This window comes from Oncorhynchus kisutch, unplaced genomic scaffold, assembly GCF_002021735.2.
Source record: "Oncorhynchus kisutch isolate 150728-3 unplaced genomic scaffold, Okis_V2 Okis07a-Okis12b_hom, whole genome shotgun sequence".
Classification (NCBI taxonomy): Eukaryota; Metazoa; Chordata; class Actinopteri; order Salmoniformes; family Salmonidae; genus Oncorhynchus; species Oncorhynchus kisutch.
Genome location: NW_022261984.1, coordinates 5,074,563 through 5,143,858, shown reverse-complemented (window position 1 = coordinate 5,143,858; position 69,296 = coordinate 5,074,563). Strand labels below are relative to the sequence as shown.

At 42.8% G+C, this 69,296-nt stretch overlaps 6 protein-coding genes across 10 annotated transcripts in view; 2 read left to right on the top strand and 4 right to left on the bottom strand.

The window, feature by feature from the left end:
• The window catches only part of LOC116360117 (zinc finger protein 260-like), an 8,736-nt gene extending 1,551 nt beyond the window's left edge, over window positions 1-7,185 (bottom strand). Inside the window, exons 1-5 of one of the 2 annotated variants that reach the window (XM_031814771.1) lie at window positions 7,099-7,185; window positions 6,491-6,742; window positions 4,775-4,911; window positions 4,326-4,422; window positions 1-3,908 (exon numbers count right to left, since the gene is read on the bottom strand). The exon at window positions 1-3,908 is cut by the window's left edge and continues 1,551 nt beyond it. In XM_031814771.1, the coding sequence (XP_031670631.1) occupies window positions 2,701-3,908; window positions 4,326-4,422; window positions 4,775-4,911; window positions 6,491-6,707 (1,659 nt within the window). In that variant the 5' untranslated portion in view covers window positions 6,708-6,742; window positions 7,099-7,185 and the 3' untranslated portion in view covers window positions 1-2,700. The other variant, XM_031814770.1, reaches the window with a different exon arrangement.
• A 5,527-nt stretch (window positions 7,186-12,712) lies between these two features.
• Window positions 12,713-16,317, bottom strand: LOC109877141 (zinc finger protein 16-like). The gene is made up of 4 exons (XM_020469460.2): window positions 15,531-16,317; window positions 15,156-15,289; window positions 14,702-14,798; window positions 12,713-14,455 (listed from the first exon to the last, which is right to left on the bottom strand). The coding sequence occupies exons 1-4, from the start codon at window positions 15,805-15,807 to the stop codon at window positions 13,221-13,223; spliced, it is 1,743 nt and encodes a 580-aa protein (XP_020325049.2). The 5' UTR covers window positions 15,808-16,317; the 3' UTR covers window positions 12,713-13,220.
• LOC109888281 (zinc finger protein 8-like) lies at window positions 15,664-31,674 on the top strand. Of its 2 annotated transcripts, none has more exons than XM_031814766.1 (4): window positions 15,664-17,168; window positions 28,320-28,456; window positions 28,926-29,022; window positions 29,274-31,674. In XM_031814766.1, exons 1-4 carry the CDS (start codon window positions 16,886-16,888, stop codon window positions 30,482-30,484), a joined length of 1,728 nt encoding a protein of 575 aa, XP_031670626.1. In that variant the 5' UTR covers window positions 15,664-16,885; the 3' UTR covers window positions 30,485-31,674. The 2 variants fall into 2 exon arrangements, with proteins under 2 accessions (XP_031670626.1, XP_031670625.1); XM_031814765.1 differs by having other exon boundaries at window positions 16,549-17,168; window positions 28,320-28,519.
• Window positions 31,675-32,804: 1,130 nt separating this feature from the next.
• Window positions 32,805-36,002, top strand: si:ch73-109d9.3 (zinc finger protein 853). Its single transcript, XM_031814768.1, has 3 exons — window positions 32,805-32,959; window positions 33,364-33,703; window positions 34,016-36,002. Exons 2-3 carry the CDS (start codon window positions 33,406-33,408, stop codon window positions 35,083-35,085), a joined length of 1,368 nt encoding a protein of 455 aa, XP_031670628.1. The 5' UTR covers window positions 32,805-32,959; window positions 33,364-33,405; the 3' UTR covers window positions 35,086-36,002.
• Window positions 36,003-37,352: 1,350 nt separating this feature from the next.
• On the bottom strand, window positions 37,353-41,467 carry LOC109884070 (C-type lectin domain family 4 member E-like). 3 transcript variants are annotated; one of them, XM_031814994.1, is made up of 5 exons: window positions 41,250-41,465; window positions 40,995-41,096; window positions 39,622-39,776; window positions 37,756-37,856; window positions 37,353-37,634 (listed from the first exon to the last, which is right to left on the bottom strand). In XM_031814994.1, the coding sequence occupies exons 1-5, from the start codon at window positions 41,455-41,457 to the stop codon at window positions 37,484-37,486; spliced, it is 717 nt and encodes a 238-aa protein (XP_031670854.1). In that variant the 5' UTR covers window positions 41,458-41,465; the 3' UTR covers window positions 37,353-37,483. The 3 variants fall into 3 exon arrangements, 2 of the variants coding, with proteins under 2 accessions (XP_031670854.1, XP_031670855.1); XR_004206955.1 differs by lacking the exons at window positions 40,995-41,096; window positions 41,250-41,465 and adding an exon at window positions 40,508-40,729 and having other exon boundaries at window positions 37,354-37,634; XM_031814995.1 differs by lacking the exon at window positions 37,353-37,634 and having other exon boundaries at window positions 37,711-37,856; window positions 41,250-41,467.
• Window positions 41,468-44,741: 3,274 nt separating this feature from the next.
• LOC109884069 (sodium/potassium-transporting ATPase subunit alpha-1-like) lies at window positions 44,742-58,337 on the bottom strand. Its single transcript, XM_031814835.1, has 21 exons — window positions 58,191-58,337; window positions 57,820-57,945; window positions 55,604-55,663; window positions 54,513-54,716; window positions 54,278-54,391; window positions 54,054-54,188; window positions 53,841-53,958; window positions 51,608-51,876; window positions 51,017-51,460; window positions 50,079-50,271; window positions 49,789-49,964; window positions 49,559-49,695; window positions 49,252-49,402; window positions 48,351-48,519; window positions 48,100-48,254; window positions 47,794-47,917; window positions 47,303-47,448; window positions 46,330-46,463; window positions 46,056-46,157; window positions 45,089-45,180; window positions 44,742-44,876 (listed from the first exon to the last, which is right to left on the bottom strand). Exons 1-21 carry the CDS (start codon window positions 58,200-58,202, stop codon window positions 44,848-44,850), a joined length of 3,090 nt encoding a protein of 1,029 aa, XP_031670695.1. The 5' UTR covers window positions 58,203-58,337; the 3' UTR covers window positions 44,742-44,847.
• Between the last annotated feature and the right edge of the window lie 10,959 nt (window positions 58,338-69,296).

The window sequence follows — 69,296 nt, the reverse complement described above, 5'->3', positions numbered from 1 at the left end:
AGACTGAGTATATACAGGGCCTTCGGAAAGGATTCATACCCCTTGACTTTTGAAAATTTGTTACGTTACAGCCTTGATTAAATAAATTAAAATCCACAGCAATCTACACAGAATACCCCATAATGACAAACCGAAAACAGGTTTTTAGAAATTTGTGCAAATGTATTTAAAAAATGTATTCAGACCATTTGCTATGAGACTCGAAATTGAGCTCAGGTACATCCTGTTTCCATTGATCATCCTTGAGATGTTTCTACAACTTGATTTGATTCCACCCGTGGTAAATTCAATTGATTGGACATGATTTTGAAAAGGCGCACACACCTGTCAACATAAGGTCCCACAGTTGACAGTGCATGTCAGAGCAAAGACCAAGCCATGAGGTTGAAAGAATTGTCCGTAGAGCGCAGAGACAGGATTGTGTTGAGACTCAGATCTTGGGAAGGGTACCAAAACATTTCTGGAGCATTGAAGGTCCACAAGTACACAGTGCCCCCATCATTCTTCCTAGTGCTGGCCGCCCGACCAAACTGAGCAATCGGGTGAGAAGGGCCTTGGTCAGGGAGATGACCAAGAACCTGATGGTCACTCTGACAGAGCTCCGGAGTTCCTTTGTAGAGATGGGAGAACATTCCAGAAGGGCAACCATCTCTGCAGCACTCCACCAATAGGCCTTTATGGTAGTGGCCATACAGAAGCCATTCCTCAGTAAAAGGCACGACAGCCCACTTGGAGTTTGCCAAAAGGCACCTAAAGACTCTCACACCATGAGAAGCAATATTATCTGATCTAATGAAACCAAGATTGAACTCTGGTCTGAATGCCAGATCACTGTAACTGTACACAGCCAATCTGTAAATAGCACACCCAACTACCTCATCCCCATATTATTTATCCTCTTGCTCTTTTGCACCCCAGTATCTCTACTTGCACATCATCATCTGCACATCTATCACTCCAGTGTTAATGCTAAATTGTAATAATTTCACCTCTATGGCCTATTTATTGCCTTACCTCCCTACTCTTCTAAATTTGCACACGCTGTATACAGATTTTTCTATTGTGTTATTGACTGTACGTCTGTTTATGTGTAACTTTGTGTTGTTGATTTTGTCGCACTGCTTTGCTTTATCTTGGCCAGGTCGCAGTTGTAAATGAGAACTTCTTCTCAACTAGCCTGCCTGGTTAAATAAAGGTGAAATAAAAAGCCAAGCTTCACATCTAACCTGCCACCATCCATACGGTGAAGCATTGTGGTGGAAGCATCATGCTGTGGGGATGTTGTTCAGGATCGAGGGAAAGATGAACGGAGCAAAGTACATAGCAATCCTTAATGTAAACCTGCTCCCGAGCGCTCAGGACCTCAGACTGGTGGCGAAGTTTCACCTTCCAACAGGACAACGACCCGAAGCACACAGCCAAGACAAGACTTGAACCTGATCAAACATCTCTGGAGAGACCTGAAAATATCTGTGCAGCAACACTCCCCATCATTATGGGGTATTGTGTGTAGATTGATGAGGGAACAAAAACAATCAATTTTGCAAGGCTGTAAGTAACAAAATGTGGAAAAAGTCATGAGGTTTGAATACTTTCCGAAGGCACTGTATATATGTATGTATATACACACACTACCGGTCAAAAGGTTTAGAACACCTACACACCAAGGGGTTTTATTTCTACTCTTTTTCTACATTGTGGAATAATAGTGAAGACATAATAATTAGGAAATAACACATGGAATCATGTAATAACCCCCAAAAAGTGTTAAACAAATCAAAATATATTTTATATTTGAGATCCTTCAAATAGCCACCCTTTGCCTTGATTACAGCTTTGCACACTCTTGGCATTCTCTGAACCAGCTTCACCTGGAATGCTTTTCCAACAGTCTTGAAGGAGTACCCACATATGCTGAGCACCTGTTGGCTGCTTTTCCTTCACTCTGCGGTCCATCTCATCCCAAACCATCTCAATTGGGTTGAGCTCGGGTGTTTGTGGAGGCCAGGCCATCTAATGCAGCACTCCATTACTCTCCTTCTTGGTCAAATAACTCTTACACAGCCTGGAGGTGTGTTTGGTCATTGTCCTGTTGAAAAACAAATAGTCCCACTAAGCGCAAACCAGATGGGATGGCATATCACTGCAGAATGTGGTGGTAGCCATGCTGGTTAAGTGTACCCTGAATTCAAAATAAATCACATAGTGTCACCAGCAAAGTACCACCACACCATCACACCACATTCCTTCATGCTTCACGGTTGGAACCAAAAACCTCAAATTTGGACAGATTTCCACCATTCTAATGTCCAATCCATCGAATGTCATCGACCAGGTAACTCTGGGTCTTCCTTTTCTGTGGCGGTCCTCATGAGATTCAGTTTCATCATAGCGATTGATGGTTTTGCCACTGCACTTGAAGAAACTTAAAAAATGTATATTGAAAAAATAAATCATTATATTTGATATGTTTAACACTTTTTTGGTTACAACATGATTCCATGTGTGTTATTTCATAGTTTTGATGTCTTCACTATTATTCTACAATGTAGAAAACTGTAAAAATATAGAAGAATCCTAGAATGAGTAGGTGTGTCCAAACTTTTGAATGGACTGTAAGTATATATATATATATATATTTAAAAGAAATTGGAGGAACCCATGCCTCACAGTGTTGAAATCACTGTTCTAGACCACCGCTCAGGCCAGGAAATCCGGCCTGTGTTTGTGCTGGTGTAACTTTAGATGGGCCAGTCGTTTGAAGCAGAGTCCACACACAGCACAGCAGTACGGTCTCTCCCCAGTGTGTGTGCGCTGGTGTACCTTCAAAATGTCCACCCGCGTGAAGCTCTTGTCACACATAGTGCAGCGGTGGGGTTTCTCCTGCGTGTGAATGCGCTGATGCAGCTTGAGGTTCCAGAGCCGACTGAACTTGTTCCCACAGATGGAGCAGCAGTAGGGCTTGTCTGTGGTCTGGCTGCACTTGTGCCTCTTCAGGTCGGAGAAGGAGGTGAAGCCCTTGGAGCAGTGGCTGCAGAGGTGAAGTCCCTCTGCCTGGTGGACCCGCTGGTGGACCTTGAGGTTGCAGGCCTGGGTGAAGGTCTTACCACACTGGGTGCAGGAGTATGGAGGCCCAGACCCTGAACTCAACCCTCTCCCCGTTTTATGTGTCTGCTTGTGGGCCTTGAGGGAACCAGCGTCTGGGAAGCTCATGGTACATTGATTGCAGGCATGACGCCTCCCCCCTACTCCTGTTACTTGCTCTTGTGAATGATCTCTGAGGTTTAGAGAGAGTCCAAAATCGTCAGCGGCATCATACGGGCTCTCTGTGTTGTTGTTGTGGGCTGAGCTTCCAGAGTGGATGGCTCGGTGGCTGGCTCTGTTACCCAACTCTGGGACACCGTGTTCAGGGTACAAGACACTGGAGTCCTGCAGGTACCCCTCCTCGTTTATCAACAGGCAGTTCAGGTCTCCCCCCTCTGGGTGGGGAGATGGCGTTGGCGACTCCACCTGCTCCCTCCGGATCCGATGGGGGCCAGGCATGTGGGAGCGATGGCGATGGTCGCCCCCCTTAAACCCCCCCAGGTTCACCTGGTAGTGACCCACAGCTCCGTAGCTCAGCGCCCCCAGACGAGACGGAGAGCCAGGAAGCCTATCCAGCCCTTCCATGTCTAGAAGATGGTCGCCACTACCGCCACTGCAGTAACCAGACTTCTCAAAGTTACCCCCTAGTTCCTCCACGCTGTAGTGGGGGCGGTAGAGAGGGTCGGTGAGGTCCCCTGAGTGTCCCTCGGGGCCTGGTAGTTCAGGCCTCTGGTCTAGACTGGATCTCCACTCATCTTGGCACTGCTGCAGCTCCTGCTGACTAAAACTCTTACTGGGCCCAGAGACATCTGAACCATCAGCCTCTGAAGAACACAGGGGACATGTGGCATTAGAAGCATTAACATTTAAGACAGGGGTGTTAAACTCATTCCACAGAGGGCCTAGTGTCTGCTGGTTTTTGAATTTCCCTTTCCATTAAGACCTAGACAACCAGGTGAGGACAGTTCCTTAATAATTAGTGGCCTTAATTCATCAATCAAGTACAAGGAAGGAGCGAAACCCACAGACACTCTGTGGAAAGAGTTTGACATGTGATTTAAGGCATTGGCAATAGTAGAAACAGTAGTAGAGTAACTGTAATGTTAAATGTGTACTTACAGTTTCATGTTGACATGTGTAATAATGAATACATTTGAAATGACACAGCATATTATAAGTTACTCCTATTATCATAAAGGTTGGCTATTGTCTGTTATGTTTGTTGTAAACTCCTGACTCACCATCCAGGCAGAACTCCCATCTCTCCTGTAGCTCAGTGTTGTGGAGAGCCTCCTCTTTCAGCAGACTGTCCAGCTTCTGACCTTCGACCTCTGTGGACTGGAAGAGTAAATGATTCTGACTAAATGATGGATAAACTGACAGTGATAGTATAGAGCTGACATGATGGTTCTCTACTCAGAATTCTCCTCTGGGACCCCCAGACATCTCCCAACTTTGCTGCAGCCCAGAACTGGAACAGTTCAAATATGAGGAGAGGTTTTAAAAAGGCTGCCCAATTCTTCATCACAGACTATCTGTTCTAATATATCCTATAAAATAACATGTCTAACTGAACTTTCTGTAACACTGCACCCTCCACCCGTCACAGATGTTTAGTCCCCTAGGTACAAGAGGTTCTCCTAGGGCTGGTGGCCTCAGCCTCCATGTGTTTAGTCAGTCCCCTACCTACCTCAGAGATTCTCCTAGGACTGGTGGCCTCAGCCTCCTCCAGATCATTGAAGGTTGTTTCCCTGGCCACACCCCCACAGCTGCTCCACTCCTCCCCTGATACCTTCTCCTGCTTCAGGCCACGCCCCCTCTCCACACCTGGCCACAGGTAAACAAAGAGAACATTTCATTTGGAGTAAAAGGTAAGTAACATTGTGGATAATGGAGTCTCCTCACATCAGATGAAGGAAAGGAAACATCTTATTAAGATGCCACCACCACCACCCATGACTGACTCCTTTCTTAAACCAATACGGTCTGATCAGTGATCACCAAAGTATAAAAAGGTACACATTACAGCAGCCCCACTTCAGTGATTCCTCCATATATATATATATATATATATATATATATATATATATATATATATAACCAGTCAAAAGTTTGGACAAACATACTCATTCCAGTTGAGGTCAGTTTTCAATTAACAGGTGTGCCTTATTAAAAGTTCATTTGTGGAATTTATTTTCTTCTTAATGCGTTTGAGCCTGTCAGTTGTGTTGTGAAAAGGTAGGGGAGGTATGTAAAAGACAGCCCTATTTGGTAAAAGACCAAGTCCATATTATGGCAAGAACAGCTCAAATAAGCAGAGAAATGACAGTCTATTATTACTTTAAGACATGAAGGTCAGTCAATCCAGGAAATGTCAAGGACTTGTCATGTTTCTTCAAGTGTAGTCGCAAAACGCAGAGTTGCCTCTACTGCATGGGATACGTTCATTAGAGTTAACAGCCTCAGAAATTGCAGCCCAAATAAATGCTTCACAGAGTTCATGTAACAGACAAAAAAATCAACTGTGTGAATCAGGTCTTCATGGTCAAATTACTGCAAAGAAACCACTTCTCAAGGACACCAATAATAAGAAGAGACTTGCTTGGGCCAAGACACATGAGCAATGGACATTAGACTGGTGGAAATCTTTCCTTTGGTCTTATGAGTCCAAATTTGAGACTTTTGGTTCCAAATACTGTCTCTTCGTGAGACGCAGAGTAGGTGAACGGATGATCTCCGCATTTGTGGTTCCGACTGGGAAGCATGAAGGAGGTGTAATGGTGCTTTGCTCGTGACACCGTATGTGATTTATTTAGAATTCAAGGCACACTTAATCAGCATGGCTACCACAGCATTCTGCAGCGATATGCCATCCCATCTGGTTTGCGCTTAGTGGGACTATCATTTGTTTTTCAACAGGACAATGACCTAACATACCTCCAGGCTGTGTAAGAGTTATTTGACCAAGAAGGAGAGTAATGGAGTGCTGCATCAGATGGCCTGGCCTCCACAAACACCCGAGCTTAACCCAATTGAGATGGTTTGGGATGAGTTGAACCACAGAGTGAAGGAAAAGCAGCCGACAAGTGCTCAGCATTTGTGGAAACTCCTTCAAGAATGTTGGAAAAGCATTCCTGGTGAAGCTGGTTGAGAGAATGCCAAGCGAAGGCAAAGCTGTTAATTAAAAGCGGCTAGTTTGAAGAATCTAAAATGTAAAATAAGTTTTGATTTGTTTAACACTTTTTGGGTTACTACATGATTCCATGTGTTATGTCATAGTTTTGATGTCTTCACTATTATTCTACAATGTAGAAAAAAAGATACAAAAATAAAGAAAAACCCTAGAATGAGTAGGTGTGTCCAAACTTTTGACTGGTACTGTGTCGTTAGATGTCTTTCTTCTCACCTGTCTGTGAAGTTCCTAAGCTTATCTCATGACCTTCCTTGCCAGCTCTCCCACAGTCCCCACACTTCCCCCTCTGGTCTCCCTCTCTGTTCTCCGACCACTGCAGCCGCTTCTTCAGCGACTCGACCTGCTCCCGGCTCCTGGACACCTCCTCCAGGAAACTATCCTCCACCAGCCTGGTGATCTCGTACATAGCTGACTTAAGGACCGTCTCCATGACCCCGGAGAGCTGAGACTGGAAGGTTATGATGGCTGCGGACATCATGGCAAAGTGTCTATGAGCAGCTAGCTACAGTTAAGAGATAGTAACTTTTAGCTACTTTTGTTCAGGTTGGTCAGTGTTACCATTCCGTATATCAAAAGGAAAAATCGCTAAAATTAACTGCAAAGATACAGGTAACTAAACCACTTTTGTCTGTGTTAGCATGCTAGCAAACGTTACTGTTGGATGTTGTGGTCTCTACCTAATGCATTTTTTTTTTTTATAATTTCGAGATATAAGATATCTATCTGTATATGTATTTACAGTATATGAGGCTATTCGAATAAATACAAATACCAGAGGTATTGAGAGAAAGCAAGGCTATGGTAGTTGGCTCGGCACTTACTTTGCTAGCCAGACAACACAATAAGCATCCACCCCCAAAAAATGTACTTCCGGAAACAAACCAACGGATCGGGTAGTGGGACATTCTACGTTGGAACGTTACCTTAGAGTTAAAAAGACGACCATAATTTATTGTGTCAATTGACAGGAAATGTACACGGGAAGCAATTTATCTCAGCCATCACTCAATGCGTCACACAAAGCACTGTGCGCCGAGTCCATAAAAGAAGAAGTCATATCACCAACATAGGCCAATTCTGATCAACTCTGTAATTGCTTGGGGGAATATTAATATATTGTAGATTCATATCAAAGTGTGGCTTGAAGAGAACCGCTGGCAAGAAAAAAAGTTATATCAACAACTAAATGCATGAATTTGGTGCACTTTAAGATGAACATTGAGAGATTAAATATTTTTCAGGTAACTAACTTGCATCTTCCCACCTGCAAAGCAGACATTGCAAGTATTCAAGTACAATTACTACTGTGGGTCTCTCTACTCTGGAACCGTCTCCTTTGGAACAGTCTCCTCTGGAACACATGCAGTACCAGTCAAAAGTTTGTACACACCTACTCATTAAAGTGTTTTTTCTTTATTTGTACTATTTCCTACATTGTAGAATGATAGTGAAGACATCATAATTATGAAATAACACATGTGGAATCATACAGTAACCCAAAAAGTGTTTTAAAAAATCTACATTTATTTTACATTTGAGATTATTCAATGTAGCCACCCTTTGCCTTGATGACAGCTTTGCACACTGTTGGCATTCTCACAACCAACTACATGAGGTAGTCATCTGGAATGCATTTTAATTAGCAGGTGTGCCTTCTTAAAAGTTAATATGTGGAATTCCTTTCCTTAATGCGTTTGAGACAATCAGTTGTGCAGTGGCAAAGTAGGTGGGGTATACAGAAGATAGTCCTATTTGGTAAAAGACCAACTCCATATTATGTCAAGAACAGCTCAAGTAAGCAAAGAGAAACGACAGTCCAGCAATACTTTAAGACATGAAGGTCAGTCAATCTGGAAAATGTCAAGAACTTTGAAAGTTTCTTCAAGTGCAGTCGCAAAACCATCAAGCGCTATGATGAAACTGGCTCTCATGAGGACCACCACAGGAAAGGAAGACCCAGACTTACCTCTGCTGCAGAGGACAAGTTCATTAGTTACCAGACTCAGATATTGCAGCCCAAATAAATGCTTCACAGAGTTCAGACACATCTCAACATCCACTCAACATTCAGAGGAGACCGAGTTGCTGTGAAGGAAGTTGTCAAGGAAGTGAGTTTGTGTTCAAACAGGACCTCACTCCCCCTACCTACAGTCAACCAATCATGTCAATGCAGAGCTATATGGAGCCCTCCACATTGTAAAAGCCTATTTATGCTTGATCGAAAATGTGATTGGAGTCTCCGTATGGAGGTTGTGACGCAATTACGGAGCCTCCAGAGGCATGCAGAAGCCAAATTGTGCTCCATACCACCTCACGCCTCCTAACATTTTTAACAATGTGGAGGGCTCTGTATAGCTACGCATTGACATGATTGATTGGAGGTTGGTGGGGGCGGTACATCCTGTATAAACGCAAACTCCCTTCCTTGACAAGTTCCTTGACAACAGCCCTGATTTCTGCAGAGGCCGGATCGCAGTAAATGCTGTTGTGACCAACGCAGGTGCTGAATTGACCATGCTGCTAGATTTATGCTGACGGAGACTAGCTAGTTAGCTACCACCAACCCTGCATAAATCCGCATAAACCATAAAACTAAGAAACTGTCATTTCTGACTTGCTAACTGGTTAATTGCGGCACGTGTATAACTACAGCCAGTTAACCATGTCGAAAATGTCAGAGTTCCTTGTTCTGACTAGCAAGTGGCATAATGCCCCGTTCACATCGTGACATATTTCCTACTGAACTAACAAATGTCGTGTTTGTAATGCAAGATGGGGAGAGCCTGTTTCTCATCAGAGATTGCATTTATTTTGATACACTGCAAAAATCACCTTTTCATTCGAACAGGATAAATAAATAATAATTGTTTCAGGTGATAATAAAACATGTTTTGATTACTTACTTTTCCCCCAACATGTTTCTCCAACATCACTACAAATAAAGCAGTTCGCTAGCTAGCTGAAAGCTAGGCTAGGTTGAAGATACTATTGCAGCTAGCGACCTCCACTTAAAAAAACATTATTACCATCACAATAAAATTGAACAGGAGGCAACAGTCATTTAATATAATTATCTTACCAGCCAATGTGTATTATTTAACATTACTATTATAATTGGCTTAACAGCCAATGTGTATTTTCTGTTGTTGTACTTTTACCCCTTTTTCTCTTCAATTTCGTGGTATCCAATTGGTAGTTACAGTCTTGGTTCATCGCTGCAATTCCCCTACTGACTCGGGATAGGTGAAGGTGGAGAGCCATCCCTCCTCCGAATCGCAACACTGCTAAGCCGCACTGCTTCTTGATACACTTCTCGCTTAACCCGGAAGCCAGATGCACCAATGTGTCGGAGGAAACACCATCCAGCTGAAAACTGAAGTCAGCTTGCAGGCGCCTGGCCTGCCACAAGGAGTCAGTATAGCGCCATGGGACAAGGTAATCCCAGCAGGCCAAACTCTCCACTAACCCGGATGATGCTGGGCCAATTGTGCGCCTTATGGGTCTCCAGGTCACGGCCCGGCTGTGACACAGCCTGTGATCGAACCCGGGTCTGTAGAGACGCCGTAGACCAATGTGCCACTCAGGAGGCCCCAATGTGTATTATTTAACATTACTATTAAAATAGTACTCACTCAAATGGGTAATTGTTAACAGGTAATTGTTAGCTGTCTCATAAAGCCATCACCGAAAACCACGTATTTTCATCTTCTCTGTTTTGGTAACATCCTGTTGTTTGACTGACGTTTCTCAACGGAACCTTGAACCACAAGGGGGCGTTGTGTTTTCACTCCGTTGTGAACGAGGCGTAACTGCTGTGGCTCTTTGACTTTCTGGCTGTTCTGCCCTCTCCACCTCAATCACTAATGCCTCAACCTGCTCTCTTTTTTTGCCCCTCTTTCAGAATAAGTTCTGAATATCCATATTTTCTCTGTGCCATGCTGCAGATTCTGCCTGAGTGATGACATTGATATCTAACTGGTGCTTTAGGGGTGGGGTCAAGGGATGTGAGCTGCACTGTGAAATCTCTACCAATCACAGCAGGCACTGTGTCACTCCAGGGACTTTCTTGCAGTCCTTGCACCATTTCTGCCTTCCACCCCACTGCGCCCCTGGTCGTACAGCCCCAGCCTTCACGTTGCTTCCACTTCAAGCCGCAGCCCATGCCACTGCTGCCGATGCCGCACCAGCCCTCGCCAGGCTATGGGGGTAAACATGAACCCTTCTCCTGCCACCCCTCCTCACCCACAGCCTCACCTGTTCAAGGTCACTTCCACGACCCCTTGTCCAGGGAGACCATCGCCCTGTAGCACTCACATCCGTCATCATGAAGTGCTTGGAGACTAGTCAAGTACCAAATCACCTCCACCCTACCTGACACCCTAGACCCACTCCTATTTGTTTACCGCCCCAATAGGTCCACAGATGACGCAATCGCAATCACACTGCACACTGCCCTAACCCATCTGGACAAGAGGAATACCTATGTAAGAATGCTGTTCATCGACTACAGCTCAGCATTTAACACCATAGTACCCTCCAAACCTCTTCATCAAGCTCAAGACCCTGGGTCTCGACCCCTGCCCTGTGCAACTGGGTCCTGGAATTCCTGACAGGCCGCACCCAGGTGGTGAGGGTAGGTAACAACATCCACACCCCGCTGATCCTCAACACTGGGGCCCCACAAGGGTGCGTTCTCAGCCCTCTCCTGTACTCCCTGTTCACCCATAATTGTAGTTTGCAGACGACACTACAGTGGTAGGCTTGATTACCAACAACAACGAGACGGCCTACAGGGAGGAGGTGAGGGCCCTCGGAGTGTGGTGTCAGGAAAATAACCTCACACTCAATGTCAACAAAACAAAGGAGATGATCGTGAACTTCAGGAAACAGCAGAGGGAGCATCCCCCTATCCACATCGACGGGACAGTAGTAGAGAAGGTGGAAAGTTTTAAGTTCCTCGGCGTACACATCCCGGACAAACTGAAATGGTCCACCCAGAAAGACAGCGTGGTGAAGAAGGCACAGCAGCGCCTCTTCAACCTCAGGAGGTTTTTGAAATTTGGCTTGTCACCAAAAACACTCACAAACTTTTACAGATGCACAATCAAGAGCATCCTGTCGGGCTGCATCACCGCCTGGTACGGCCCACAACCGTAAGGCTCTCCAGAGGGTAGTGAGGTCTGCACAACGCATCACCGGGGGCAAACTACCTGCCCTCCAGGACACCTACACCACCCGATGTCACAGGAAGGCCAAAAAGATCATCAAGGACAACAACCACCCGAGCCACTGCCTGTTCACCCCGCTATTATCCAGAGGCGAGGTCAGTACAGGTGCATCAAAGCTGGGACCGAGAGACTGAAAAACAGCTTCTATCTCAAGGCCATCAGACTGTTAAACAGCCACCACTAACATTGAGTGGCTGCTGCCAACACACTGACACTGACTCAACTCCAGCCACTTTAATAATGGGAATTGATGGGAAATGATGTAAATATATCACTAGCCACTTTAAACAATGCTACCTTATATAATGTTACTTACCCTACATTATTAATCTCATATGCATACGTATATACTGTACTCTATATCATCGACTGCATCCTTATGTAATACATGTATCACTAGCAACTTTAACTATGCCACTTTGTTTACATACTCATCTCATATGTATATACTGTACTCGATACCATCTACTGTATCTTGCCTATGCTGCTCTGTACCATCACTCATTCATATATCCTTATGTACATATTCTTTATCCCCTTACACTGTGTATAAGGCAGTAGTTTTGGAATTGTTAGTTAGATTACTTGTTGGTTATTACTGCATTGTCAGAACTAGAAGCACAAGCATTTCGCTACACTCGCATTAACATCTGCTAACCATGTGTATGTGACAAATACAATTTGATTTGATTTGATTTGACTAGCCTGGTCAAAGACCAGACCTCAATCCAATTGAGAATCTGTGGTATGACAAAGATTGCTGTACACCAGCGGAACCCATCCATTGGCTAGATGTGCCAAGCTTATGGAGACATACCCCAAGAGACTTGCAGCTGTAATTGCTAAAAAAGGTGGCTCTACAAAGTATTGACTTTGGGGGGGTGAATACTTATGCATGCTCAATTTTTCAGTTGTTTTTGTGTATTTTTTCTTGTTTGTTTCACAAGAAAACATATTTTGCATCTTCAAAGTGGTAAGCATGTTGTGTAAATCAAATGATACAAACCCCTCCAAAATCTATTTTAATTCCAGGTTGTAAGGCAACAATATAGGAAAAATGCCAATAGGGGTGAATACTTTCGCAAGCCACTGTAAGTCACTTTGGATAAGAGCATCTGCTAAATTACTCAAATGTAAAGCTTTGTTGTGTAAACATTTGGGGTGATTTTGTTGTTTGGAATAATTATGAGAATGACGTAGCAAAGTAGTTTTATTTGTATGTAAAAATCTGGGCTGGACTGGGAAGTTTCACTTGAACAACCCTCTAAGTCGTAATTACAAGTGGGAAACCATTTATACCTTTTCAACCAAAACTTGACAACAAATCCAATTTTGACAATTAAAAACTTAGCAATTTGGATAATGTAGCTAGTTTTACCATACTGTCAATGTTAAGCAAACTAGATAACTTTATTATGAGCAACGTTAGCTAGCAAACAAGCTAGCAAAAATCTTATTGGTTAAAGAATTGATCTGACTTCAAATGCACTTGAACACAATCATTTCAGACTTCCGACTTCCCACGAGCATATGAATGTCCCATCATTCAAATGTTTCATAGGTTGCGCATGATCATTATAACATACAATTTATAGACAGTCCATAATGTAAGACATTAATTCATATTCAACACATGGTTAGATTTCCAACAGTTCATATTTTTAATGTCCTTATTTAAAAACAATATAAAAAATTTAAAAAATCTAAACCACTGCTCAGGCCAGGAGATCCAGCCTGTGTTTGCGCTGGTGCCACTTCAGATGGTTTAGTTGTTTGAAGCTGAGTCCACACACAGCGCAGCAGTACGGTCTCTCCCCAGTGTGTGTGCGCTGGTGCACCTTCAAATTGTCTGCCCGAGCGAAGCTCTTGTCACACATAGTGCAGCGGTGGGGTTTCTCCTGCGTGTGAACGCGCCGGTGCAGCTTGAGGTTCCAGAGCCGACTGAATTTGTTCCCACAGATGGAGCAGCAGTAGGGCTTGTCTGTCGTCTGGCTGCACTTGTGCCTCTTCAGGTCGGAGAAGGAGGTGAAGCCCTTGGAGCAGTGGCTGCAGAGGTGGAGTCCCTCTGCCTGGTGGACCCGCTGGTGGACCTTGAGGTTGCAAGCCTGGGTGAAGGTCTTACCACACTTGGTGCAGGAGTATGGAGGCCCAGATCCTGACCCTGAGACTCTACCAGTTTTGTGTGTCTGCTTGTGGGCCTCAAGGGAGCCAGAGTCTGAGAATGTCATGGTGCATTGATTGCAGGCGTGACGCTTCCCCCCTCCTCCCATTACTCCTCCTTCTGTTACCTGCTCTTGTGAACGATCTCTGAGGTTTAGAGAGTGTCCAAAGTTGTCAGGGGCACCATACAGGCTCTCTGTGTTGTTGTTGTGGGCTGAGCTTCCAGAGTGGATGGAGGTTAGCCCCCTGTGGCCGGCTCTGCTATCTGACTCTGGGACACCGTGTTCAGGATACAAGACACTGGAGTCCTGCAGGTAACCCTCCTCGTTGATCAACAGGCAGTTCCGAACACCCACCTCTGGGTGGTGGGGTGGCGTTGGCGACGCCACCTGCTCCCTTCGGCTCCGATGGGGGCCAGGGATGTGGGAGCGATGGTGATGGTCTCCCCCCTCAGACCCCCCCAGGTCCACCTGGTAGTGACCCACAGCTCCGTAGCTCAGCGCCCCCAGATGAGACGGAGAACCAGGAAGCCTATCCAGCCCTTCCACGTCTAGACGATGGCCTCCTCCACCACCAGCACCGCCGTAACCAGATTTCTCAAAGCCACCCCCCAGATCCTCCATGCTGTAACGGGGTTGGAAGAGAGGTTGGCTGGGGTCCCCTGGGTTTCCCTCTGGGCCTGGTGGTTCAGGCCCCTGGTCTAGACCGGATCCCCAGTCAGCCTGGCACTGCTGCAGCTCCTGCTCACTGAAACTCTTACTGGGCCCCGAGACGTCTGAACCATCGGCACCTGAAAACACAGGGGACATGAGGCATTAGAAGCATTAATATTTAAGACATTAGAACTAGTAGAAACAGTAGTAGAGTAACTAATGTTAAATGTGTACTTACAGCTTCAAGTTTACTTTACATGTGTAATAATGAATACATTTGGAATGACACAGCATATTATCAGTTACTCTTCTTATCATTCTCTTAATCCTAAAGGTAGGCAATATTATGTTTGTCTATGTTATGTTTGTTGTAAACAACTCACCGTCCAGGCAGACACCCCATCTCTCCTGTAGCTCAGTGTTGTGGAGAGGCTCCTCTTTCAGCAGGCTGTCCAGCTTCTGACCTGTGACCTCTGTGGACTGGAAGAGCAAATGAATGAGTCGATTCTAACTCAATGATTGATAAACTGACAGTAACTGAATAGAGCTGACATGATGGTTCTCTATTCAGAACTCTCCTCAGGGACCCCCAGACATCTCACAACTTTGTCATAGCCCTGAACTAGCATACCTGATTAGAGTAGTGAAAGGCTTGATGAGTTGAATCAAGTGAGCTAGTTTTGGAACAATTCAAATATGAGGAGAGGTTTGACAAAGGTTGCCCAATTATTCCTGACAGACTATCTGTTCTAATATGTTTTCTGAAATATATTTCTACCTGAATGTCCTGTAACACTGCACCCTCCACCCTTCACAGGTGTTTAGTCACCTAGATACCTCAGAGGTTCTCCTAAGGCTGGTGGCCTCAGCCTCCAGATCATGGAAGGCTGTTTCCCTGGCTACGCCCCCACAGCTGCTCCACTCCTCCCCTGGTACCTTCTCCTGCTTCAGGCCACACCCCCTCTCCGCACCTTGCCACAGGTAAACAAAGAAAACATTTTATTTACGTAAAAGGAAAGGCGAGAGCAACATTGTGGATGCTGTGGAGTCTTTTTTGCATTAGTGCAGATGAAGGAGGCCTCTTATTGAGATACCACTAACTCCTTTCTTAAACCAATACTGCATGATCACCAAAGTATGAAAAGTACAGATTACATCAGTCACACTTTAGAGTGATTCCTCCATATTGTCTTTAGATGTGGCTCTCCTCACCTGTCTGTGAGTTTCCAGAGCTTCCACCTTCCTCATCAGCTCTCCCACAGTCTGCACACTTCCCCCTCTGGCCTCCCTCTCTGTCCCTCTCCCTTCCTCTGTTCTCCGACCGCTGTAGCCTCTTCTTCAGCGACTCGACCTGCTCACGGCTTCGGGACACCTCCTCCAGGAAGCCGTCCTCCACCAGCCTGGTGATCTCATATATGGCTGACTTTAGGACCGTCTCCATGACTCCCGAGAGCTGGGTCTGGAAGGTGAGAACTAGGTTCTCCGACATACTGCTTGCGTGTGTGTCTTTTTCACAGATCAATTCACAGTGGGATCTGCACCAAACATCTGTGCTTGTGGGAGCAAGTCAGGACTGTGTGTGTGATCCTAAAGTGAATCTCTTCAGAAAGCCCTGTTATTCAGAATAAGTGGGTAGAAATATGCCATGTCTATCACTGACACATCGCGTATCTGTTTCTCTGTCCAACAAGAGTGACAGCTCCTCCAGCTAGCTAGCAACCAAGTGGCGAAGACAGTCCAGCGTAAAAGAGTGCAACAAAGGTTCAATAAGACGATCAAATTGCAAGGTTCACAATATAACAGTTGTCTGGGGTCGTATCCAGCTTGCTAAAGAAAAATAGCTAGCTAGCTAACATGCTACTACCAGCCGTGTTGCTAGTCAATAAAGGGATATTTTGCACCATAATGTATTATTGATTCAAATCGTTATTACCAAAAGGTTGAAATCACTTGCTGAGCATGGGGGTTGATCGTTTTTTCCAGATAATATACGGTCTGGTGGGCGGGATGAATCGCTTCCGTGTAGATTTCCTGTAAATAATTTCCACGATAAATAGCCTACTAATCAGTATCCAGAATTTATAATAATAGCAATATTATATTTTGAACATTATTTACAGTAAACGTAAGAACAAACAAAGTTTTTCTTCAAATAAATGTCGTCTACTCTCTCCAATGAGGAGCGTTCCAATGTAGATTGTCCCACTACCCGATTCGTAGGTCTGTTTCCGGAAGTCCTGTTGTTTTGTGGATGCTTTTTGTGTTGACTCTGTAGCTAGTTAGCTAACTACCATAACCTTGTTTTCTCTCAATACCTCTGTTATTTATATTTATTCGAATAGCTTCATATACAGTAAATGCTACAACTTAAATCTCGAAATGATAAAAACATGTTATTAGGACCGCCATGGAGAGAGACAACTCTCAACAGTAGCTAGCCTGCTAACGTAAGCTAGATAGCTTCCTAGCCTTTTGCTAGACTGGATCGTAACACTGACTCACCTGAACAAAAGTAGCTAAACGTTACCAACTCTTAACTGTAGCTAGCTACACATAGACAGTTCGCTATGATGTCTGAAGCCATCGTAACCTTCCAGTCTCAGCTCTCCGGAGTCATGGAGACTGTATTCAAGGCTGCTATGTACGAGATCACCAGGCTGGTGGAGGATAGCTTCCTCAAGGAGGTGTCCCGGAGCAGGGAGCAGGTCGAGTCACTGAAGAAGCGGCTGCAGTTGTCGGAGAACAGACGTAGGGATGGGGACAGAGATGTCGGCCGTACGGGGAAGTGTGCGGACTGTGGGAGAGCTGACGAGGAAGCCGAGGAGAGAAGCTCTGGAACCTCACAGACAGGTGACGAGAGAGAGAAATCTGAAGACAGTATACAGTGCTTTCAGAAAATATTCATACCCCTTGATAAGTTTTCCACATTTTGCTGTGTTACATCCTGAATTAATGGATTAAGTTCATATTTTTCTCACCCATCTACACACAATACTCCATCATGACAAAGTGAAAACATGTTTTTTTTTTAAATGGTTGCAAATACAGGTTATTAGGTTATTGTCCTGATAAAAAGAGAATTCATCTTCCAGTGTCTGGTGGAAAGCAGACTGAACCACGTTTTCCTCAAGGATTATGCATGGGCTTAGCTCCGTTTAGTTTTTATCCTGAAAAAGTCCCCAGTCCTGAACAATTACAAGTATACCCATAGCATGATGCCACTACACTTGACAATATGGAGAGTGGTACTCAGTAATGTGTTGTATTGGATTTGCCCAAAACATAACACTTTATATTCAGGACAAAAAGTTAATCGCTTTGCCAATTTTTTTCAAGTGTTACATTAGTTCCTTGTTGCAAACAGGATGCATGTTTTGGATTATTTTTGTTCTGTACAGTGCCTTGTTGCAAACAGGATGCATGTTGTGGAATATTTTTATTCTGTACAGGCTTGCTTCCTTTTCACTCTTGTCAATGAGGTTCGTAGTGTGAAGTAACTCCAATGTTCTTGGTCCATCCTCAGTTTTCTCCTATCACAGCCATTAAACTCTGTAACTGTTTTACATTCACTATCGGCCTCATGGTGAATTCCCTGAGTGGTTTCCTTCCTCTCAGGCAACTGAGTTAGGAAGGACGCCTGTATCTTTGGGTGTGTCGTGGAAATTACCACTAAGGACCCCAACGTCAGGCTTAAATACATTTGTTTATTCAGGCCAGCGGAGAGATTACAGAGAAACAGCACTTTCTAATGAGGTATTTCCCCCTCAGCATGTTTATACTATCACTTCTTGTTACACAAAGATAGCAAAATACATTGTTTCTCAGCAAAGTGTTTTCTCCCAGAGACCGCCTGCTCAGGAAGAAAACACCTGGCAACCACAGTCTGGGTATTCAGCCAATAATTCCACTCCCGCTGAGCTGACCTTGTGAGAGTGTTAGCAGTTGATGTTATTCTTCAATAACACTAACTCCAAAGCAAATCTGGGGGAGAAAAATAGATTTATTTGAGAAGGACAAATCATAGATGTTATGCTGGGTGATAGATGTTCAGTCTCCCCTTTTCTCCACAGAACAAAGACACATGATGCCACTTATAACCCCCCACCCTAGCCTGGGGTTGACCAATCAGAAGTCCTTGCAGTACAACTGGGCCAATGGCCAAATAACAAGTACCCTGCTCCAGACTCAATGTACAGACCAATGAAAACATGGCACACGTAGCTCTGACTTCAGGTCTGACATTCAACACATTCTAAACAGCTGTTGAACTGACAACCAACTATTTCCGTTGACAATTCCCCATTGACAATTAAGTCTAGTCCTCTCCTCCTCTCCTCTCTCCTCTCCTGCGTTGTGTATTTATCTTCAAAATATTCTTATAAGAGCAAACCTGAAATACCCTGTCTGTCTATGCAGCAGGTAAAACATGTATGATAAGTGTGAGAGACTGTAAGCAGAAAGAGACAGTCAAATTCCACTACAGGTGTATTGTTACACCATCCAAAGTTTAATTAATTACTTCACCATGCTGAAAGGGATATTCAATGTCTGCTTTGTTTATTTTCCCCATCTATCAATAGGTGCTTTTCTTTGTGAGGCATTGGAAAACCTCCCTGGTCTGTGTTTGAAATTCACTGCTCGACCGAGGGACCTTACAGATAATTTTAAGTGTTGGGTACAGAGAGGAGGTAGTCATTAAAAAAATATTGTTAACACTGTTATTGCACACAGCGAGTCCATGCAACTTATTATGTGACTTGTTAAGCACATGTTTACTCCAGAACTTATTTAGGCTTGCCATAACAAAGGGGTTGAATACTTATTGACTCAAGACCTTTCAGCTTTTCATTTTGTAATAATTTGTAAACATTTAGAAAAACAATTTCATTTTGACATGATGGGTTATTGACAAAAACAAAATCAATATTTAGTCCATTTTAAATGTAGGCTGCAACACCACAAAACGTGTAAAAAGTCAACGGGTGTGAATGCTTTCTGAAGGCACTGTATACAGTAATATATTGGTTATTGAACTACAGTAAGTTAAGTGGATTTACACCCGATAACAGATTTACGGTAATGGAAATACATCATCGGTCGCTGATGTGTACTACACAGAAATGCATAATTATGGATATGGTTGTCATTCTCTTCATGGTGATGTATCCTGAATAGGTACACAAAGGTAGAAATATGCAATATCATCCATTGCATATATACTACCGTTCAAAAGTTTGTGGTCACTTAGAAATGTCCTTGTTTTTGAAAGAAAAGCAAGTTTTAATCCATTAAAATAACATCAAGTTGATCAAAAATACAGTGTAGACATCGTTAATGTTGTAAATGACTATTGTAGCTGGAAACGGCAGATTTTTAAGGGAATATCTACATAGATGTACAGAGGCCCATTATCAGCAACCATCACTCCTGTGTTCCAATGGCACGTTGTGTTAGCTACTCAACTATTACAAAGAAGGCCAGTTTTATTGCTTCTTTAATTAGAACAACAGTTTTCAGCTCTGCTAACATAATTGCAAAAGGGTTTTCTAATGATCAATTAGCCTTTTAAAATGATAAACTTGGATTAGGTAACACAACGTGCCATTGGAACACAGGAGTGATGGTTGCTGATAATTGGCCTCTGTACGCCTATGTATTCCATAAAAAAGTCATTTACAACATTACCAATGATCATACTGTATTTCTGATCAATTTGATGTTATTTTAATGGGAGCTCCGCCCCCAAACAAAACCAAATTTGATTGGTCCGGAATGGCCCAAGTCTGAACCAATCATAGATGTCTATGTTTCACAGGTTTTGACGTCATTACACCACAGTAGAGTACAGTACAGAGAGAGAGTTCAGTACAGTAAAGTATCGTATTTTTTATTTAACTAGGCAAGTCAGTTAAGAAAAAAATCATATTTACAATGATGGCCTACCAGAAGGCAAAAGGTCTTCTGTGGGGACAGTGGCTGGGAATAAAATAAAAATATAGGACAAAACACACGTCACGACAAGAGAAACACCATAACACTACATACAGAGAAGACAACAACATAGCATGGCAGCAACACATGAAAACACAGCATGGGCGCAACACAACATGACAACAACATGGCAGCAGCACAAAACATGGTACGAGCATTATTGGGCACAGACAACAGCAGAAAGGGCAAGAAGGTAGAGACAATAATACATTATGTGCAGCAGCCACGAATGTCAGTAAGAGCGTCCATGATTGAGTCTTTGAATGAAGATATTGAGATAAAACGGTCAGTTTGAGTGTTTTTTTGCAGTTCGTTCCAGTCGTTAGCTGCAGTGAACTGAAAAGAGCAGCGACCCAGGGATGTGGGTGCTTTGGGGACCTTTAACAGAATGTGACTGGCAGAACGGGTGTTGTATGTGGAGGATGAGGGCTGCAGTAGGTATCTCAGACAGGGGGGAGTGAGGCCTAGAGGGTTTTATAAATAAGCATCAACCAGTGGATCTTGCGACTGGTATACAGAGATGACCAGTTTACACGGGAGTATAGAGTGCAGTGATGTGTCCTGTAAGGAGTATTGGTGGCAAAACTGATGGACGAATTGTAAAGAACATCTAGCCACTCGAGACAACCCTTGCCTACCGATCTATAAATTACGTCTCCGTGGTTATCTGAATCAGGGTTAGTTTAAACTGAAAAACCCTTACGCACCACTGCACTTTGTATACCAGGGTTGGCTGGCCTTCTCTAGTCACTCGTAGGCTCAGTCACTGGTATACTTTTATTTACAAAGCCATTTTGGGTTTACTACCTTTTTATTTGGGCATTTTTATTGTTTAGAAATGTGGTGTGTCGTCTCTTCGTTCGTTGGACCTTATCCTGCTAACTGTTCCAAATGTCCAAACTGAATTTGGTAAAAGGGCTTTTATGTACTCTGCGCCATCGTCTTGGAAAATCTTACAAAATACTTTTAAGCTGGAAGAACTTGTCCCGATTGGTGTTTTTAAATCACGGATGAAGGATCCTGAGACTGATTCCCTGATCTGTCAATGTTTTTAATTAGCTGTGTTTGATTTTGTTATACTCTTGTGAATTCTATGGTTTTTATTAGATTACTTGTAGTTTTTCATGTTGTCTGTCTGTAATTTTTGTAATGACTTGGTGCTGCATATCTTGGCCAGGACGCTCTTGAAAAATATATTTTAAATCTCAATGAGCCCTTCCTGGTTAAATAAATAAATAAAAAGTTTGGCAGCTGTGATGAAAGAGGAGCGGTTATGATAGAGGAATCCAAGTCTGGATTTAACCTTTGCTTGCAGGTTTGATATGTGCTGAGAGAAGGACAGTGTACTGTCTAGCCATAGTCCCAAGTACTTGTATGAGGTGACTACCTGAAGCTCTAAACCCTCAGAGGTCGTAGTAACACCTGTGGGAAGAGGGGCATTCTTCTTGCCAAACCACATGACCTTTGTTTTGGAAGTGTTCAGAACAAGGTTAAGGGTAGAGAAAGCTTGTTGGACACTAAGAAAGCTTTGTTGTAGAGCATTTAACACAAAATCCAGGGAGGGGCTGACTGAGTAAAAGACTATCATCTGCATATAAATGGATGAGAGAGCTTCCTACTGCTTGAGCTATGTTGTTGATGTAAATTGAGAAGAGTGTGGGACCTAGGATTGAGCCTTGGGGGCTCCCTTGATGACAGGCAGTGGCTGAGACCGCAGATGTTCTGACTTTATACACTGCACTTTTGAGAGAGGTATTTAGCGCACCAGGACAAAGACCCCTCCGAGACCCCAATACTCCATAGCCAGCACAAAGGAATGGAATGGTCTACTGTATTAAAAGCTTTGGCTAAGTCAATAAAAATAGCAGCACAACATTGCTTAGAATCAAGGGCACTGGTGACATCATTTACAACCTTTAAGTTTGCAGTGACACATCCATAACCTGAGCATATAGAATACTATAGACATCAAGAAAGCCAGTCAGTTGATTATTGACAAGTTTTTCCCAACACTTTTGATAAACATGGCAAAATAGAAATTGGCCTATAACAGTCAGGATCAGCTAGATCTCCCCCTTGAAATAAAATAGGCACCATGGCTGCCTTCCAAGCAATGGGAACCTCCCCAGAGAGGAGAGAGAGGTTAAAAAGGTCAGAGATGTTCTTGGCGATGATAGGGGCATCGACCTTAAAGAAGAAAAGGTCTAAACAATCTGAACCAGATGTTTCTCTGGGGTCAAGTTTAAGGAGATCCTTTAGCACCGCGGTCAGCCTGCAGGGAGAAACTTTGTAGCGGGGCAGGGGAAAAAGAGGGAGAAGCATCAGGGACAGTCACATTAGAAGGGGTGGGAGATGAGGAAATCTTGGACGGGCAAGAAGGCATGGCAGAGTCAAATGGGAATCCTGACTTAATGAAGTGGGGATTAAAGAGCTCAGCCATGTGCTCCTTGTCAGTAACAACCACATCATCAACATTAAGGAACATGGGCAGCTGTGAGGAGGGGGGTTTATTCCCCAGGTCTTTAATTTGCCAGAATTTATTGGGATTAGACCCACAGAGAGTGAACTGCTCCTTAAAGTAACTAACTTTGGCCTTCCTGATAGCCCGAGTGCACTTATTTCTAACTTGCCTGAACGAGAGCCAGTCAGCCTGAGTATGTGTGTGCTGAGCGATTTGCCAAATGGAATTCTTGAGGTGGAATAACTCTGCCAGATCAGTCGGACCAGGGACTGAACCTGTTTTTAATTCTCATATTCTTTATGGGCACGTATTTGTTAACGGTACCACTGGAAAAGATTAAAAAAGAAGGTCCAAGCGTCTTCGACAGAGGGGATCAAGCTGATTCTACACCAAATTACAGAGGCCAGATCATGAAGGAAGGCTTGCTCATTCAAGTTTTTTAGCAAGCGTCTATGACAAGTCAGGACAGGTCGTTTCACCGAGCAGCCATTACGAACACAGGCTGTAAAACAGTGATCACTAGGGTCATTACAGAAAAAAAAACAGACGGATACCTATCAGGATTATTTGTAAGGATAACATCAAGGAGAGTAGCATTTCTGGGTGTTTCAAGTCATACCTTGTGGGATTGGAAATAATCTGAGAAATATTTAGGGAGTCCCATTGCTTTAGGACTTGGTCAGGTGGTTTAAGCATGTCCTAGTTTAGGTCACCTAGCAGGACAAATACAGACTTAATGTAAGGGACAAGGAGAGAGCTTAGGGCATTTAGAGTACAGGTCGGTGCTGATGGTGGATGATAACACCGAGCAACAGTCAACAAAGTGTTATTTGAAAGTTTTTAATGCGTAAAACCAGCAAATCAAATTGTTTGGGGACAGACTTGGTGGAGACAACCGAGCACTGAAGGTGTTCCTTGGTAAGGATTGCCACTCCACCCCCTTTGGAAGATCTGTCTTGCTGAAAAAGGTTATTACCAGAAAGGTTAACATCAGTGTTCAAAACATTCTTTCTTAACCATGTCTCGGTAATGACCAACACATCTAGATTGGAGTTGTGAACCCACACTTTCAATTGATCAATTTTAGGTAATAAGCTTCTAGTGTTAACGTGCAGAAAATCCAGGCTTTTACGAGAGCAGAAATCAATGAAGCAGATATCAGAATTGGGGCTAGCAACAGTAGATGGGTGAGGGTGTACTGTACATGCACATTTCCAGATATAATCAGCAGTAATACAATCAGGGCATGGCAGAGGACAGGGAGAGCTCTTCAGTGTTGATTTCATAACATTTGAATTTGCATTAGATGGCAACAAGATCATATTGTACAGCAATTTCATCAGGTAACATGAATACAAAGCTGGTGAGAGGTGGTTAGAATAGTACAGTAAATTTAGTACAGTAAGTTAGAATAGGATGGGAGGCCAAGAGTCCGTGTAACCAATAGAGAGTCAGAGTCCTGAGTGTGGGAACAAAAAGACTGTCCCACGGTTGGGTAAACAAGCAAGTTCATAGTCAACAAAGCACGCAGGAGTCATGAGGCAAATAGCACAAAGCACAGGTGAGAAATATAACAACTTGGGGCTAGCTATTGTAAGTTCAGAGTTGCTCGCCTCCTCAGTGCATGTGCGCTGGAGACAGGGCAGGGCAGACGGTGAACAGATCGCCAGGTGGAATCCAAACAGCAGTGCATTGGCAACGGGAGTAGGTGTCACACCCACTTGGGAGAAGCTTTTTTTCGGGAGGCAGATTCCTTGTAGAAAATCCCAGCTAGCTAGCTGACGTAGCTAGCAAGTCACTCTCCGTCTTTTCCATGTGGAAAAGGAGGTCGTTAGCTAGCCATTGTTACTTGTTTTATTCTACAGTATAGTACACTACAGCATCCTGTAGCTCCAACTCCAAAAAGTTCTGGGACACCGTGAAGTCCATGGAGAACAAGAGCACCTCCTCCCAGCTGCCCACTGCACTGAGGCTAGGTAACACGGTCACCACTGATAAATCCATGATTATCGAAAACTTCAATAAGCATTTCTCAACGGCTGGCCATGCCTTCCGCCTGGCTACTTCAACCTCGGCCAACGGCTCCGCCCCCCCCCCGCAGCTCCTCGCCCAAGCCTCTCCAGGTTCTCCTTTAACCAAATCCAGATAGCAGATGTTCTGAAAGAGCTGCAAAACCTGGACCCGTACAAATCAGCTGGGCTTGACAATCTGGACCCTCTATTTCTGAAACTATCTGCCACCATTGTCGCAACCCCTATTACCAGCCTGTTCAACCTCTCTTTCATATCGTCTGAGATCCCCAAGGATTGGAAAGCTGCTGCAGTCATCCCCCTCTTCAAAGGGGGAGACACCCTGGACCCAAACTGTTACAGACCTATATCCATCCTGCCCTGCCTATCTAAGGTCTTCGAAAGCCAAGTCAACAAACAGGTCACTGACCATCTCGAATCCCACCGTACCTTCTCCGCTGTGCAATCTGGTTTCCGAGCCGGTCATGGGTGCACCTCAGCCACACTCAAGGTACTCAACGATATCATAACCGCCATCGATAAAAGACAGTACTGTGCAGCCGTCTTCATCGACCTTGCCAAGGCGTTCGACTCTGTCAATCACCATATTCTTATCGGCAGACTCAGGAGCCTCTGTTTTTCGGATGACTGCCTTGCCTGGTTCACCAATTACTTTGCAGACAGAGTTCAGTGCGTCAAATCGGAGGGCATGCTGTCTGGTCCTCTGGCAGTCTCTATGGGGGTGCCACAGGGTTCAATTCTCGGGCCGACTCTTTTCTCTGTGTATATCAATGATGTTGCTCTTGCTGCGGGCGATTCCCTGATCCACCTCTACGCAGACGACACCATTCTATATACTTTCGGCCCGTCTTTGGACACTGTGCTATCTAACCTCCAAACAAGCTTCAATGCCATACAACACTCCTTCCGTGGCCTCCAACTGCTCTTAAATGCTAGTAAAACCAAATGCTTGCTTTTCAACCGGTCGCTGCCTGCACCCGCATGCCCGACTAGCATCACCACCCTGGATGGTTCCGACCTAGAATATGTGGACGTCTATAAGTACCTAGGTGTCTGGCTAGACTGCAAACTCTCCTTCCAGACTCATATCAAACATCTCCAATCGAAAATCAAATCAAGAGTCGGCTTTCTATTCCGCAACAAAGCCTCCTTCACTCACGCCGCCAAGCTTACCCTAGTAAAACTGACTATCCTACCGATCCTCGACTTCGGCGATGTCATCTACAAAATGGCTTCCAACACTCTACTCAGCAAACTGGATGCAGTTTATCACAGTGCCATCCGTTTTGTCACTAAAGCACCTTATACCACCCACCACTGCGACTTGTATGCTCTAGTCGGCTGGCCCTCGCTACATATTCGTCGCCAGACCCACTGGCTCCAGGTCATCTACAAGTCCATGCTAGGTAAAGCTCCGCCTTATCTCAGCTCACTGGTCACGATGGCAACACCCATCCGTAGCACGCGCTCCAGCAGGTGTATCTCACTGATCATCCCTAAAGCCAACACCTCATTTGGCCGCCTTTCGTTCCAGTACTCTGCTGCCTGTGACTGGAACGAATTGCAAAAATCGCTGAAGTTGGAGACTTTTATCTCCCTCACCAACTTCAAACATCAGCTATCTGAGCAGCTAACCGATCGCTGCAGCTGTACATAGTCTATTGGTAAATAGCCCACCCTTTTTCACCTACCTCATCCCCATACTGTTTTTATTTATTTACTTTTCTGCTCTTTTGCACACCAATATCTCTACCTGTACATGACCATCTGATCATTCATCACTCCAGTGTTAATCTGCAAAATTGTAATTATTTGCCTACCTCCTCATGCCTTTTGCACACATTGTATATAGACTCCCCTTTGTTTTCTACTGTGTTATTGACTTGTTAATTGTTTACTCCATGTGTAACTCTTTGTTGTCTGCTCACACTGCTATGCTTTATCTTGGCCAGGTCGCAGTTGCAAATGAGAACTTGTTCTCAACTAGCCTACCTGGTTAAATAAAGGTGAAATTAAAAAAAAAATAAAAAATTATACTACTCTAGTCTGCTCTACTGTAGTGAAATGTAATGTACTGAACTATGCTCTTTACTGTACTGTCCAAACTTGTGAAACATAAACGTCTATGATTGGTTGTAGATTTGGTCATTAGAATAATAGCCACCAATCATGGACGTCTATGTTTGGGCCAAATCAAGGCTGTAGATGTTGAAATCATGGCTAGACCAGCCCCCAAAACGACCCCTGTGGACGTTAAAATCAAGGCCAGGGCGGACTGACCATATTTCAACTGCTTTTCAATGTCCATGGACGTCCGGTGTCGGTCGGTGTTCAGAGGGTGAGGATGTTGGTTACAGTAAATGGAAAGAGAGGGGGCTCATGGGTAGGTGTCAGTAAGAGCCGGGAGAGGTAACAGAAACTGGAGAGAGAAGAGGCAGCGACTGAGAGGGAGGGGTTGTCCAGACTGTTTACACACTTGCTTTGACCACCAGACGACAGAAAGAAAGAAAACCATTATGAGCTGAACATAACAGTATGTCAGTGGAAGGGAGGACAGTAGCAGGAGATCCTATGAGCTGAACATAACAGTATGCCAGTAGAAGGGAGGACAGTAGCAGGAGATCCTATGAGCTGAACATAACAGTATGCCAGTAGAAGGGAGGACAGTAACAGGAGATCCTATGAGCTGAACATAACAGTATGCCAGTAGAAGGGAGGACAGACAATGATTTCCCAAAGTAGCCAATTCAATTGGAGTATCAGTAATTCTGATACTGATTTGGTAACAGAATAACACTTAATAATTCAGAAACAAATTGATATCAGTAAAAATACAAACTAATTGGTAGGTATACCATTACTTGTAACTTCTGTGAACTTTCATTATCCTCCCTCATGAGGGAGAGAAATTAGAAAATATATTAAACATATGTGGGTTTTTGGTTAAGGAATTACAAGGCAAAGTCTCTTAAACTTACAGAAGGCAAATCATTTCTCCAAAACTAAATATGTGTTTATTACTTGACAGGGGTCTTTATTTCAACATTATTGTGTTCTGATGTATTTCTGATACCTTAAGTCTTTTTCCTGCTAGATGTTTTTTAAGACCCCTTTTCTGTCTTTTTGACTCGAAATCAAAGCCTTTATACTCAGGCCTCATTTTTTAATGGAAAATGGTTGAGAAGTATCTAGGCTTTCATTTCCCCCAAATGGAGACTTTTAACTTTCATTTGACATGCTCCTATGAACTTTACATGTTGGTGCTCATGGGTACTTTTACATGGACATGGCCATATGGAGGAATCACTCTGAAGATGGGCTGCTGTAATGTGTACCTTTTATACTTTGGTGATCACTGATCAGACCGTATTGGTTTAAGAAAGGAGTCAGTCATGGGTGGTGGTGGCATCTTAATAAGATGTTTCCTTTCCTTCATCTGATGTGAGGAGACTCCATTATCCACAATGTTACTTACCTTTTACTCCAAATGAAATGTTCTCTTTGTTTACCTGTGGCCAGGTGTGGAGAGGGGGCGTGGCCTGAAGCAGGAGAAGGTATCAGGGGAGGAGTGGAGCAGCTGTGGGGGCGTGGCCAGGGAAACAGCCTTCAATGATCTGGAGGAGGCTGAGGCCACCAGCCCTAGGAGAATCTCTGAGGTAGGCAGGGGACTGACTAAACACATGGAGGCTGAGGCCACCAGCCCTAGGAGAATCTCTGAGGTAGGTAGGGGACTGACTAAACACATGGAGGCCACCAGCTCTAGGAGAACCTCTTGTATCTAGGGGACTAAACACCTTGGAAGAATGGAGGGTGCAGTGTTACAAAATGCTCAGTTAGAAATATATTTTAAAGAACATATTAGAATTGTGAGGAAGAATTAGGCAACCTTTTTCAAACCTCTCCTCATATTTGAACTGTTACAGAACTAAAACACCTGATTCAACTTGTCAACGAATCATCAAGCCCTTCACTACTTGAATCAGGTATGCTAGTTCAGGGCTACGACAAAGTTGTGAGATGTCTGGGGGTCCCAGAGGAGAGTTCTGAATATAGAACCATCATGTCAGCTCTATTCAATCACTGTCAGTTTATCCATCATTTAGTCCGAATAATTTGCTCTTCCAGTCCACAGAGGTCGGAGGTCAGAAGCTGGACAGTCTGCTGAAAGAGGAGGCTCTCCACAACACTGAGCTACAGGAGAGATGGGAGTTCTGCCTGGATGGTGAGTCAGGAGTTTACAACAAACATAACAGACAATAGCCAACCTTTATGATGATGAGAATGATAAGGAGAGTAACTTATAGTAAGTATGCTGTGTCATTTCAAATGAATTAATTATTATACTGTACATGTAAAGTCAACTTGAAACTGTGAGTAAACATTTAACATTACAGTTACTCTACTACCGTTTCTAGTAATTCTAATGTCTTAAATATTAATGCTTCTAATGCCTCATGTCTCCTGTGTTTTCAGGGGCCGATGGTTCAGACGTCTCGGGGCCCAGTAAGAGTTTTATTCAGCAGGATCTACAGCGGTGCCAGGATGACTGGGGGTCCGCTCTAGACCAGGGGCCTGAACCACCGGGCCCCGAGGGAGAGCCAGAGGACCCCACCGACCCTCTCTACCGTCCTCGTTACAGCATGGAGGACCTTGGGGGCGCCTTTGAGAAGTCTGGTTACAGCGGTGATGGTGGTAGCGACCATCTACTAGACATGGAAGGGCTGGATAGGCTTCCTGGTTCGCCGTCTCGTCTGGGGGCGCTGAGCTACGGAGCTGTCGGTAACTACCAGGTGAACCTGGGGGGGTCTGAGGGGGGAGACCATCACCATCGCTCCCACATGCCTCGCCCCCATCAGAGCCGGAGGGAGCAGGTGGGGTCGCCAACGCCATCCCCCCACCCAGAGGTGGGAGGCCGGAACTGCCTGTTGATAAACGAGGAGGGTTACCTGCAGGACTCCAGTGTCTTGTACCCAGAACACGGGGTCCCAGAGTCAGGTAACAGAGCCAGCCACAGGGGGCTAACCTCCATCCACTCTGGAAGCTCAGCCCACAACAACAACACAGAGAGCCTGTATGATGCTGCTGGCGACTTTGGACTCTCTTTAAACCTCAGAGATCGTTCACATGAGCAGGTAACAGGAGGAGGGGGGAGGCGTCATGCCTGCAATCAATGTACCATGACCTTCCCAGACTTTGGTTCCCTCAAGGCCCACAAGCAGACACACAAAACTGGTAGAGAGTCAGGGTCTGGGCCTCCGTACTCCTGCACCCAGTGCGGTAAGACCTTCACCCAGGCCTGCAACCTCAAGGTCCACCAGCGAGTCCACCAGGCAGAGGGACTCCACCTCTGCAGCCACTGCGGCAAGGGCTTCACCTCCTTCTCCGACCTGAAGAGGCACAAGTGCAGCCAGACCACAGACAAGCCCTACTGCTGCTCCATCTGTGGGAACAAATTCAGTCGGCTCTGGAACCTCAAGCTGCATCAGCGCATTCACACGCAGGAGAAACCCCACCGCTGCACTATGTGTGACAAGAGCTTCACACGTGCAGACATTTTGAAAGTGCACCTGCGCATCCACACTGGGGAGAGACCGTACTGCTGCGCTGTGTGTGGACTCCGCTTCAAACGACTGGACCATCTGAAGTTGCACCAGCGCAAACACAGGCCGGACCTCCTGAACTGAATAAAAAAAACTTTAATTTTTGTTCTTTAGCATATGCTTTTATCCAAAGCGACTTACTTTTAGTGCATTCAACTTAGTTGGTTCATATTATTTTATTTGTCATTGAGAAAAAAAGTATGTTTTTGATCAATTGTTTATTAATAAGGACATTGAAAATATGAGCTGTTGGAAATCTAACCATGTGTTGAATAAGAATGTATGCCTTAAATGATACATTGTCTGTGAATTGTCTGTCATAATGACCATGCCAACCTACCAAACATTAGAATAATACTGCTTTCATGAAGTCTGCAGTGGTGTAAAGTACTTAAGGAAAAATACTTTAAGTACTACTTAAGTAGTTTTTGGTGTATCTGTACTTTACTATTTATGTTTTTTTACAACTTCTCCTTTTACTTCACTACATTCTTAAAGAAAATAATGTACTTTTTCCCTGACACCCAAAAGTACTTGTTACATTTTGACAGGAAAATGGTCCAATTCACGCACTTATCAAGAGAACATCCTTGGTCATCCCTACTGCCTCTGATCTGACAGACTCACTAAACACAAATGCTTTGTTTGTAAATTCATGGCAGAGTGTTGTACTGTGCCCCTGGCTATCCGTAAAAAATAAAAATAAAAATAATTTGTGCTGTCTGGTTTGCAAAATATAAGGAATTTTAAATTATTCATACTTTCACTTTTGATACTTAATTACATTTGAGCAATTCCATTTACTTTTAATACTTAAGTATATTTAAAACCAAATACTCTTAGACTTTTACTCAAATAGTATTTTACTGGGTGACTTTCGGTTTAACTTGAGTCATTTTATATTAAGGTATCTTTACTTTACCTCAAGTATGACTTTTGAGTACTTTTTCCACCACTGCAAGTCAGAAACTGGGAACCTCAAGAGTTCAAATTAATCTATTTGCATAGAGCATCCAATTGGTTGATTTTGATACTTTCCAAGTGGGAAACTTGGGTGTCATTTCCAAGTTGTACATTTTTGAGTTTGTTAGTTCCGACATGTCATGAATGCAGCATATGCCTCATATCTTCTGTTCATCAAGCTTGCTTTCTCCCACAGTCACTACCCATACTGTAACCATGCATTTTCTTCCTGTACATAATACTTTAACTGAATGAATTGAACCTGAATTGCCGTAATTGTCTTTTATGTACAATAAATATTTTGCTCCCCATGTAGTCTGTGAATATATCATTCCTTAAAGACAGTGCTACTGACCTTTGACGAATACTAAGTCTTTTTTAAACCTCCCACTTTGGGCTGGATGTGTCAATCTGTAGTTCATACATGCAAAATCTATGATCGGAATTACTGTCTAACCTCAATTAGCCACGAAATCCCTAGTTTGAAAGTGACTGTTTTTCTGGAAGCTGTGCTGGGCCATTTTCCCTAACATTCAACATTCAACACATGCATAAGCCATATAGCAATTCGAGTTTAGCCAATGAGCTTCCGTCCCCCTGCCATTCGAGTGACAGCTAGCAAGATGCACACACAGCAAAGCGAGAGATCAATGACATGGTGACAAATCTGCACATATGTGATGTAGTACGCAATTATCGGATCCACTTTTGGCTCGTGAGGGCTACTTTCAGAACTTCTTGCTAAAGTGTACAAACTACCGGATATTTTTTTATATTTTTTAAACATTTTATTTCACCTTTATTTAACCAGGTAGGCTAGTTGAGAACAAGTTCTCATTTGCAACTGCGACCTGGCCAAGATAAAGCATAGCAGTGTGAACAGACAACACAGAGTTACACATGGAGTAAACAATTAACAAGTCAATAACACAGTAGAAAAAAATAGAGTCTATATACATTGTGTGCAAAAGGCATGAGGAAGTAGGCGAATAATTACAATTTTGCAGATTAACACTGGAGTGATAAATGATCAGATGGTCATGTACAGGTAGAGATATTGGTGTGCAAAAGAGCAGAAAAGTAAATAAATATAAACAGTATGGGGATGAGGTAGGTAAAATTGGGTGGGCTATTTCCCGATAGACTATGTACAGCTGCAGCGATCGGTTAGCTGCTCAGATAGCAGATGTTTGAAGTTGGTGAGGGAGATAAAAGTCTCCAACTTCAGCGATTTTTGCAATCCCTTTAATTCCATTGGTAAATATGTTTTTAACTAATTGTATAGCTTACAACTATATTTTCATCATAGATAGACGAAGTGGAGTAATTATCGAAGTAATTCTCTACCCCACAAATATGTATAATTTGTCGCAAAAAGGTTTCACTTGTTCTATTAACGCGTTTCATAAAACGTTCCCTTACCATGCGGACGTTGATCACGCAGGGCCACCGTACAGCAGAAGGGTGACGTGCGATTGAAAACAATCGAATTTCCGGAATCCATCGTCGATTAGCATGTTTTTTTTCGTTTTCTTCAATTTAAACAAAAATCTGGAGACAACTACCCCATGTTCATGAAGTGCTGTCAGCCTTTTGGTAATAACGTTTTTAATCAATAGTACTGTATGTTGAAAAATGTTCCATTATTGACTTGTAACAAGGCTTGTACCAGTATCATGTTAGCTAGCTAGCTATTTTTTTTTAGCAAGCCTGATGCGACCCCATTTTTGTCTGATACCTTGTTTGTTACCTAGTCGAATTTTGCGATGTGACCGTTTTATTGAACTTATGTTGCACTCTTCTGCGCTGGACGGTCTTCGCCACTTGGTTGTTAGCGAGCTGGAGGAGCTGTCACTCTTATTGGTCAGAGAAACAGATAGGCGATGTGTCAGTGATAGACATGGCATATTTCTACCCACTTATTCTGAATAACAGGGCTTTCTGAAGAGATTCACTTTAGGATCACACACACACACAATCCTGACTTGCTCCTGGTGCAGATCCCACTGTGAATTGATCTGTGAAAAAGACACACAAGCAGTATGTCGGAGAACCTCGTCCTCACCTTCCAGACCCAGCTCTCGGGAGTCATGGAGACGGTCCTAAAGTCAGCCATGTATGAGATCACCAGACTGGTGGAGGATGGCTTCCTGGAGGAGGTAAGACGTGGTCAACAGGAAGTGACACGGAGCCACCAGGAAGTGGAGTCTCTGCGGATCTTGCTGCAGCGGGCAGAGAGTCAGCTGAAGGATGTCAGTCAGAGGGCCAGGTGTGGAGACTGTGGCAGGACCGATGTCTACAATGAGGAAACAGATGACAGACCTCCAGGAATACAGGACAGTAAGTGGGGGCTTCCTTTGAGTCACAAAATACTTTTAGGTATAACCAAGGGGTAAATGGTGAATGTGTAGGTATTGCAACTGTTTCCAAAATGGGTTGTTTCGCCCTATGACAGTTTCTAAATAGCTATGCTCATCTACCACTGTTCTTTCCCAGCCTAAGGTTGGTTCCCACAACCACAATATAACCAATTAGCCTATACTTTTCGAGACATACTTTGAGTTCAGGGGGTGTATGTTATGTTGTTGTCTCATTAGTAGTGCTTTCATGAGTTGCACACCGTAGCAAAACGTTTTGCACCTGTCTCCCCAGGTCTGCTTCTGCTGAGCGGGTGTGACCTGAAGCTGGAGGAGGAGCCAGATGTCAGGTGGAGAAGCTGTGGACAGGAAACAGTGGAGTCATCACAGTTAGCAGCTAAACCAACTCCTCCCACTCCTCCAGCTCCCAGTCCTTCGCTGGTAGGCAGTGTTAAGGAGGAGGAAGGGGAGGAGGACATGGAACCGTGGAGAATCAAGGTGGCCATACAGCCGTCTGCAGCTCACACCTACACAGAGGAGCAGCGGGACTCAGACACACTCGTTCAGAGTACAGGGGACTCTATTGGGTTTCCCTCTGCGGACCCAGAGGTCCAACAGGTCACCCAGACACCCAGACTAGCAGTGCCATCTCAGAACCAGAGCAGAGGACCCAGTAATGACGGTGACAGAATGAGGAGTAGAGCCTCACCGGTGTGGATAGGCCATAGAATATTAGACACGGATACTGACGTTCACAGACAAGCTCAGTCGAACCTACGACTGGTAAGAGAGCCTCTGTCGTCCTCTGAATCGGCAGAGGCGAAGCAGCTAGCTAGAGATTTCGCTCCCCCAACCAATCCCAGTACAGCGGGGGCCTCTGTCTCCTCCTCCTCATCGGGCTGTCATGTCTTCAGCTCTCTAAACTACAGGATTCCTTCCAAATATAAGCCCAGCGCTCAAACCCTGCCGCGCATGAGAGTATACAGGGATGCTGCCAAGCGGGGCGGCTACCCAATGTACAACAGGGGGGCCGCCCAGGGAGGGCTCACCTCCTCCCAAACACCAACCCAACAAGGGAACCACCAGCATCACCACCCTGGGAGGCTGGCCCTCCGCTGCCCAGTGTGTGGTAAGGTCTTCCCCCATCCCAGTAGCCTTAAGGCCCACCAGCAGACCCACACGGGGGAGAGGCCGTTCATCTGCGCCCTGTGTGGCCGGAGCTTCACTAAGTTAAGCAACCTGAAAGCCCACCGGCGTGTTCACACTGGGGAGAGACCCTACAGCTGCTCGGACTGCGGCAAACGCTTCACACAGAAGTGCAACCTTAAGAGGCACCAGAGGATTCACATGGAGAATGATATATGATGTGGTTGTGGGGAGGAGTGTGTGGGTGTGGGGAGGAGTGTGGGTCGGTGTGGGGAGGAGTGTGGGTCGGTGTGGGGAGGAGTGTGGGTCGGTGTGGGGAGGAGTGTGGGTCGGTGTGGGGAGGTGTGTGGGGAGGAGTGTGGGTCGGTGTGTGGGGAGGAGTGTGGGTCGGTGTGTGGGTCGGTGTGGGGAGGAGTGGGTCGGTGTGGGGGTGTTGGTTGTTCATTTGACCCATGTTATTGCATAAATGGTATATAGTTTGTTATTCCTTTATATCAATGCTGTTGATATGAAGTTAGACATGATGTAGGATAGATAAGCTGTGTTTTCCCCATGGTATTGTCTACAGTTTTTATAATAATGTATAGTCATTTACATTTCTATAAGTGAATTAAAGTTTCTCTAGACCTTGTTCTCAGATGAATGTTCTACCATAGATGGCTAGTGTGGTAGCTAATCAACGCTTGTCTTTTCAAATCTGAGCACATGACAATGCTCTATCCATGTTCTTCTGAGTGTCCCACATCAAATGTAGGCCTATACAACATGTAATGGAATATGTATACCCTATAAAATGTAACATAAAAAAAAATACCTTGGTCAATGAACAATGGCTGCTGAGTGAATAAGGTCAATATTGTTTGTGAATGGAGATTGTTTTTGTATGAACTAAGTGGAAAAAAATATATCTTTATGAACAAAGATTTTTATGAGATCATACAGCATGGTTGCATCGTGAAATTAAAATCAAAGCTGTGCACTGTTCCCATTGGAAGTATAACATACAAGGGATGGATACAATAGTTTTATTTTAGAAGTAAATGGGGTGACTGAAGAAATAGTTTTGGTCTAAACTAGATACAGGGCTAGGATTTGTTTGTGGTTTTTAAATCAAATTAAAGCAGTCAAGTGTGTTATTTTGTGTCCAATTTCTGTCATTTATTTGATTCAGTACTGTGTCGGGTATATTATCTTCCCTGGTGGAGTTATGCTGGTACTACTTGTTCTACTTTTCTGGTCAAAAGTAGGGGATAGGGTGCTATTTCACTGACCAGGTCCCATAGGGCTCTGGTCAAAAGTAGTGCACTATATAGGTGATAGGGCACAATTTTGGACTCACAAACACATAAACAGGCATTTAAAGAGACTACTACATCTGGTCCTGCAAACAGACCACTCTGGGACAATGCTGATTGTGTGGTTTGTGTCCACAGTATTAAGTTAAAGGTAGGCCCTTTTATTACTACTGGTAAATATAACATTGTTAATCCGTTTTCAGTTGTGATGAGAAATGTGCAGTGTAATGTATATCTCTTGGGAAAATAATGTACGCGTTCCAAAGCTTAGATGCTGCTAACGCTTGACAGATCTTAAAACGCCTGGAAAGGTATTTGAAGTATCAGCTAACCACGTCATACGGTATGTTACAGCAATTTGTCAGTCGATGACACATTCGATGACGTGGCACGTAACTATTGGTTGTTGCATCGCCTCGCCTTGGCTGTGGAACAGGACCTAAGATTTCTACTTCACTGTATATATAGATATCCTATGAAATTACTAGATGGGCGCTGTCATGATACTGCAAAGTTCCATACGGGGGCCAAATGGCAGCCATCTTGGTCAGGGAGAAATCCAAAACCAGTCGAATTGAAATGAATGGCAGTAGAGGCATACAGTAGGTGATGCATTTCCTGCTTTTACTTCAGCAAGAAAATAAAAGTATGGCATATCAGAAGTTGTGTAATGGAATTATAGTCAATCTAAAATATTGCAATATAATTATAAATGCTTTTAATACAGGTTTAATACCAATTTTATGAATAAATAGCCTCGCAAATATATGTAAACAGACCATACATGTATCAGATTTAGTTTTCTTGTAAAGCTGTGAGTGCTATTATATGATACAATATCAGTACTTGTTGCATTTACAACTTGTCTAAGTCCTATCATCAACTGATTTCAGCCAGCGTATTGCTGTGGATTGACTGCGTTGTTTGAATGGAATGTTGGCATATTGGCAGTTAATTAGAAAAATGTATTGAATCATTCCTCTAAAACTGGCTGGCTAGCTGTCCTGTAGGTTTTCATTTTACTTTACTAAAGTAGTACACCTGATTCTATTACTTAGCTGGTTGATAAACTGAACCAGTTTAGTTACAACTGGAGTTGAAATGAAAACCTACATGAGGGAATAGCTCTCCTGGAACAGGGTTGGCCAGCCCTGGCATAGATAAATAAAGGAGAATAACCATTACTCATATTGACCACTAGAAGCTGCTATAAAACCGAAAATCAACTTTATTGTGACAATATCACAAGCATAATATGGCATGACAAGTTTAAGGTGTGTGTGTGTTGTTGTTTGAGAGTAGACAATGTTGTAATGGTATTGTTAAGAAAAAAACACCTCACAAATCCATTCCAATTTCAAGTCACACCTAAAGTAATTCCATGCGCGTAGAGGAATATTTTGTACACCTCCATACATCATAGCACAGTCCTTCTCTCCAGTGGCAGAATCAGGTTCTGACCACCACCAGAACCTACAGGGTAAACACCAGTCATACAGTTAGACTCGATGGTAAAAACATCATCCTGAAAAATATCAATGTTTTCAACTTTAATTGTTCAGTGCCTTTTCATAAGAGTAGTTGTAGATATTACGCTTTGGTGAGTGGTGTGCCGTCCACCCATTTCCAGGTTCCCTGTGTCCCTCTGTCCGTCAGACCAATCCAGATCCATCGATCAAATGTAGTGAGAAATACCTTTGTTGAGAAAGATATACAGTACCAGTCAAAGGTTTGGACACACCGACTCATTCAAGGGTTTTTCTTTATGTTTACTATTTTCTACATTATAGAATAATAGTGAAGACATCAAAACTATGAAATAACACATATGGAATCATGTAGTAACCAAAAAAGTGTTCAAAAGTAACCACCCTTTGCCTTTTTTTGTCCATTAAAATAACATCATATTGATCAGAAATAACGGGTGGACATTGTTAATGTAAATTACTATTGGAATCGGCAGATTTTTTAGGGAATATCTGCATAGGCGTACAGAGGCCCATTATCAGCAACCATCACTCCTATGTTCCAATGGCACATTGTGCTAGCTAATCCAAGTTTATCATTTTAAAAGGCTAACTGATCATTAGAAAACCCTTTTGTAATTATGTTATCACAGCTGAAAAATATTGTTCTGATTAAAGCAATAAACCTGGCCTTCTTTAGACTAGTCGAGTATCTGGAGCATCAGCATTTGTGGGTTCGATTACATGCTCAAAATGGCCAGAAACAAACTGCTTTCTTCTGAAACTCGCCAGTCTATTATTGTTCTGAGAAATTAAGGCTGTTCCATGCGAGAAATTGCCAATAAACTGTAGATCTCGTACAACGCTGTGTACTACACCCTTCACAGAAGAGCGCAAACTGTCTCTAACCAGAATAAAAGAGGAGTGGGAGGCCCCGGTGCACAACTGAGCAAGAGGACAAGTACAGTGGCTTGTGAAAGTATTTTGGCATTTTTACTATTTTGTTACAACCTGGAATTAAAATGGATTTTTTGGGGGGGTTTGTATCATTTAATTTACATGACATGCCTACCACTTTGAAGATGCAACATATTTTTTTATTGTGAAACAAATAAGAAATAAGACATAAAAACTGAAAACTTGAGCATGCATAACAATTTCAACCCCCTCACCCCCTCCTGGGTCAATAGTTTGTAGAGCCACCTCTATCTATCTCTTAACATTTTGACTTGCTTTATTGGCATGACATAACAATGTACATATTGCCAAAGCTTACGTTGGAAATGGAATGATTCATTGACTATATTAACATCAATGACAATCAGTAGCAAAAATAACCAATGGTGGGGGGATGGTGTTGTATTTAAAACTAGAAATCAGTAAGAAAATAAACATACATACAATGGACAATAGCGTTAACAGTAACAACACAATGGCATAGAAGACAGGTGCAGGTTGGTTGATCTCATGGCAGGCAGCAATGTAGTGCCCTGCCAACCCACAGTTCTCTGCATTCCCCCCAACAGGATGGGAAGCTTCTTGTCAGCTGAGGTCTTGAAAGACTTCAGTTTTGATTTCAAAGTGATTTAATAACTGTCACGACTTCCACCGAAGTCGTTTCGGGCGGTGTTCGACGGTCGGCGTCACCGGTCTTCTAGCCATCGCCGATCCACTTTTCATTTTCCATTTGTTTTGTCTTGTTTTCCTACACACCTGGTTTCCATTTCCCTCATTAAGTGTTGTGTATTTAATCCCCTGTCCCCCCTGTCCTTGTGTGGAATGTGGAATTGTTTGTTTGTAAATGCTGGTGCACTATGTTACTGGTGCATGTCGGGTTTTGTACCCATGTAGGTTCTTTTTTTATTGCCGTTGGTTTTGAAATGAAACTGCTCCAGCTATGACCTATTTCTGCTCTCCTGCGTCTGACTTCACTGCCACCAGTTCCGCAACCCTTACAATAACATATGTTTTCCCTCGAATACACTCTCTCTTACCTGTTCATCTTCGCTGTTTACGATCACCAGGTCTGCTCCTCTGTTCAGACAGTCCTGTCTGGCATAATCCCAGGTGTTCACCTCAGTAGAGATGTAGTAACAGCTGCAGCCAAACCTCTGCCATCCTTCGGTACAGGTTTTCGCTGTTAACTGAACTTTAACAACACATTGCATTGCAATACAATCAATCAATTTCAGAACCTATACACCTATACATTTATCTTTATTATGTTAGACATATTATTATTTAGGCCGAGGCTACGAATACAGGGTTTTCGCCCTTGCCCCTGTCCTACCCTTTAAAGATTATTTCTCAAACGTTAATGATCCGAATCACGCTCTGCGCATATGTTGTACACACACGTGTTTCACTTTACTCACCCTCTTCTGAACCATCAACCAATTTGATCATATGATGATGTAGCCTATGTCTCTGCCTCATATTTCTGATCAGTTGAGATTTGAACGAACTTTCCCAAAATATATGACGTTCTAAAAATATATTTGAAGGCTACATCATTCTGTCTGTTGTAGTGGATATTGCCACAGCTAGCACAAACAGGACGCAGTCTTCAGATTGCACTGGGGCAAAACAAGTAGCGTTTTGTGTGAGATGTAATCATTATAGTTATGCTGACATATAGCCAGCAGTCTGCCTTCTGTTCAGCCAATGCTTACAATGATGATGATGATGAAAGAATAACATTACCATCGCTATTGACTGCCTGTCTGTTTCTTGTATGTTTGATATACTGTGTAAACCACACAAAGATTGCCTAAATTGCTGCATATTATTCCCCTCCTGAAAAAATGAAATTGCTAGACAAACTGTTTGTGTCATACTTATGTTTGCAATGGCCTACTGTTCCAACAGACAAAGACCTACGTTTGTTCAAGCTGTTATGTGTACAAGCGGCAGTGGAGTCACCGAGCAGCAATTGAACGCAGGTAGGCTAGTGGATCCCGCATGCGCAGAATTCTCCGTATTTTTTAGCAACAGCAAATTGGGTTCCAGAAAATCCAGAACGGCAGTCACTCCATATTATTTATTGATGTTTATTACATTTTTATTTTTTAAACTAACAGATCTGTTGTTGAACATATTAGCAGCATATCCAGAGACCAAAAAAGGTGAACAGAAAAACACAGTTATTTACAAGGTGAAATCACAATGAATTGAATCAATATTCTACAAAGAAAATAAATATCAACTCATTGACCAGAAAGCAAATTCTTAAGATTACAATGTCAGTCTATAGGTTGGCAATGTGAACGTGATCTAAAAACGAATGAAGCAATGGTTGCTTTCTAAACCATTTCATACTTGTTACCTAGAAATAAATGATAAGCACAATTGTACTTGTCAAACTTACAGGAGACTGACAGGCCAATGATCCCAGCCAGTAGGAGAACACACAGCAGCCCCAGACACACTGCAGCAACTAGGAAGGGTCTCTTCCCTGAGCTATCAGAACCTGACCAGAGAAGGACTTTATATTAACTACAGTAATATGAACTGTCTGAATATAATATAAGGGATTATACGTACGTGTGCGCGTGTGCGCCTGTGTGCATGTGCGCGTGTGTGCGTGTGCGTGTGTGTGCGTGTGCATGCGCGCCCCCCTTACCTGAGTAGCCAGGTTGTGGTGTGCTTCTTGGGGTCACTTCATTCCCAGTCTGGTAGTAAGTAGACATATCTGGAGTTTCACACATGGACTCTTCAAAGACATAGTTCCCCCGAAAACATCTTCCTTGGTATAAACAATGTCCCTGGACATCTCCACGGTTACCACTGTCTCTGTAAGCTATTTGTGACGATGGACAGGGAACTATCATACCAGGAAGATCCATAAAGGGAAAATGGAAAACAAAGGCTAGCTGTTGACATATTAATATCGTACGTAACAAGCAAACTCAGGGCGTTTCCAGAACTCCTTTAACAAACAGATTCTTGTTGGATGGGACAGAGTCAGTGAAGACGTCAAGTGGACACATGGTCGTGGGAACAGATCAGACACGGAATTAAACATATTACACGTTTATTACAAGACTAGAAAATAGTTATTACAAGTTGCAGCGACTCATGTGGATAAGCATGAAAGGCTGCATACAAACTCCTAAATGCAGTAGCTTACTTAAAGGGATTGTTCACCCAAATGACTAAAGTACACTCTGGTTTCCTTCCCCTGTAAGCAGTCTATGACAAGGTATGACAGTAATGCTTTGGTTTCCAGTCGCTAACCAGTTGCTAACGCTTTTGCATTTCTGACACAAATCTCATTCAAGTCATGGTCAAACATTAGCATTTGGAAACAGTGCCAGAGGTAATGAACCAAAACATGGATGGCTGTCATACCTTGTCCACAGACTGCTTACAGGGGAAGGAAACCAGTATGTTATTTTGCAATTTGAGTGAACTATCCCTTTAATGCACCTAGTTTCAGGTTTTAATTTAGGTTAGATACACAATGGATAGATTCTGTGGAGAGATATCACACATCACTCAGTTAGTTTAGTTGAACACAGCAAACAGTGAACCAGGCCCACAGGCAAATACAATATAACTGCAGAACGTTAAGCTCAATGGACAAATATTAGCTTCCCCTTCAAATGCACAGACAGATTATAATACATCTAAACAATCCAATCACCGCTTGTGCATTCTACTTTGTTGGCCTCCAAGCTGTCACACCAAGGAAGCAAACAACAATAGTCTTTACTTTACTTTTAGTTTATCAAAATGCTCATCTAACAATTCACTAAAAACTAAACTGTTCCAGTTGGCAGCTTGGAGTCCAGCAGCAGCTTCTCCCTGATCCAGCTTGTGTCCAGAGCACACAATGTGCTCTACTTTTATAGGAAGGGGAACAGGTCTGCTTAATCACTTCGTTAACCTGAAAGTAAGCAGACAAATGGAATCTACCCAGGGGTATATTCAATGCAATAGCAACACAGGGTTATCTTCACCTTGTTACACTCCCCTTGTCCTTTCAGCTTCCTGCAGATTTGTTTACTCTGTACATCAACATGTTCAGGAGCTCCAGGACTACAAACATGGGTCATTATAATGTCCATACAATAGATTTTACACTTCACGCTTGCTCCAAGTGGATACTGAGGGTTGGGTAGGCTTAACCAGTGAGGACGCAATGGCAAAAGACACCACCGGGGCTCTCGTCTCTCTTAATGAATCCGATTGGTCTAGGATTCTTTGAGTGACAGCTGGTTGAACCACTGAAAAGGTCCTTGATTATCTTTTGGGACCCATGTCGGAGATCAACAGCCAAATAGGAGCATTTGATATTGTGTTCATACTGTAACTCGACAACAAAGACTGACTGTCAAAGATAACAAAGTAACTTGATTGATGATACAGTAAACTCCTGATCCAGTGTGCTGAATGTAATGATGGTTCGGGACTGTTGAGAATCTTTGCACTAAATCGAAGCATGAAAATATCTGTAGCAGTTAAGAAGAATATACTTGAATGACCTCACTGACAGTCTTGTCAACTTGAACTGTTAGAGCCTTATTTCCTGCACAAACCTTCAAAATAGTCGACAGGTCTACCATCTCTTCTGTCTGGTACTACAGTGGGGGCCTAAAAATATTGACACCCTTGATGAGCAATAACGACAGTGTAAAATAAATAATTAAAATAGTGAGCTATATTGTATGCTCAAAAAAATTGCACAATTATATTATTTCATACTAATACAATTGCTCAGAGAAATATATTTTGTTTAACAAGTAATGTTTATTTGTCTCAAAAAGGTAAGGGTCAAAATGATTGACTCCCCTAAAGATTCTACCCAATAAAGTAGTCCAAAGTATTTTTGACTACTTTATAGTATTTGATCCCATATTCTTAGCATGCAATGACAACATCAAGCTTGTGACTCTACACACTTGTTGGATGCATATGCAGTTCGTTTAGGTTGTGTTATAGATTATTTTGTGCCCAATAGAAATGAATGGTATATCATGTATTGTGTCATTTTGGAGTCACTTTTATTGCAAATAAGAATAAAACATGTTTCTAAACACTTCTACATTCATGTGGGTGCTACCATGGTTACGAATAATCCTTGTTGTTTACAAAGCGTGTGACAAATAAAATTAGATTTTGTGTATTTTTCTCTCTGTTCTAGAAACCACTATCACTTAGAATTTCACTAGTCCACTTCCTGGCTGATGTGTGTGTGTGTGTCTTGAGTGTAGTAATAATGTGTGAACTGTGTATCTGTCTCTATTGATCCAGTATCCCTACACATATGGTACTGGAACTGACCCTGTATATAGTACACTTACTTACTTTGTGTTCTTTCTTCTTTTTATATCTTGTGTGTTTTTGTTCTACCTTGTTATTTTTAGTATTACATTGTTATTGATTAATGCATTGCTGGGGTTAGAGCTTGAAGGAAAGGTATTTTAATGTACTTGTGCATGTGACATAAAAAATTTGAAACTACCAGTCATTTCCATCCTCTAACCGGGACGCTGGGACAGTTGTACCTATAATCTAAACCAGCACCTTTATCAGAGACCACCACATGGTGACACTCTTTTTCACAGTTTGTTTCACACACACTGACTACATTTTACAAGTTCGTATAGGCTAATAACCTGTTATTCTCATGTTTCGGTAGCCTAAAGGAAAACAGTGACATTTTGAAGAAAGACATGCTTAAGGAAAAAAGAGTAAGCATTTAGGAGTAATGATAAACCCAGACACTTCCACCGTGTTTTTCGGATAGACCTACATCAAACAAAACGCAGAACGATTTGATTGAAGCATTTTCTAATGTAAGGACAGACGGATGGACTTCATTTACAAGTCAAGGTAGACCTAAACGCATTTCCCAGGGATAGGCTACTGTTGACATTGTGACCTATTGTCTTTGCTGCTCATTTCAGATCGATCCGTGTTGGATAAAGCTACAGGACCCAACGTTTTTTAGGGTGATCTGGTGTTGGATGTGCGATGCTCCTCTTTCGTGTTTGATGATAACCCGTAATAAGACGACGCAATCTGACTCCATAAAGATGAATAGTAAAGTGCAACCGAGACTCTTAAGGAGCTACAGGAACAGACTATCAAGAAAGGTCAGAGAATTGTCTATCAAAGGCAAATGGGTTTAATATCATTGTAAAAATGAACGATTGAATTACAAGGCAATACTGCAGCAGAGTGACATTGAGTGATCCTGGGACGGCCTCTTCGTCTCAATAGTATGTCTCTTGGTACACCCAACCTGAAAGAAGAGACAATTCCCGAGAGAAGAAACAAATTAGTTCGATTTCATCTTGCCACACTGCAAATCTCCACGAGACAAATGATAAAATACCGCACTCCCAATCTTACATGTCATTGTCATGTTCTTGTACAATAATTGACAGTGACGGCCAATTGTCGGCGTTAACTTAAAAACTTGTTGTTGTCTATAGACCCTGACTGAGCACTTACCTCCTGGGTTCCGTCGCATGATGTATTTTCTAACCTCATCATAGATGAAGATGAGCAGGGTGTAGGGAAAGGCACATACCCACCAGAAAGGCCTGAGGAAAAAGACAAGGAAATAGAAAAGAAACATTTTTGAGGTAAAAGTGAATGAAAGACAAGTGGAAAGAGGGAAGGAAAATAAAAAAGAGAATAAATTGAGCATAAATCTGGGAGCTGTACTTTCTCTCTTGGTTGGGTAGTAAACCCCATTACACTGGAGCTGTACTTTCTCTCTTGGTTGGGTAGTAAACCCCATTACACTGGAGCTGTACTTTCTCTCTTGGTTGGGCAGTAAACCCCATTACACTGGAGCTGTACTTTCTCTCTTGGTTGGGCAGTAAACCCCATTACACTGGAGCTGTACTTTCTCTCTTGGTTGGGTAGTAAACCCCATTACACTGGAGCTGTACTTTCTCTCTTGGTTGGGCAGTAAACCCCATTACACTGGAGCTGTACTTTCTCTCTTGGTTGGGTAGTAAACCCCATTACACTGGAGCTGTACTTTCTCTCTTGGTTGGGCAGTAAACCCCATTACACTGGAGCTGTACTTTCTCTCTTGGTTGGGTAGTAAACCCCATTACACTGGAGCTGTACTTTCTCTCTTGGTTGGGTAGTAAACCCCATTACACTGGAGCTGTACATTCTCTCTTGGTTGGGCAGTAAACCCCATTACACTGGTGCTGTACTTTCTCTCTTGGTTGGGCAGTAAACCCCATTACACTGGAGCTGTACTTTCTCTCTTGGTTGGGCAGTAAACCCCATTACACTGGAGCTAGCTAGTGAGCCCTAACTGATCCTGTGAGACTGCAGTAGTTTCCGCCCTTTACAATATCCACCCATTTTCCACCTCGTCTTTTAAAACAGAGGGTGACCTTTGTTCCAAGTTGGTATACAGAAGAGCATAATATAATCTGAAGGGTCTATTGCTCACTTGAGTGGGTACATTCTGATGGCAACGTCCATTCCAGGGCAGTAGGACAGGAAGAGAGCCAGGGCGGATTCTGAACAAAGTCCGAAGATGAGAACACGGTTCCTGAGGTGGGAGAAAAAACAAATGAATTCTGATGGATTTAAAACCAACAGGGTGGATATTGATTTTTGAAGTGAGTCGCAGGGCTGTATGAACGTGTGTGTGTGTGTGTGTGTGTGTGTATGAACGTGTGTGTCTTAGGACCCAGACCACGGAGATCGATGTGTGTACTTACTTCATTAGTCCCTGCTGAAAGAAGGAGTTCTTCCTGGTCTTACAGACGATCAAAACGGCCCACTGTGCAATCACAACAGCGGCGAAGTACGCTGTGTGGCAGGTGAACTCAATTATCTTTCTGCTCTCATATGTCTGAAGGATAAGGGGAGAGAGAGAGAGGGGGGAGAGCGAGAGAGAGAGAGGGGGAGAGAGAGAGAGCGTGAGAGGGGGGGAGCAAGAGGGGGAGAGAGAGAGGGGGGAGAGAGAGAGAGAGAGGGGGAGAGAGAGGGGGGGGGGGAGAGCGCGAGAGGGGGGGAGCAAGAGGGGGAGAGAGAGGGGAAGAGATGTGGGTAGATAGGGAAACAGAGGGGAGAAGGGGGAACGTGTTTATTACAATGTTACTAAATGTGTGGTGAGAATGTGAGCAAGCGACAGCAGTGGAATCCACAAGTGCACAAATGGAGGAATAGTAGCAAGCTGTCTACGAAGCCCAAAGCATGGAGAGGACGTTGGGGGTTGTGTGGTGCAGGTCCGAGGCTACAGACCTGTCTCTCTGGCAGTGACTGTTCGTCCACTGACTATCTGAAATGCAAGCTGTGCAACAACCCTGATCCATAATCCCAGCCATGACTTCCAAACTTTTTTTAATACTATATCACATTTATTGATATATTTAGTTTCCTTGAATTTCCTGATGGAATAAACTTACTGGAATGAACAAAATCAAAAAAATGGGAGAGACTGAAAAAGTTCAAATGGAGAACTCATCACACAAGAAGGTACTCAAAACAAAGCTAATGCTAATCCCTTCATATAAATGTAATAGAACAGGCTAGGAGCTATAAACCTGGCAATTTGACTGGTAAACTGATGCCAGCCCATCCATTATGCCATCATTGACTTGAATGGAGATGTCCTTTCTATTCATTCTATTTCTATGAATCCGTTAGTAAAATGACAGCAAAAAGGCAGAGCAGTGTTTGTGTACTCACCCACTGCTGGCCGTAGCTGTCCTCCAAGTCGTTGATATACTGGTTTTCCCAGTCCAAACGGATTCCTAGCAAGTCCATGGGATAGAACCCGTTCTCAGCCATGATTACAAAGTATGTGAAGAAGCCGGCTGCGGCCAGCATCACTCCTGTGAAGAGGAAAAAGGAGGAGAGCATTTGGTAACACTTTATTTGGATAGTCTGTAGAGCATCCACAGATGGACTATCTACAGACAAGCATCAGTACCATTTCAACTAACTATCTACTAACCCTAGTCCTAACCAAAACTTTACCTTACCCTAACCATGGCAAGCAGTTGCTAATCAACTGTTAGTCTGTTGATAGTATGATGTTTTGTTGATAATACAGATGGACTATCCTAATAAAGTTTGACCAAGTATTTTGTCAGTGAAGACACATTGATCAGATTGTAAATGTGCTATGAAACAGACTGGTCAACATACAACTCATAAAGGCAAAACAGAAGCCTTACCAAATTGACCATAGGCCACACTAATGAGTCTCTCGTTCACCAGTCGGTCTGTTTTGGGGTTCCGTGGCTGTCTCTTCATGATGTCGTTCTCAGCTTGTTCATAGGCCAGGGAGATAGCGGGGATCTTGAAGGTAACAATGGGAAAAGATCACCCGAATTAGAAACATATCGTTGGTCACTTCGATGTTTGTGAAAATATCTTCTGAACAACCTCTGAAATGATCACGGACATTGTTCGTGGTGATGCACCAGAACACATGATCAGATTGTTCACTAAGGAGTAATATCCACATCTGAAAGACCCACCATGTCAGTTCCCAGGTCGATGCAGAGGATGGTGACGGTCCCTAGGGCCAGTGGAATGTTGGCGAGGAGCAAGAAGAGGAAGGGGGTCATCTCTGGAATTTTACTGGACAGGGTGTAGGTGATGGACTTCTTCAAGTTGTCAAATATCAGACGGCCTGGGGGGAAATAGAGGATAGACGGGATAGTCAGGGTGATGACAGAAGGATGGAAGGACACAGCAGATTGATAATCATCGGCAGAGCTCCTCATACCCTCTTCAACACCAGTCACGATGGAGGCAAAGTTGTCATCCAGAAGGATCATGTCTGCAGCCTGCTTGGAGACGTCAGATCCAGCGATACCCATAGCAACACCGATGTCAGCCTTCCTCAGAGCAGGGGAATCGTTCACACCATCCCCTGTCACAGCCACAATGGCCCCCTGTGGATAAGTAAGAGAGGTGTTTAGTAGGATCGGACCCTTTTTTCAATTTTCTCCTAAAATGACATACCCAAATCTAACTGCCTGTAGCTCAGGACCGGAAGCAAGGATATGCATATTCTTGATACAATTTGAAAGGAAACACTTTGAAGTTTGTGGAAATGTGAAATGAATGCAGGAGAATATAACACATTAGATCTGGTAAAAGATAATACAAAGAAAAAAACATGTATTTTTTCTGTACCATCATCTTTGAAAGAGAAAGGCCATTATGTATTATTCTAGCCCAGTCGCAATTTAGATTTTGGCCACTAGATGGCATCATTGTATGTGCAAAGTTTTAGACTGATCAAATGAACCATTGTATTTTTGTTTAAAATGTTGTATAAGACTGCCCAAATTTGCCTAATAATAGTTTAATAATAACTTTCAAGTTCATAACTGTGCGCTATCCTCAAACAATAGCATGGTATTATTTCCTTGTAATAGCTACTGTAAATTGGACAGTGTAGTTAGATTAACAAAAATGTAAGCTTTCTGCCAATATCAGATATGTCTATGTCCTTGGAAATGTTCTTGTTACTTACAACCTCATGCTAATCGCGTTAGCCTACGGTAGCTCAACCATCCCATGGGGAACCCACCAATCCTGTAGAGGTTAAAGATCTTAGCAACGAAAGATACAATGATCCTGACTGACTCATAAGCATGGATTCATTAACTCAATAGTACCTGACGCTGGCAACCCTCCACAATAATCAGTTTCTGCTGAGGAGAAGTTCTAGCAAACACAATCTCAGTGTGATGCTTCAGGATGTCATCCAACTCTTCGGGGGTCATGTCCTTCAGCTCTCCACCGTGGACAACACAGGCCTTGGCATCTCTGCATGGCACAAAGACGGAAAGCTCAAATATAAGCTAAATATAACTGGCTTGTATTTTTCACAAAACGGCTAAATATAGGTTTCTGTCTCTCCTCTTTAAGTGTAGACAGTGTGATGACATACACTGAAATGTTCCCGAACAAACTGCAACATACCTTGGGTTGACCTCAGAAACGGGGATTTTCAGACGAGCAGCAATTTCCTCAACAGTCTCGTTGCCCTCAGAGATGATGCCCACACCCTTGGCAATGGCCTTCGCAGTGATGGGATGATCCCCAGTGACCATGATAACCTAAGTGTAGGACGGGAAGTTGAGTGTCCTGTTCACAGTGGCTGCTATGTGTGACGGCCGAAGAGTCTTGAGTTTACTATGATATTGCCATACCTTGATTCCAGCACATCTGCACTTGCTCACAGCGTCAGGCACAGCAGCACGGGGAGGGTCAATCATGGACATGAGGCCAACGAAGCACAGATTCTCAGTGGGAAAGTTCACATCTTCACAGTCAAAGTCAAAGCCTTCTGGAAACTGGTCATCAGGGAGCTGGAAATGGCAGAAACCTGGAAAGGACGCAGAGGCAGAAACAACCTAGAACAAATTCTGCATGTTCAAGACTGTATATTAGCTCCCAAACCTTTGAATGAATATGTTTCCATATTGGTGTGCCCTCTTACCCAGCACTCTCTCTCCCAGTCCTCCTAGCGCTTCGTAGGCTTTCTGAAATGATTCCTTTATCTCGTCATCCAGAGGATGTTCTTTGCCTTGGAGCAAGATGGTGGAGCAGCTGTCCAGGATCCTCTCAGGGGCTCCCTTCATCACCAGCAGATGATTGGACTCGCCGGCCGTGCTGTCCTCATGAATGGAGAGCTAGTGGAAGATGAGATGACACCATGAAGAGGGTTGACTTTATTTTAAATAACTCAGAAGGGAACCAGTGAGCCTGGTAAAGTAAAGTTATGGCTACTTATTGGATGTAGATACCCAGTAGTAGTTACAAGCTGACTGGATATAGATTCCCAGTAGCAGTTACAAGCTGACTGGATATAGATTCCCAGTAGCAGTTACAAGCTGACTGGATATAGATACCCAGTAGCAGTTACAAGCTGACTGGATATAGATTCCCAGTAGCAGTTACAAGCTGACTGGATGTAGATACCCAGTAGCAGTTACAAGCTGACTGGTTGTAGATACCCAGTAGCAGTTACAAGCTGACTGGATATAGATTCCCAGTAGCAGTTACAAGCTGACTGGATATAGATACCCAGTAGCAGTTACAAGCTGACTGGTTGTAGATACCCAGTAGCAGTTACAAGCTGACTGGATGTAGATACCCAGTAGCAGTTACAAGCTGACTGGATATAGATACCCAGTTGCAGTTACAAGCTGACTGGTTGTAGATACCCAGTAGCAGTTACACGCTGATTGAGAAAAGCCATCCATGATTTTAAGTCCATCACACCATATTTTAGATCTCAGTAGTAAATATGTAGTAAATATTTCAGTTTTTACTTCCATAGTTTTTTTTCCATGTGAAGCACATTGTGTTGCATTCCATGTCTGTAATTTGATGTGTAAATAAAGCTTGATTAGATTTGATTGACCACGTGGTTACCTGGTATTTGTTGGTGGAGTTGAAGGGGATCTCAACAACTTTGCTGTACTTTTCTCTCATGTCTTTGACAGACCCACAGCACAGCTCGATACACTTCAGCAGGGCAGTCTCTGAGGCATCACCGCTCACATCTCTCTTGAGGATAGGTACGTTGTTCTGTTCTGCCAGGAAGACGGCTCGGTTGCACAGGCCAGCGACTCTAGCCAGGGCAGCCCAGGTGGCAGAGCTTTTGTCAAAAGAGGTACCACTCTGGTTCTCTGTGGTGTCAGCGTCATGGATCTGGTTGTCGAACCACATGTGAGCCACAGTCATTCTGTTCTGGGTCAGGGTGCCAGTCTTGTCGGAGCAGATTGTGGAGGTGGACCCCAAGGTCTCCACAGCTTCCAGATTCTTCACCAGGCAGTTCTTCTTGGCCATACGCTTGGCAGTCAGAGTTAGACACACCTAAGATGGAAATCCATAGCACAGGGTTAAATAATAGAAAATTTGACAAAATATGTTTTGTTGTTGTAACAAAAAACATTTTGTCAAATGTTGTATACATTTTCTTCATTAAGTTTTTGTTAAACATGACTTTTCATCAGCACTCACAGTTACAGTAGCCAGGAGACCCTCTGGCACATTAGCGACGATGATTCCAATGAGGAAGATGATGGATGGCAGCCATCCATAGCCCAGAATGACGGAGAGGATTAAGAAAGTCACACCGAAGAAGACGGAAACACCGGTGATGATTTCAATGAAGTGATCAATTTCAATTCCGAGAGGCGTCTGCCCACTTTCCAGACTCATGGCCAACGCGGCGATACGACCCATGATAGTGTGGTCACCAGTGTTGATGACGATACCTCTGGCAGTTCCTGGAAGGGTCAAAAATTGAGTATATGGTTTAGATCAGGGTTCTCCAACTGGCGGCCCGTGCGCCGAATTTGGAACGCGGGTGGTTTTATTTTGCCTTCCCATGATTTCAGAGAAATTTTTTAAATATATATACATATAACAAAATTGTTAAAATAATATATAAAAAAACATTATAATATATATATATATATATATATAAATATAATAAATATATATATTATTAAAAAAAATATATAAAAAAAAATATATATTTTTTTTTGGGGGGGGGGGGGGGGGGGATTCAGGAAATCAGCTCCAGGTGATTTTAATTTGGGAAATATGTTCACAAGTATTCCCACACATAATAGAGAGACACGTGATCATATACAAACGTAAGCAAGGTTTGAAATGATGACGTTTTAGGCAAAAATGATATCTGTTTGGGCTTCTTGCAGCCAATTATGTTCTGGCTCCCTGACCATCTGCCCAAGAACAAAAATGGATGATTTGATGATTCCTAGTTTAGAATCACAAAGAGACAATTTAACACTTTTCAAATGTCTCCCTTTCCTACCCACATCTCAGTAGTATTCAGACTTACTTTATGGAGGCGCTAAACAAGGTTTCCTTGCGAGCAGTGAATACATGTAATTAAACCTCAGAAAACACACCCACTTGGTGGCCTACCAATTCAATCAGGGAGTTTTTGTTTAACTCGTTTTTCTGTTAATTTATCTAAAGTAATCTCTTTAAATACCTGTGTACCTTATATTTGAATTTGATCGCCACAAGATTTGATTGTAGAGAATGTGTTGAGAATATAGAACGACAGAGACAACTATGTGTTTTCAAGGCTGTTTCAGAACCCATGTGTACATTTTAAAACACTGATTTTACATGAATCCTACTTCGTGGAAAAAATTAAGCTTTTATGCACAAATAAAGGTGTTTTGATTCATTTTGAAAGTTGCCACATTCAGTTAATCAATGGTAACGTTGAAAATAGTCTAACCTATAATAGTTTTATAATTATAATATGGAGAATAGTATAACATAGTATGATATAATAAACATACTCTAATTGCCCGCACTGATCATGGAACTGTGCAAAGTGTTCCGCTGTGCGTCAAGATCCATGTATCGGTTACAGCTCCAGAATGATTTCACAGGCCTATAAGCCCCCGATTTATTTTTACTACAATTTGTATTGGGCCTTCATGAAATAGTATACACTATTACTTGACCCTCAGCCACAGACACAAAGACGTGACAGCGTTTTCAGATGAATGCGAGAAAGGCAGGCTAAATCAAACGATGTGATGGTGTGATGGAATGATACGAATGTAGAGAAGGGAACGAACACTAAATATACGTGGTTATTATGTACAGTCACCACCCGATAGTGGCTAATAAAAAAACAAGAAACGTTGGAGCATATGTTTAAAACATCCTAAAGGGCACAAAGGTTACATTTGGCGCAACTCTTTACCTTGTCATCCCATTTGGCGCGTGTCTCCAAATTTAATTCCTGCAAGTTATAAGGCCATACAATAAAAACAATCTGCATAACGGCACATATTTCATACTTCACTGTGGGGATTACTCATTTACCTAGCTCTTATCAATTAGCTCTTGTCAATTTATAAATGACAGTGCATGGAGAATGCTGCTACTTATATCGGGGAAAAATAAAGTAGATGCTTTTCCACTTATAACCGGCATGTTTGCTCGACCTTATTAATGGTGATGGAATTATTTGGGTCAGACACACCTCCGACACACCTCAATTTCTGGCGTTTCCCACATGCTTAAATTCAATGGCAGAATACAAACAGAATAGAAACAAATAAACAGTGTATAAAAAATGAATAAAGTTCAATACACGCGCTTTTAACTCCGGTCTGAATCCCCTCTTAAAATAATGAATATAATACAAGTAATTTGAACTATTCAATAATTGCAGATAGTTACAGAAGGTACTTACCCTCAACACAGTTGGTAGAGAAGAAGGCAATGTTCCTGGTTTCCAGGGGGTTGTCATTGCTAAAATCGGGACTACGAGTTTGGGGCTCAGATTCACCAGTGAGAGAGGAGTTGTCCACCTGAGTGGGGAAAGATAATTGTGTCAATACAACAATGAATGAATTACATTTACGCGTCTGACACATTACTTAATGTTTTTTTTTTAAGTATCCACCTTGCAGCCGCTGGCAGAGACGATACGCAAATCAGCTGGTATCCTATCTCCTCCTTTCACCTCCACTATATCGCCAACCACCACTTCTTCAGTGTTGATGTTCTTCTTCTCACCGTCACGGACTACCAGGGCTTGCTACAAGGAAGATGACACGATTAACATCCGCACACCTAACTATATGATAGAGTTCTTCTCAGAGGAGTTTGAAAAGGCAGAAGTCTAACCTGCGGGACCAGGTTTTTGAAGGAGTCCATGATCTTTGAGCTCTTGGCTTCTTGGTAGTAGGAGAAACAGCCGGTGATAATGACGACAACAGCGAGCACAAGGCCCAGGTACAACTGTTAAGAAGAGGCAGAATGATTATGAGAATATTGCGTTATCATTAGTAGGAAAAGCCTTTCAGGCACTGGAGGCTTCATCTCAGATTATCTCTGAATTCTATGATTGTATGATTCTCACATTAGCATTGGTCGGCTCTTCCTCTGAGGTAACCTGGATAATGTGGGCTATGAAGCAGAGCACAGCTCCGATCCACAGCAGCATGCAGAACCCGCCAAAGAGCTGCTTGCAGAACTTCACCCACTCAGGGGTAGTGCGGGGAGGAGTCAGGGTGTTTGGGCCATCGCGAAGAAGGATCTCCTTAGCCCGAACCGAGGATAGACCCTAGGTGGGGGAAGAAGGAGAGAGGAAAAATGTAAAGCGAAGGGAAAAGGAGGAGGGAGGGAAAGAGGAAAGAGAAGGGAAAGGAGGAGGGAGGGAAGGAGGAAAGAGAAGGGAAAGGAGGAGGGAGGGAAGGAGGAAAGAGAAGGGAAAGGAGGAGGGAGGGAAAGAGGAAAGAAAAGGGAAAGGAGGAGGGAGGGAAGGAGGAAAGAGAAGGGAAAGGAGGAGGGAGGGAAAGAGGAAAGAGAAGGGAAAGGAGGAGGGAGGGAAAGAGGAAAGAGAAGGGAAAGGAGGAGGGAGGGAAGGAGGAAAGAGAAGGGAAAGGAGGAGGGAGAGAAGGAGGAAAGAGAAGAGAAAGGAGGAGGGAGGGAAAGAGGAAAGAGAAGGGAAAGGAGGAGGGAGGGAAGGAGGAAAGAGAAGGGAAAGGAGGAGGGAGGGAAGGAGGAAAGAGAAGGGAAAGGAGGAGGGAGGGAAGGAGGAAAGAGAAGGGAAAGGAGGAGGGAGGGAAGGAAGGAAGGAGGAAAGAGAAGGGAAAGGAGGAGGGAGGGAAGGAGGAAAGAGAAGGGAAAGGAGGAGGGAGGGAAGGAGGAAAGAGAAGGGAAAGGAGGAGGGAGGGAAGGAGGAAAGAGAAGGCACAAAGTAAGCAAAGTGATGTCACACAATCTGAAAATATATGTTTTACTCCAAAATGTGTAAACTTTAGGAAGATATAGATATGTTTCATATGTTACGATTCGGTGTTAGATAGTGATGCCATCTTGACTTAGAAGGCAGAGGAAGTTCTACCAACGCAAATTACAGTCAGCTTTCATCCGTAGGAGCTACTGATCCAACTGGTTGTCAATGTTACAAATGGAGGCACACATGAACACACATAGATATTCACTCACCCTGGCTAAGTCTGTGCCGTATTTCCTGTTAAGCTCATCCAAGGTCAACTTGTGGTCATCCTAAATCAGAGAGAGAGAGAGAGAGAGAGAGAGAGAGAGAGAGCATGTTGTTCTTTAATCTTTCCACATTGGTAGAAGTAAACAGAACATTTAGTGATGAAACACATTTCTCCAATAGTTTGAACTGATTCTATGTATGACAAGGTCATGCAGCATAGATTTGACTCTAAACCATAGAAGAGTCATTCGTTTCTGTATGATGGATGGAATCGCTCTGATTCGTGACTGAATCCATTACTGAATGTTACCTTCTGCCCTGAATAAGTACTGCACAGTGCACGTATCCGTTTTCCTATTTCGCTACATGTAAGAAAGAAGTTTCCAATGAAAGGCTACTGTTTCTCTCAAGTTTAAACACAGGCTATTGGGGTTTTAGAACTGCCCCCAAGACTCACTGCAGAGTGATAGTAAGTAAATGAAAATGCAAATGAGTGCCCAAATGCAAATCTATAAACCAAAGAGCTTTATACAGGCTTGATAGGTCGTGTGCTGCACCTTTTCTGGCCCACAGAGATGAATAGGCTTACACTGTAAAGGGGTTGCTGTGAATTCTACAGTAACTCACAGGCAGCTAGTGGTAAGTTACTGTATTTAATATTGCCTACTGTAATATGAATAAAGTATCAAAGCAAGAACTGTGTAATGACAGTAAAATATCATAGAGTTGACTCTATTATACGGTTACAAATAAAACCTATTTTATTGTCACACACTGGACAGGTTCAGTGAAATGTGTTGTTTTACAGTTATATATACAGTTAAAGTTGGAAATGTGTGAAAAACAGTGAATACTACTGACTGTAATTGGAATGAATGAAATTAATTGAGGGGAGAAGGGGTTTGTATTTCACAGTGTTTTACACGACATGGGATTGGTACAAGCAGGTTAGCTGTTAGGTAGTGCTTACACATTACAACATATCAATTCATATTTTGTGTTTCATATCATTAGCACTTCTAGAGGCCTTAACAAAGGCTTCCAAACGGTCAGCGACTACAGGGCAAAATGACATGGCAAAATGCTCAACCAAAGGTTTAAGACTTACTGCCACTTCAGTATGTTCCCTATACATTTGAAATGGTTGGGGCGCTACTACCACACACCAGTTAAATTGGTACAGCGTTCTCTATAACAGGTGCAACTAATACAGCCTCTTACAAGGCCAGCCTCAAAATATGGTAATGAGCCAGAGACAACAATACCACTAGCTCCCACTAGTGGTCAAAACGTTTTAGGAGCTCCAACATTTTCTTTATGGTACTGAATTCTGTGGGATAGAATTACAGTTCCATTTGCATTACAGCAATTCTTTCCCCGCCCAAATTACCGTATAACATTACTGCATTACTATATTATTTACTATCGTTTTTTGTTTTCATTATCTTTGACACACTGAAAGAAAGCATTTTCCATAACTTGTAGGTAGTAGGATTGAAGTCTGAACGGATAATTTCTCACTTATGGGTGGCTCACAATGCAATATTGGGGAATGGAATTGGCAGAGTATATGCATATTAAATACTGTTGTAGTTAATAAAGTAAAATAAGTGTAGTGTTTTTGTGGACTGTTGTGTTTTTGTGAACATTACTGTAGTATTTTCTACAGTGTTAAAAAACAACAATAATACTGTCATATTTTCTATAGCATTCTACAGTATACTACAACATTCTACAGTATACTACAACATTCTACAGTATACTACAACATTCTACAGTATACTACACCATTCTACAGTATACTACAACATTCTACAGTATACTACAACATTCTACAGTATACTACAACATTCTACAGTATACTACACCATTCTACAGTATTCTACAACATTCTACAGTATACTACAACATTCTACAATAAGTACTACACATGATCGAGGGATACTACAGTGTACAGTATAGTATTCTACAGTTTCATGTAGAATTCTATAGTTAGAACTGTAGTATTCTACAGTCAACTGTTGTCTTTTTTCATGTGGGAAAAAACGTTTTTTTCGTTACAGTGTACTATGCACCTTTGTCTTTTCTTATAGAAAACACAAACATTTTGAAGCTATGTCATTGTATATATTTAAAAAAAAATGCATATGGATTCATGTGCGCTGTCCGTGTCATCTAAATTAGATGAATAAATGAATAAATAATCAGTTTTCCTTACCAGGTCAACTTCCTTTTTCAGGTCATCCTTATCCATCTTCTCCTTCGCTTTCTTCACCTGCTTTTCACTCTTCTTCTTTCCATCGTCCTCAGAGGTCGCCGCCAGTTTATAATCATCTTTCCCCTTCTGTATGTCAAAACACACGTTAATGATGAGAATCTGTAAACTATCAATGTGCCTCTTTGCTAATCGGGTCTAGAAATTCCATTTAGAAATGTATAAAATCCCCTTAAGAAGCAGCAAACAAACATGACATTTAGAGAAATCTTTTTTGCAAGTATGAACTGTAAAATAACATATTTTTAGTTAAGATGAAAGAACACAAAATAAGTATTAAAATCCTGATAATCCAAAGTGCAATGCAGACTTACTACAAGCCCCATCCTTGCACCGCTGTCTCAATCCCAGTGGTTTTGTGAAGATCATTTATTTCCTCCTTATCCTGAGAAACTCCACCTGTTGCACATCTACACCTGCCTCTCTCCCTCTTCCTCCACGTCTCGATGGAAACCAAGAGCTCCCTGGGTAGCTAACTGAGGATTGAATATTTATATGGTTTACCTGGCCAAGGGGAGGTGCACAGGAGGAATGAATCAGATGTGTGGAGAAGGGACCGAGGATGGGAGGGGTTGTGGAGAAGGAGTTGGATCTGTGCCAATCTTCACCTGTACAGCTAGGTCATTTTGACCATGAGCCCCCATAAAGAAAGCATCCCTGTCGGAAGTTGATGGTACTCACAATAAACAAATGGGTTCAAAATAACACAACCAGTGACCCAACCATTTGCCACTATAGTACCTACAATACCATGTGTATGTAGGTAGTTGGAAGTTGAAAGTACTCACAATAAACAAATGGGTTAAAAATAACCCAACCAGTAATTCAACTATGGGTCACTTTAGCACCTACCACATGTAGATATTTGAGTAGCAATCTGAAAAATCTTTAAAATGTTCTTAAATGTGATGTTTTGTTGCCTCTGGGGCAAAAAAAGCTGAATACAGAGTGATGTCATGAGAAGCTGAATGCAGAGTGATGTCATGAGAAGCTGAATGCAGAGTGATGTCATGAGAAGCTGAATGCAGAGTGATGTCATGAAAAGCTGAATACAGAGTGATGTCATGAAAAGCTGAATGCAGAGTGATGTCATGAGAAGCTGAATACAGAGTGATGTCATGAAAAGCTGAATACAGAGTGATGTCATGAGAAGCTGAATGCAGAGTGATGTCATGAGAAGCTGAATACAGAGTGATGTCATGAAAAGCTGAATACAGAGTGATGTCATGAAAAGCTGAATACAGAGTGATGTCATGAAAAGCTGAATGCAGAGTGATGTCATGAGAAGCTGAATACAGAGTGATGTCATGAAAAGCTGAATACAGAGTGATGTCATGAAAAGCTGAATACAGAGTGATGTCATGAGAAGCTGAATGCAGAGTGATGTCATGAGAAGCTGAATACAGAGTGATGTCATGAAAAGCTGAATGCAGAGTGATGTCATGAAAAGCTGAATGCAGAGTGATGTCATGAGAAGCTGAATACAGAGTGATGTCATGAAAAGCTGAATACAGAGTGATGTCATGAAAAGCTGAATACAGAGTGATGTCATGAAAAGCTGAATACAGAGTGATGTCATGAAAAGCTGAATACAGAGTGATGTCATGAAAAGCTGAATACAGAGTGATGTCATGAGAAGCTGAATACAGAGTGATGTCATGAAAAGCTGAATACAGAGTGATGTCATGAGAAGCTGAATACAGAGTGATGTCATGAAAAGCTGAATACAGAGTGATGTCATGAAAAGCTGAATACAGAGTGATGTCATGAGAAGCTGAATACAGAGTGATGTCATGAAAAGCTGAATACAGAGTGATGTCATGAAAAGCCGAATACAGAGTGATGTCATGAGAAGCTGAATACAGAGTGATGTCATGAGAAGCTGAATACAGAGTGATGTCATGAAAAGCTGAATACAGAGTGATGTCATGAGAAGCTGAATACAGAGTGATGTCATGAAAAGCAGAATACAGAGTGATGTCATGAAAAGCTGAATACAGAGTGATGTCATGAGAAGCTGAATACAGAGTGATGTCATGAAAAGCTGAATACAGAGTGATGTCATGAAAAGCTGAATACAGAGTGATGTCATGAAAAGCTGAATACAGAGTGATGTCATGAAAAGCTGAATACAGAGTGATGTCATGAAAAGCTGAATACAGAGTGATGTCATGAAAAGCTGAATGCAGAGTGATGTCATGAGAAGCTGACGAATGGGAAAACTGCAGTTTCTACTTCCGTTTTCATATGTACCTATTGATTCTTGAAGTGCGTACCCTTGAAACACGCAAGAAGAGAGGTTGTGTTTTGGTAGACAGAGTGGAAGGCCGTGGGTGGCTGTTTAGTAAACCTCTTGTCTGTTTGTGGTTGTGGGATCATGTCTATGTTCCCTTAGTGAGGGGATCCACTGTTGCATGAATGAATAAATAAGGACCAATAACAGATCAGATCCATGTTTATTGGAACACATTGTTTTTGTCCTTTTCACAGAACCGGGAATATAGACAGAAGGTCATATGGATTTTTATTTAATCAGGATCCCCATTAGCCGACGCCAAAGGCCACACCTTGTCTTACTGGGGCTCGATGCATAACAGCACGTACATTACAGTTAACCTGCCCTGGGACAACGATAGTTACAGTTAACCTGCCCTGGGATAACGATAGTTACAGTTAACCTGCCCTGGGATAACGATAGTTACAGTTAACCTGCCCTGGGATAACGATAGTTACAGTTAACCTGCCCTGGGATAACGATAGTTACAGTTAACCTGCCCTGGGATAACGATAGTTACAGTTAACCTGCCCTGGGATAACGATAGTTACAGTTAACCTGCCCTGGGATAACGATAGTTACAGTTAACCTGCCCTGGGATAACAATAGTTACAGTTAACCTGCCCTGGGATAACGATAGTTACAGTTAACCTGCCCTGGGATAACGATAGTTACAGTTAACCTGCCCTGGGATAACGATAGTTACAGTTAACCTGCCCTGGGATAACGATAGTTCGAACTATGCTTTTTGGAAAGTAACTATTTCTGTTGGAATAAATAGTTACTTTGGAGGTAACTATAACGGTTTGAATACACATCCGTAAAAAGTACTATTTATCAAAACTATTTGAATACGTGTAACGGGGGAGAACCATCAACCTATTTTAAACATATCGGTGTCGGTCTGCCTGTGCCAGGTGTATGTGATTGCTCATTAAGGGTGTGGCCTTGTATATAAAAGCCTTCCTGTTTGTGTCATTCAGGGGATCGCCTTACGATGTGCTGGTCAGCGTGCCTTGGGAGCGGTGATGTTGGGTTTACTGAATTTAGTATGAGAAATAGGAATGATTGTGAATGTAGTGTTTTTTAGGCGTTGCCCATATTCCATCTGGACCTTCTCTCCTTCTCCCTGGGCTCTATATGTGTTACAACACATTGCTATTGTCTGAGTATGTGAAAGAAACGTGAATAAACCTTGTGATATTTGTTTGTGCGAAATCTGATATTGCCATCTGCTGAAGTCTGTCTTGTAGGACAGTTGTACGGAGCTTCTGGAACGGATGTATAGGAATGATGTCATCCTATGGAGATGTCTGTCTTGTGATGCTGAAAATGAAAATAAATTGTTTCATCCTAATACTGTTGTCTGATTCCAATGTTCCAGTCCTTGGTGTAAATAATCTTATGTTTAGATTAGTCCCGAGGATGTAACCTCTCCGTATTGTAAAGTTGGTGTAGTACTGCTACTGAAATGATATGTGTTTAAATCCTTCACGTTACACACAGATCCCAGGAAGTGACTACTTTTCTGAAACTATTGGATTGGCTGGTTTCAACTAGCGGCAGGGCTGTATCTGGAACTGCATGTTGAAGATAGAAATAGAATGAATAGAGCACACACAACCTCCTATGCTATTCCAATCTGACAGTCACATTGGAGCTACACAATACATTTCTACGTGAACATTCAGTATATTTCCATTCTCTTGAATGTCCACTGCCTCAGGTGTACATAATTAAATCAAATGATATTTAACCAATGATATTTTGTACAGATAAGCATTAATAAGTTGAATGCTCAACTACTGTATGACCCTGAAAAAGTTGAAAGCTGCAATTAATTTCATGATACCTGGAAAGACAGTGTAATTAAAAGCCATTTGCAAACAGCAAGTTGGATGCTTCGCAAAAACGCCTTTGAACCTCTGTCCGTCTGAGGGTAAGTGGTTCAAACATGCACTATACCATCCAGCTTACTCAGAATACAAACTAACATGATTTTCCATCTACCATGGATGTAGTTGATTCCAGAAAGCAGTTAATGGGATATTTAGTTACTGTTAGCATTCTCAGTTACACTTAACATGAAATGGTTATTGTGCCTGTGTCATAAACATTGTTTTGGAGCAACATGTTATCAGCCTGTTACATAATACTTTGATACTTGTATTTTAAATGCAGAGAAATGAGCTGAGCTTCTATAAGTACTGTACACAAGAACTAGTGACTGTTCCTTATTCCACTTATGCAATTCTAAAGTCATTTCCAAAGTCCTATAACCATTTTCCTATTGTAATACTCAGTTACTACACATGTATAATAACTTTATGCCGTGTTACTGTTAATTGTCTCACTCGTGAAAATATGTTTGTCAACTTGAAGCTGCAAAAGTGGTCTAATCTTACGTTGAGGTGATTCCATGTCCTTCATGTATTTACATTGTATTTGGAAAGTATTCAGACCCCTTGACTTTTTCCACAGTTTGTTACCTTACTTTTTTAAACGTTTTAGAATAAAGTTGTATCTACACACAATACTCCATAATGAAACAGTTAGAAGCAATCACAATCAGGCCTCTATGGTGGAGTGGCCAGACGGAAGCCACTTGACAGTCCGCTTGGAGTTTGCCAAAAGGCACCGAAAGACTCTCAGACCATGAGAAACAAGATTGCCTGATCTGATTAAACCAAGATTGAACTCTTTGGCCTGATGACAAGCTTCATGTCTGGAGGAAAACTGGCACCATCCCCAAGGTGAAGCATGGTAGTGGCAGCATCATGTTGTGCGGATGTTTTTCAGCGGCAGACTGGGAGAATAGTCAGGATCGAGGGGAAAGATGAACAGAGCAAAGTACAGGGAGATCCTTGATGAAAAACTTATCCGGATCTCCGACTGGGGCGAAGGTCCACCTTTCAACAGGACAACGACCCTTAGCACACAGCCAAGACAACGCAGGAGTGGCTTTGGGACAAGTCTCTGAATGTCCTTGAGTGGCCCAGCCAGAGCTCGGACTTGAACCCGATCGAACATCTCTGGAGAGACCTGAAAATAGCTGTGCAGCGACGCTCCCCATCCAACCTGACAGAGCTTGAGTGGATCTACAGAGAAGAATAGGAGAAACTCCTCAAATACAAGTGTGCCCAGCTTGTAGCGTCATAAGCAAGAATACTTCAGGCTGTAATCGCTGTCAAAGGTGCTTCAACAAAGTACTGAGTAAAGGGTTTTCTAAAAAAACATCTCAATTGTCAGTGAAAACCACATTTGTTTGAACAAGTCTGCCATATCAGCAGGCTTTTATTAAAAAGGCAGTAAATGAGGCTGAATTAACTCTTTCGCTGCCAAACAAGGCTCCGCTGGTAGCCAGGTGTAGCAGTGGTAAGATGTTGGGACTCTGCTGTTGGGACAGCTTTATGTAGGCCCTAACAGTTTGTGGGCACCATTTGCCAATGTTATTGTGCAATTAATGTATTTTTTTGTGTTGTGTAGTGGCTTTGATGGCATGCACCAAAATAAGTTTGCCCCACTAAGATTTATATGTTCAAATCACCACTGTAGCCAACGCCAATGGCAACAGCTAGTCTTACTGGGGTCCGACACATAACAAAAAAATGTATGGTGGTTTGTTGGTTGGTGGTGGTGGTTTTAGTGAAGTAAGTATGAGAAATAGGAATGATTGTGAATGTAGTGTTTTTAGCCGTTGGCATCCATATTCCACCTAGCTCTCCTCCCTGGGCACGCTCTCTGTGTGTTACAGCAGATCATCATTGTCTGAGTGTGTGAATGAAACCTAGTGATATTTGTCTGTGAGAAATCTGATATTGCCATCTGTTGAAGGCTGTCTTCTAGGACAGTAGTACAGAGTTCCATGTAGGCCTATGGAGATGTCTGTCTTGCAATACTGAAAATTTAAATAAAGTATTGTTGCATCCTGATATTGGCTGATTCCCATGCTCCAGTCCTTGATGTAAAGAACCTGTTATGTTTAGATTAGTCCTGAGGACCTCACTTCACGTATTAATAGTCCTGAGGACCTCACCTCATGTATTAAAACGTTGTATGGCTATAGGAATTATACATTGATTGTACAAAACACTAGGAAAAACCTGCTCTTTCCATAACAGACTGACCAGGTGAATCCAGGTGAAAGGTATGATCCTGTATTGATCAGTATAGATAAATGGGAGGAGACGGGTTAAAGAAGGATTTTAAAGCCTGGGGACAATTGAGACATGGATTGTGTACGTGTGCCATTCAGAGGGTGAACGGGCAAGACAAAATATTGAAGTGCCTTTGAACGGGGTATGGTAGTAGGTGCCAGGCACACTTGTTTGAGTGTGTCAAGAACTGCAATGCTGCTGGGTTTTTCATGTTCAACAGTATCCTGTGTGTATCAAGAATGGTCCTCCACCCAAAGGACATCCAGCCAACTTTATTTGTATTTATTTTATTTCACCTTTATTTAACCAGGTAGGCTAGTTGAGAACACCTTTATTTAACCAGGTAGGCTAGTTGAGAACACCTTTATTTAACCAGGTAGGCTAGTTGAGAACACCTTTATTTAACCAGGTAGGCTAGTTGAGAACACCTTTATTTATCCAGGTAGGCTAGTTGAGAACACCTTTATTTAACCAGGTAGGCTAGTTGAGAACACCTTTATTTAACCAGGTAGGCTAGTTGAGAACACCTTTATTTAACCAGGTAGGCTAGTTGAGAACACCTTTATTTAACCAGGTAGGCTAGTTGAGAACACCTTTATTTAACCAGGTAGGCTAGTTGAGAACACCTTTATTTAACCAGGTAGGCTAGTTGAGAACACCTTTATTTAACCAGGTAGGCTAGTTGAGAACACCTTTATTTAACCAGGTAGGCTAGTTGAGAACACCTTTATTTAACCAGGTAGGCTAGTTGAGAACACCTTTATTTAACCAGGTAGGCTAGTTGAGAACACCTTTATTTAACCAGGTAGGCTAGTTGAGAACACCTTTATTTAACCAGGTAGGCTAGTTGAGAACACCTTTATTTAACCAGGTAGGCTAGTTGAGAACACCTTTATTTAACCAGGTAGGCTAGTTGAGAACACCTTTATTTAACCAGGTAGGCTAGTTGAGAACACCTTTATTTAACCAGGTAGGCTAGTTGAGAACACCTTTATTTAACCAGGTAGGCTAGTTGAGAACACCTTTATTTAACCAGTTAGGCTAGTTGAGAACGCCTTTATTTAACCAGTTAGGCTAGTTGAGAACACCTTTATTTAACCAGGTAGGCTAGTTGAGAACACCTTTATTTAACCAGGTAGGCTAGTTGAGAACACCTTTATTTAACCAGGTAGGCTAGTTGAGAACACCTTTATTTAACCAGGTAGGCTAGTTGAGAACACCTTTATTTAACCAGGTAGGCTAGTTGAGAACACCTTTATTTAACCAGGTAGGCTAGTTGAGAACACCTTTATTTAACCAGGTAGGCTAGTTGAGAACACCTTTATTTAACCAGGTAGGCTAGTTGAGAACAAGTTCTCATTTGCAACTGCGACCTGGCCAAGATAAAGCATAGCAATTCGACACATACAACAGCACAGAGTTACACATGGAATAAACAAAACATACAGTAGAACAAAATAAAACAAAAAGTCTATATACAGTGAGTGCAAATGAGGTACGATAAGGGAGTTAAGGCAATAAATAGGCCATGGTGGCAAAATAATTACAATATAGCAATTAAACACTGGAATGGTAGATGTGCAGAAGATGAATGTGCAAGTAGAGATATTGGGGTGCAAAGGAGCAAGATAAATAAATACAGTATGGGGATGAGGTAGATAGATAGATGGGCTGTTTATAGATGGGCTATGTACAGGTGCAGTGATCTGTGAGCTGCTCTGACAGCTGGTGCTTAAAGCTAGTGAGGGAGATATGAGTCTCCAGCTTCAGAGATTTTTGCAGTTCGTTCCAGTCATTGGCAGCAGAGAACTGGAAGGAAAGTCGACCAAAGGAGGAATTGGCTTTGGGGGTGACCAGTGAGATATACCTGCTGGAGCGCGTGCGACAAGTGGGTGCTGCTATGGTGACCAGTGAGCTGAGATAAGACGGGGCTTTACCTAGCAGAGACTTGGAGATAACCTGTAGCCAGTGGGTTTGTCGACGAGTATGAAGCGAGGGCCAACCAACGAGAGCATACAGGTCGCAATAGTGGGTAGTGTATGGGGCTTTAGTGACAAAACGGACTTGACACAGCTGTGGGAAGCATTGGAGTCAACGTGGGCCAGCATTCCTGTGGAATGCCTTTGCCACCTTGTAGAGTTCATGCCCTGATGAATTGAGGCTGTTTTGAGGGCAAAAGTGGGTGCAACTCAATATTAGGAAGGTGTTCATAACATTTTGTACACTCTGTGTATATTTATGTAAATCCCTCACGTTACATACAGATTTCAACGTGATTACTTTTTAACTTTTTAAATACAGATCTTAGAAGGCAACTACTTAAAAATATATTTCATTGGCTGCCTTCAATTAATGGCACTGCTGTACCTGGAACTCTGTGTTGAAGATAGAAATAGAATGAATAGATCACACACAACCTCCTATACTATTCCAATCTGTCTGACAGTCATATTGGATCTACACAATATATTTCTATATCAACATTCTGTTTGTCCATTCTCCTGAATGTCCTTTGCCCCAAGTGTACATAATTAAGTTAAATGATATTTAACCAATGATATTTTGTACAGATAAGTATTAATAAGTTGAATGGTCAACTACTGTTGGACCCTGTCAACATGCCACTGAAAAAAAGTAAAAAGCTGCAATTAATTTTATGATGCCTGAAAATACTGCAGAGTATTTCAAAGCTGTAGTGGAAGGAGATAAGGTTGCGACTTGCAGGCACTGAGGCCCAGCGTGATGACTCAATACATTGTTTGGATGGCTGACCATCTGTGAACTATCACAGGGGTCAAACACAGCTGATCTGTGGCTGTCTCCGGGGCAGGACGTTCCTACAGTACCCTGGGAGCGCCGACAACGTTGGAGGTGTGAAGACTGATAAAGATTTATTTACTAAATTAATATTACTGTGTGAATTAAATTATGTTTTATTGTACTGTAAATGCTACGGGTTATTATTATTGGGTACTTTTTTTCAGACCGTGGATAGTTCAAAGTGAAACATGGTTGCACTCCTATCGTTTAAATTAAATAGATTAGATGAGAATCTGAGTTTTGGGGGGGTATGTCCATGGGGGAGCAGCACAGGGAGGGGGTATGTCCATGGGGGAGCAGCACAGGGAGGGGGTATGTCCATGGGGGAGCAGCACAGGGAGGGGGTATGTCCATGGGAGAATAGCACAGGGAGGGGGTATGTCCATGGGGGAGCAGCACAGGGAGGGGGTATGTCCATGGGGGAGCAGCACAGGGAGGGGGTATGTCCATGGGGGAGCAGCACAGGGAGGGGGTATGTCCATGAGAGAATAGCGCAGGGAGGGGGTATGTCCATGGGGGAGCAGCACAGGGAGGGGGTATGTCCATGGGGGAGCAGCACAGGGAGGGGGTATGTCCATGGGAGAATAGTGCAGGGAGAGGGTGTGTCCATGAGAAGAATAGTGCAGGAGGGGGTGTGTCCATGAGAAGAATAGTGCAGGGAGAGGGTGTGTCCATGAGAAGAATAGTGCAGGGAGAGGGTGTGTCCATGAGAAGAATAGTGCAGGGAGAGGGTGTGTCCATGAGAAGAATAGTGCAGGAGGGGGTGTGTCCATGAGAAGAATAGCCCGGGAGGAGGTGTGTCCATGGGAGAGTAGCGTGGGAGGGGGTGCGTCCATGGTGGAGTAGCGCGGGAAGGGGTGTGTCCATGAGAAGAATAGCACCGGAGGGGGAGGTCCATGGGAGAGTAGCGCGGGAGGGGGAGGTCCATGGGAGAGTAGCGCGGGATGGGGTCTGTCCATGGGAGAGGGGATGCAGGTAGCTGACTAGTGGCTATTTATGAGGGTCTGATGGTAGAAACCTTTTAACAGGTTGACTACATGGAACAACAGTCCCCCCCCAACAAATCTAAAGGAAGTTTGTTCTGAAGCATCTGTCCTATGTCTGTGAGATATAGGAAGGTTCAGAAAAAAACATATATATATATTTTATGTATTTAAAAAGTATTTTTGGCACTAAGGTCTCCAGATATACTTACATACATTTTTTCAACTGGTACCAGGGGACCTTCAGAAGAGTCTTGTGAGACCTGTGTACGTCCAAGAGCAAAACAACCAACATGTTCGTCAGAGTCTCACCTTTCCACAGAGGGGTATAAAAAAAGCACAAACTATTTTCTTTCACCTTTCACCCCAGATGCGGAAGTGCAACATCGGCCGATGTGTTGGATTGAGATGCATCCAATGCGAAAAAATCTGTTCACTCGAGCTTAAACCGACACATTTTTTGAGGATTCTGATAATTAGATTTCAGGGGGGGAGCGGACATCATCTCCAGTTAACACAGAGGCTTGTAGGACCTCAGAGATACGGACCAAGAACTGATGTCCTCTAGAGGACACACATGTATTGATGTATTGCTGAGTCTCAGGAGGATAAACCTGGTGAAATGTCTTTTAGTTCCGATATTGAAGTCAGTCTTTTAGGACAGATGTACAGAGCTTACAGAGCTGATGCACAGGAATGATGAAGGCCTATGGAGAATGTGTGTCTGCCTTGTGACACTGAAAATTACAATTGCTGTTGCATCCTGATACTGTTGTCTGATTCCCACGCTCCAGTCCTTGATGTAAAGAACCTGACATGTTTAGAATCGCCCCGAGGACCTCACCTCACGTACTAAACAGGTGGTGTAGTTTGGCTACAGGAATTATACGTACGTTATTGTGTAAGTCCCTCATGCTACACACAGATCTCAGGACGTGACTACCTTTCTGAAACTATTGGCTGCCTTCCACTAATGGCAGGACCGTATCTACAGGTTGAATATAGAAATAGAATGAATAGAGCACGCACAATCTCCTATACTATTCCAATCTATCTGACAGTCATATTGGAGCTACACAATACATTTCTACGTGAACATTCTGTGGATGTCCATTCCCCTGAATGTCCATTGCCCAAGGTGTACATAATGAAGTAAAAAAAAATGTACCAATGATATTTTGTACA

What these genes read in the sequence shown, in the direction of transcription:
- LOC109877141 (XM_020469460.2), bottom strand. Translation starts at nt 15,807, where the DNA reads ATGTCGGAGAACCTAGTTCTCACCTTCCAGACCCAGCTCTCGGGAGTC. An exon ending in GCCTTAGGAGAACCTCTGAG is followed by an intron (nt 14,799 to 15,155) that starts GTATCTAGGTGA and finishes TTGCTCTTCCAG; the next exon opens with TCCACAGAGGTCACAGGTCA. An exon ending in ATGGGGTGTCTGCCTGGACG is followed by an intron (nt 14,456 to 14,701) that starts GTGAGTTGTTTA and finishes CTGTGTTTTCAG; the next exon opens with GTGCCGATGGTTCAGACGTC.
- LOC109884070 (XM_031814994.1), bottom strand. Translation starts at nt 41,457, where the DNA reads ATGATAGTTCCCTGTCCATCGTCACAAATAGCTTACAGAGACAGTGGT. An exon ending in ACCACAACCTGGCTACTCAG is followed by an intron (nt 41,097 to 41,249) that starts GTAAGGGGGGCG and finishes TTCTCTGGTCAG; the next exon opens with GTTCTGATAGCTCAGGGAAG. An exon ending in TAAACAGCGAAGATGAACAG is followed by an intron (nt 37,857 to 39,621) that starts GTAAGAGAGAGT and finishes TTCTCAACAAAG; the next exon opens with GTATTTCTCACTACATTTGA.
- LOC109884069 (XM_031814835.1), bottom strand. An exon ending in GTTTCTGAGGTCAACCCAAG is followed by an intron (nt 49,403 to 49,558) that starts GTATGTTGCAGT and finishes TGTGCCATGCAG; the next exon opens with AGATGCCAAGGCCTGTGTTG. An exon ending in TGGAGGGTTGCCAGCGTCAG is followed by an intron (nt 48,520 to 49,251) that starts GTACTATTGAGT and finishes ACTTATCCACAG; the next exon opens with GGGGCCATTGTGGCTGTGAC.
- si:ch73-109d9.3 (XM_031814768.1), top strand. Translation starts at nt 33,406, where the DNA reads ATGTCGGAGAACCTCGTCCTCACCTTCCAGACCCAGCTCTCGGGAGTC. An exon ending in ACCTCCAGGAATACAGGACA is followed by an intron (nt 33,704 to 34,015) that starts GTAAGTGGGGGC and finishes CTGTCTCCCCAG; the next exon opens with GTCTGCTTCTGCTGAGCGGG.
- LOC109888281 (XM_031814765.1), top strand. Translation starts at nt 16,886, where the DNA reads ATGATGTCTGAAGCCATCGTAACCTTCCAGTCTCAGCTCTCCGGAGTC. An exon ending in CTCTGGAACCTCACAGACAG is followed by an intron (nt 17,169 to 28,319) that starts GTGACGAGAGAG and finishes ACCTGTGGCCAG; the next exon opens with GTGTGGAGAGGGGGCGTGGC. An exon ending in ATGGGAGTTCTGCCTGGATG is followed by an intron (nt 29,023 to 29,273) that starts GTGAGTCAGGAG and finishes CTGTGTTTTCAG; the next exon opens with GGGCCGATGGTTCAGACGTC.